Raw genomic sequence first — 72089 nt, forward strand, 5'->3', positions numbered from 1 at the left:
CTGTTATCGTCTTGCAAAGAGTCAAAAAGCAATATTGTATATGTTTTTTGTAGTAGGTCAACAGTAAGTGGCTTATTGACGTCAAACAATACAACCTAAATGTATTGTAAGGTATATTCAATTATGGTTAACCTTTGCAGCAATTATAATTTTGAAGCCGCACCGTCCCCAAAAAAAAGTTAATGTTAACTTTGGGACTCTTATAAATACGAGTTTTTCGTTGCCAAATATATCCGATAGATCAAGAACTCATTCAGATGCAATGCTAGATGTAAGAATACTTACTTATTCAAGTTAATGCTATCTAAATTGTTCACATAATTGCCCTAGTTCTAAAAGTTGTTTGTCAAAAAAGTACAATACATGGCCATATTCAAAGATTCAATTTCTAGTTTGTGCTTATTTTTATTCTATGAAATGTCCATTCTTTTTTGTGTAAATTAAATTAAAAAAAAGTTTTTTCAATTGAAAATTAGGACCAGGATTAAAACTAAAATAGAACAGGAATTATTCCATGAATAAGGGGGGTGAAACTTTGCGCTTTACCTTGCTCCTCGATACCTCGCTATTTATGATAGTTGTTTTTGGTCCTTTTAAAAGAGCTTTTTATCCTAATTACATACCCTTTGGGTTCCTAGCCGAGTGGATTGGTGTGCTAGATTTAGGATCCCTTGTCCGAAAGGGTGAGGGTTCGAATCCTAGTCTATCCAATTATTTGGTTTGGGACGGGGTTTAGTGTGGCGTGATTCAGTAAGCTCAGTCAGAGTTGACCAAGCTCCAAATGGGTACCTGGAGAAATCTGGGGAAGGTAAACGAAAGCCTAGGGTGGCTGGCTTTCATCCCCCTTGCACTTTCTGGCTGAAAGGCCTTGAGACGGAGATCAGCACCGCCGGGATGGACCTTAAGGATCTAGTGCAGCATCCTTTATCTTAATTTACGTTACCCTTTGGGTTTCAGGAGTCGCTCTTAAAAAGTTGGGACAAATATTCAAACTCACTTATATATGAAGTAATTTTCAGTTGCTTTCAGTTTAGGGCTGATCCTTACTTTTTTTATTAAGTTTCTGATCATTTTTCAAATAATGCCGTTAAATCTGGTTTTCTCTCCATGAACAATTGCATTCATTCACGGGAAACTTGTTCTTGACCAGTTGTCTACTGTCCTCTACCACCCCCCCCCCCTTAAAATTCTCTCCGGACAATTATATCCTTTCTGAAAATCCCCCCTTAAAATAATTGTGGACGATTCCCCTAGAAAAATTGTCCTAATAATGCTTTCATTTGAAAGACTTAATTTACTTAAAAATACTTTGTTTGGTGAAGCTTTAAGCAGGGATTCTAACCTTGAGAATGTTATAACAACCCAAAGCAAACCGTAGAAACAATTATAATACATCCAAGAAAGCTGCCTAAGACCCAAGGAACCGACCAAGGAAACCACTGATTAGACCTAAGATGGAACCGGGGAGGAAAAAAAAGCTTTAAGTTTGATGTCCTTCGTACTTTAAGATTAGATCAGATATAGCCCTTTGGTTCAGACATAGTCATCCACACTCTTATAATTTTAAACATTAAGGAATACATTTTTTTTGCATGAAAATGTGAAACAGAGGTAATGAGATTAAACAAAATTTTAGAACAGAGAGAAGCAGATACAAAACGGTTATTGAGTTACTCTAGCTTTCCCTGTCATTGGCACAAGATCTCAATGCACTTTTGCGTTATCCCCCTCAATGAAATCCGTATAATATTATGGAAACATATGACGCAGTATTAAAACATTTTTGATTTAGGAACTTCGATAGAATGATAGAAATAAATAGCGATAAGAAAAAAATGTTTTATTTTGCTCATTCGTTAGAGTATTTAATTTTTTTATGACATTATATCATCTCAGAATGCGACAGTTCTTGCTGCTTCTCCTAGATTTTACTTTATTAAATTTCAAATTAGTTTTATTTTACTTTAAAAATAAATAAAATGATAATATGGATTATGAGAATTTCTGTCTATACGCCGCCCTTATGCAAAAGTAAATATTATTATAAAAAAAAAAAAAAAAACAGAACCCGTTTAGATCTATGGGTTACTTCAGAAAAATTATGCAAAATAAAATGTATATTTTGGGGAGAGTGGGTTTTGGTTTCCATTAAAGCTCCCGTCTTTGCCTAAGTAAAAGTATATGAAAACATCAGTAGTTAATTTTTTGGAGATAGTTATAGATTCGTTTCTTGGGCTAAAGAGCAGTAGAAAATTTGAGAATAATTATGATTACAAATGTTCTGGTAATTGATTCTCCTTCAAAACGAACCACAAATTTTATTGTTTAAAACATACGAATAACAAAAAGTCATATTGGAAAAAACAAACTACCATAATTATGTTAGAGGTTTGTAACCATGACCCTTTTCATTTACTAGACAATCCCTGTTCATTTATGTTTTGATGACCGTCGTTTATTTCATTCAAAAATCCACTCCGTTATATTGCATTCAGACTTTTACCTTATGCTATATTTAGTTTCTTATACTATTGAAGCAATTAATTAATTAATAACAATATTTTCAGGACATAGGGATTCAGAAAGATCCTAGAAGATTACTGGAAAGAATGAATGAAGAACGAAATAATGCATAATAATGGATGAAGGTTTTGAATGATTGTAGTGAAATTTTATAAGTTGCACATTTTTTTAATAATGTCCTTTGTTTAGGAAAAAACCTTTTAAAGCTGTGGCGTTTTTTTGGCCTTTTTATTTTGTGTAAATCTCTATTTTAGTTGTGACTTATTAGGTTAAAGATGAACTTTCAAAACGGACAATCAAATTAGGTAATCATAGGTTCAAAATAAATATATTTTTAATATTAATAAAAGTAAATTCGTTCAATGGAATAGGTTGGTTTCATGCTTTGTAAAAGATGCCATCTATAAGGGTTATTTTTCAAATATAAATACTTTTTGGAACACATTCAGATTAGGAATCATAGGTTGAAACACAGCAATTTAGTCCATATTTTTGCGTTTTAATTCTTGTCACATTGTGGGAATTAAAAAGAAAATATATTTTTGTATATCCCCAGTATTTAATAAAATTTAAATCTGACAAAAAATTTGTTGCATTCAATAGAATTAGCATTTTTATAAGGTAATGACGTTGGATGCCAAATTAAATGCTCGAAAATGGGTGTTCCAAAAAAAAAACAGAAAATTTTTTTTGTCACGTACTTAATTTCTCTTAATATTATTCCTTTAAATTAAAAATACATAGTTGTGACTTATTAGGCAAAGCAGACACAAATTTTATCGTAATATTACTACTTCAATCGATATTTTCCGACTTACAAATATTCTCCGCACAATTTTTCTATATTTTTGTATTAAATAAATAAATTATTTATGAAGAAAATGAACAAGCAAGGACATGCTCTTTGGATGAAATTAACTTTAGAAACTAGTTGATAACAGCAACAATTAGCTATAAATCAGCTAAAACAGTATAATGATTCGAACCTACTGTTTTTATCTTATAAAATACCAAATTGCAAAAGATAGCTTTAAAACAGCTGTCAAAGGATAAGCGAGGTTTTAGCTTCACAATTAAAATTTATAAATGACTCGTTTTTATTTTTATAAATGATTTTTCCATTTTATTAACTCTCAGAATAACAGAGCAAAACTTCTTTAACGAAGCTAGTGCAAGAACTTCAACAATTGAAAACCATCTAAGATATTAAATGCCAAAAATGTGTTGAGAATATTATATTTGTAACGCTGATAATTTGATAATAATTGAGATTACAATAATAATTACGATGTTCTGATAATTGAATCTCCTCCAAACAAACAATGAATTTCATTGTTTAAAACAGATACGAATAACATAAAGTCTAAATTGACAAAAAAATAGCATAAAAAACTTAGAGGGTTGTAACTATGACCTTTTTCATTTGCAGGACAATTCCGGTTCATTTATGTTTTGATAACCGTTGTTTATTTCATTCAAAAATCCACTTCGTTATATTCTATTCAGACTTTTACCTTATATTATATTTAGGTTTTTTTTTACTTTATTGTAAAAAAAAATGACAAATATTTTGGTTTTTAAAGAAGCTTATTACTTCCACTTAAAAAACTCAGTTTTCCCCTATTATATAATTTAATCATTTGAAAAAAACTACGTTTTCTAAAGAGTTAAAGAGGCTGAGTTACAAGGTTGAACCTTAAAACGTACAGGGATTAGGAGGCACACTTGGGGGGCTGCCGCCCCCCAAACCCTCCGCTTTCGCAGCCATTAAATAAAAAAAAAGTTTTTTAAAATGAAAATAAGGAGCGACATTAAATCTTAAAACGAAAAGAAATTATTCCGTATATGAAAGAGGCTGTGCCCTCCTCAACGCCTCGCACTTTACGCTAAGGTTTGACGTTCTCACAACTCTTTTTTTTAAACAATAAAAACTTTAGCGTAAAGAGCGAGGCGTTGAGGAGGGCACAGCCCCTTTCATATACGGAATAATTTCTGTTCGTCAACAAATGAAACAAATGTCTTCAACAAATGAAAAGACAACTTTTTTCAACTGAAAGTAAAGAGCAAGGTTTAAACTTAAAATGATCAGAAGTTTTGCCGTTACAGTCGCATTCTCAATCCTCGCTCTTTACTCTAATTAAATAAAAAAAACAAGTTTTTCAAACTGAAAGTAAGGAGCGACATTAAAACTTAAAACGAACAGAAATTATTCCGTATATGAAAGGGGCTGTGCCCTCCTCAACGCCTCACTCTTCACGCTAAAGTTTGACTTTCTCACAACTTTTTTTTAAACAATAAAAACTTTAGCGTAAAGAGCGAGGCGTTGAGGAGGGACAACCCCTTTCATATACGGAATAATTTCTGTTCGTTTTAAGTTTTAATGTCGCTCCTTACTTTCAGTTTAAAAAACTTGTTTTTTTTATTTAATTTCTGATCGTTTTTTAGTTAATGCAGCTTTTATTTTGGCTCGCCGGCATTGAATAAGTAAGCAAAATTTGCATAAAAAATGTACATTTCTTTTGCTAAATGGCTCTCTAAATTTGGTTCTGACGTAATTTACAAATTAATTTACGTAACGAACTTCTATATTCGTATATTTTTCTTCTGGCAAAAAATACACAGTTGCAGATTTTTGCAGATATGAGCTTGAAACCTATGTTATAGTGTTTTCTGATACGCTGAATCTGACGGTGTGATTTTCATTAATTTTTTTTCACTTTTAGGGGATGTTTCCCCCTCTTTAAAAAATCAGGTAAATTTTCTCAGGCTTGTAGCCTTTGATGAGTAATACTAAACTTAATAAAATTCATATATTTAGAATCAGCATTATAAGTCCATTCTTTTGATAAATTTATTGACATCAAAGTTCCGTTTTTAAAAGTTTCGATTACTACTGAGCAGTATAGCTTGTTTTGTTTTTATTGTTTTTTTTTTATTAAGTATATGATGGGGTTCTCCCCTTAGTCAATACCACGCTCTTTACGTTAAAAGTTAAAAATTTTTTAATTCACAAACCCCTGAATCACAAAGGCCGTTTAATTAGAATAGATAGCCCCTCCTCCAGCCCCCCACCAGAAAAAAATTCTTCCTGAAAATGTCTGTATACTTCCCAATAACCAATACAATATGTAAGCAATGGGCAAAGTTCATAACTTGCAGCCCTTCCCTTGCGACCTGTGGGGGATTAAGTCATCGTAAAAGACATATTTATTAAATTTTCGACTATGCTGAACAAAATGGCCATCTCAAACTTTTAATTGGGTGACTTTGAGAAAAAAAATGAGCGTGGGAGGGGGCCTAGCTGCCCTCCCGTTTTTTTTTGTCACTTAAAAAGGGGACTAGAACTTTTAATTTCCATTCCAATGAGCCCTCTTACGATATTCTAGGACCACTGGGTCAATACGATTACCCCTGGGAAAAAAACAAATAAACACGCACCCGTGATCTTTCTTCTGGCAAAAAATGCAAAATTCCACATTTTTGTAGATAGGAGCTTGAAACCTCTGCAGTAGGGTTTTCTGATACGCTAAATATGATGGTGTGAATTTCATTAAGGTTCAATTACTTTTAGGGGGTCTTTCCCCGTTTTTTCGAAAACCAGCCAAATTTTCTCAGGCGAGTAACTTTTGATGAGTAATATTAAACTTGATGAAACTTATATATTTGAAATCAGAATTAAAATCTTATTCTTTTGATGTATCTATTGGTACCAAAGTTCCGTTTTTTAGAGTTTCGGTTACCATTGAGCCGGGTCGCTCCTTACTTACAGTTCGTTACCACGAACTGTTTGAAAAGCAAGTTATTTAAAAATACTTCAAATTCAACAGCCCTTGTGTTCTATGACTCAGTCCTAAAGGAACGAGTCATAGAACGATAACAAAAACTGACTAGCTTAAAGAGCAAGGGTTGAGAAAGGAGCCGCTCCACCCATATTTAAAATGGCTCTTGTTTCTCTTAAGCTTAAAACTTGGTTTTATAAATGGAATTTCTGATTGTTTTTCAAATTTTGACAAGAAATCCTTTCCTGCTTTCTGTTTAAAATTTGGCTGAGAAATTTCCCTGAATCTTACCATGAAAAATTATTCCCCCGGAAGGGCTTTATACCACTCAAGGACCCCCTTCCCACCAAAAAATACCACTTCCCTTTATAATTTTTTTCCTATTCTGCAATGAGAAATACTATATGTGAACGGTGGGCAAACTGCGTAACTTGTAGTTCCTTCTTCTTGGACTATAAGGGATCATTTCCTCCCCAAAGATAAATTATTGGACCTTTCTACTGTTTAAAACAAATTAATAATGCCAAATTTTGATATGTCATTATATGGGTAAAAAGAGGCGTGGAACAATTGCTAGCGACCCTCCAATCTTTGGTTATTCTCAAAGGTCAGTAATATTTGTGATTCACGATCAAATAAGCCCTCTTCTAATCTTCTAGGTTTGGTTTGCTACAATTGGGCATGGGGAACGAAACATATAAAACCGTATCTCTTCAAGGAAAAAGTACAAAATTCAAGATTTTAGATAGAAAATAGGAGTTAAAACTTCAACACTTAGGCTCTCTAATCAGAAAATAATAAAATGAAAAATAAAGTCAAAACAGGTGAGAAAACAAGGATTTTGTCAGCCAGTGGCAAACCATGATGACGAAGAAACAAGCAAATATTTCTACAAGGACCTCCCTCAAGCTGTCCTCAGTGCTAAACAAAAAAGAAAGAAGAAAGAAAACAACGAAAATTTAACCTTTCGAAGTTTACCCGACAACGACAAAACAGACACTCAAAGTGTCTATGGATTTGACAGTGGAAGAAGACACAACCATGTATTTTATAAAATAATCTCTTATTTAAAATAAAGTATTTATCGATTCAACGTTTCTTGTAATTTGTTTTCTATATGAATGAATACTAGATAGGAATGACACAAAAGGCTAAGTAGAAACAGAGTTGAAGGTATAGAGTGAAAGGATATAAGGATAAAACAATAGCTCCAGAGGGAGCTATTTAGAGGGTTAGAATCACCCTTTTCCAGTGAACATGGCCATTTAAATCCGTTTTAACAAGAGTCCCACTTGATATAAAACCAGTGATAAACAAAATTTCTTATTTGAACGAAAACCATCAAAAATTTTTAACTAAATGTTTTATACAATCTCCTTCCAAAAAATATAATTTATACATAAAGGAAACAAATATATTTACAAATAAAATGTCTACTTTTATTTTTGTACATTTTACACCTTAGAAGTAGGTATTTATAAATCCTAAGTTGAAAAGACATCCATTTTTTAAAAAGGGGTTTATCTCTCACTGCCATCTTTATTTCAAAGTACTTACTCTACCACTGAATTCCAGCAAACCCTTAATTATTCAATGCAAATGAACTTTTGCAATTGGTTTCAGATTAGCTTATAGAACAAAAACCAGTTTTTTGACATGATGCCTATACGTGCCACATTTCGATAGAGTCGTTTTTGGTTTAGAATTGGCATGTCATCACCTTCGTATTAGCTTAAGAAACAAAACAAGTCTTGTGACGTCAGCTCTTAAACATGCCCCTTTTCGACAAGAATTCATTTTTGTTTCTATGGGGCATGGCCGCATAAAACCTGTTTCAAACATGCCACAAAGCGGCTGATCCTGTTTTCGACCGACCCGTGTTTGGGGAAATGGTGGGTGTGAGAGAGGTGTTAGTTATCCTCCAATCAGTTTCGGCTATTAAGAAGGGCACACGCCCTTCCAATTTCCAATCGAACGAGCCCTTTTTGAAGTTTCTACAACATTGCTATCTATAAAAAAAACTTATATGCCTTGCAGGGCACAACTTACAACCCTTGCTCTGAGGGCTCTGAGAAGGTTATCATCCTCAAAGACATGATTTCTAAAACTTTTAACTACGTTGAACAAAGTGGCTATCTAAAAATTTTGATTGGATGTGCTTGGGGAAAACGTCGGCGTCAGAGGGGTTAGTTGCCCTCCAATCACTTTCGAATATTAAAAGGAGCACTAGCCATTCGAATTTCCAATCGAGTGAGCCCTTTTTCAAGTTTCTACCACAAAGCTTTCAATAAAAACCTTATATGCCCCCAGGGCATAACTTACAACCCTAACCCTGAAGGCTGTGGAGGGAGTAAGTAAATAAGGAGCGACGCGGCTCAACAGTAAACAAATTTCTTTAAAACGAAATTTTGATATCAATAGATATATCAAAGGAATTGGCTTAGTATGCTGATTCCAAAAGTATAATATTCACTAAGTTTAATGTTAGCATCAAACGCTATGAGCCTGAAAAAATTTGCCCAATTTTCGGAAAAGGGGGGAAACACCCCTCAAAGCTCAAAGAATCTTAAAGAAAATCACACCATCATATTCAACATATCAGATAACTCTACTGTAGAGGTTCCAAGCTTCTATCTGTAAAAATGTGGAATTGTGTATCTTTTACCAGAGGAAAGATCACGAACGCATGTTTATTTCTTTTGTTTTTTTCCCAGGGGTGATCGTATCGGACCAGTGATTCTAGAATATCGGTAGAGAGCTCGGTCAAACGGGAATTAAAAGATCTAGTGCCCTTTTCAAGTAAACAAAGAAATTGGATAGTAACTAGCCCCCTCTCACACTCTTTTTCCGAAAAGTTGTCTGATCTAAATTTTTAGATAGCCATTTTATCAGTAGAGTTGAAACGTACAATAAATATGTCTTTGAAGATTAAATGACTCCCCAGAGCCACCGGAAGACACAAGCTACGAAACTTACTCATTCTTTACATGTAGCATTTTTATAGGGAAGTATACCGACATTTTTCAAAGGGGAGGGGGGTGGAGATTATCTGGGAAGAGATTCTCTACGGGGAGACTTTCCAATTGGTATGGAAGTTTTCAGGGGTGAACCTTTCAGGGGAAATTTTACACGGGGGAATTTACCAGAATTCGTATATAAAGTTCGTTTTACTTGTCTTGCTTTCTTGTCGGCGATCCCATTTTACTAGTGGAGAGTCTTTGAGGGGTTCTGTTCGTAGGAAATTTTCAGCAGAGTTGAAATTCTATGGGAGATTTTGACAGGGGGGGAGGTTTCAAGGGGAAAATCCTCCATGGGGGAATTATTAGCAGAAGAAACTCTCCATGGGAAATTTTCTGCTGAAGAAACTTTCTATTGGTGGAGGGGGATTTCTGGGAAATATTTCCCACACGGGGGGATTCACCCATAACCTTAAAAAGATCAGAAATGAAAAGAAAACAGGTTTTTCTTCAAATGGAAGTATGCTAAGGCGTATTTTTCAGGCAGAATCGTAAGTAAGAAATTTTCCGGGAGAATTCGCAGCGAGGATAGAATTGTCCAGGGTAATTTCACAGTAAAAGAATTTTCAGCAAAAGAACTTTTTATGGGGAAGTTTTCCGTGGAGGAATTCCAAGCTCCTATCTGTAAAAATGTTGAATTATGTATTTTTTGCCAGAAGAACGATCACGAATTCATGTTTATTTCTTTTGTTTTCCCCCCAGGGGTGATCGTATCGGACCAGTGATTCTAGAATATCGGTAGAGGACTCGGTCAAACGGGAATTAAAAGATCTAGTGCCCTTTTCAAGTAAACAAAGAAATTGGATAGTAACTAGCCCCCTCTCACACTCTTTTTCCGAAAAGTTGTCTGATCTAAATTTTTAGATAGCCATTTTATCAGTAGAGTTGAAACGTACAATAAATATGTCTTTGGAGATGAAATCCCAGAGCCACCGGAGGACACAAGCTATGAAACTTGCTCATTCTTTGTATATAGTATTTGTTATAGGGAAGTATAGTGACATTTATCAAGGGGGGGCGGGTGGAGATTATCTGGGAATAGATTCTCTACGGGGAGACTTTCCAATTGGTATGGAAGTTTTCGGAGGTGAATCTTTCAGGGGAAATTTTACACGGGGGAATTTACCAGAATTCGTATATAAAGTTCGTTTTATTTGTCTTGCTTTCTTGTCGGCGATCCCATTTTACTAGTGGAGAGTCTTTGAGGGGTTCTGTTCGTAGGAAATTTTCCGCAGAGTTGAAATTCTATGGGAGATTTTGACCGGGGGGGGGGGGGTTCAAGGGGAAAACCCTCCATGGAGGAATTATTAGCAGAAGAAACTTTCCATGGGAAATTTTCTGCTGAAGAAACTTTCTATTGGTGGTGGGGGATTTCTGGGAAATATTTCCCACACAGGGGGGATTCACCCATAACCTTAAAAAGATCAGAAATTAAATGAAAACAAGTCTTTCTTCAAATGGAAGTATGCTAAGGTGTATTTTTCAGGCAGAATGGTAAGTAAGAAATTTTCTGGGAGAATTTGCAGCGAGGATGGAATTGTCCAGGGGTAATTTCCCAGCGGAAGAAGTTTCAGTAAAAGAACTTTCTATGGTGAAGTTTTCCGTGAGGGAATTTTCCACGGAGGGGGCAGGTTTCCAGGAATTATCTTAAAACAATCAGAAATTAAATAAAAATAACAGGTTTTTTCTGCTGAAAGTCAGGAGCAAAAAAAAAAAAAAAAAAAAAAAAAATTAAAAAAAAGATAAAAAAATAGCAAAACCAATAAAAGAACATTAACTAAAATAAAAGTTTTTTCTACTGAAAGTAAGGAGCGATCCTTATATGAGGGAGACTGTCTCATGCTCAATATACCACTCTTTACGCCAAAGTTTGACTTTTTGTCTCAATTCTTTCAGAACGATTCCTGAAACACACGGGTCATGTGATTTCAAAACCTCAAAACCTCTATGACTTCCCAAGGCCAAAACATAATTTGTACTTTACTGAAAAAATATAAATGTTTTTACTTTTATAACTTTAATAAACCAAAAAAACAAAACAAAAATAAATAAAAACTTTGATTAATAAATATCAGTATATGTATATTACACTGACAATGCACATTCATTTGTAAAGTGCAAATTTTTTTCTGGCCTTGGGAAGGCATAGGGGTTTTGAGCCCTACTCATGTTAATTTCTGCTCGTTCTGAGTTTCAATCGGTTATTTATTGTAATTTCTGTCTGTTTCGGGTTTCATTTATTTATCGATGCTGATTTGTGGTAGTTTCATGCTTGGTAGATTATTTGATTTTATTTTTACACATTTTTGGTTTAATGGAGTTCTTTACTTTTCTTTCAAAACTTACTTTGTGGAAAAAGTTTTTTTGAATAATTTCTGTTCGGTTTATGTTGACATAGTCTTTTCAGGGAAAAAGAAAATAATTCTTTAAAGCTTTTCGTTTTTTTAAGACTTTATAGTTTGGCCTTCTATTCGTATGCTGGAGAAACATTTTCAACAATTTTTAACAACATACACCCTTTTAAAAATCTGGACACAAATAGTAGTTGTTAATTCATGTTCATACCTCCTCTAGTTGACCTGAAATAGTAAACTTGATACCATTCGCAAAGAAATATGTTTACTTTCCTTGATAGCTTGCATACACTTACGCCATTTCGATTTGGTAAAATTTTAAGAGCAGATGTAGCCCCGAAAGTTTGAACATAATACCCTTAGTTGTTCTTGGGATATTGCTGAGATGCCTTATTGAGAACTCTCATTAACACAGTGCATTTTGATTTAATCTTGGCAACATTTAGTATTGAAATTTAATGGGCAAATGAGAGGGTGGGCGTGGGAGGGGGACTAGTTGCCCTCCAATCACTTTCGACTATTGAAAAGGGCATTAGCCCTTTCTCTTTTCAATTGAATAATCCCTTTTCGAAGTTCATAAGAGAACTCCTTCAATACGAAGTTCCTTGGTCTAAACAAAAAAAAGAAGAAAAAATAATACTACATTGGATCAATATTGATCTTAACTATAAAACTGTCAAACCTTCCAATCACTTTCGACTACTAAAAAGGGCACTAGACCTTTCAGTTTCCACTTGAATGAGCGTTTTTTGAGTTTTTACGACAACGTTTTCTGTAAACACCTTATATGACTCCAGGCCATAAATTAAAACCCTTGCCGTGAGGGCTGTGAGGAGGTTGTCATCCTCAAAGACCTAATTTCCAGAACTTTTAACTACGTTAAACAAAATTGCTATCTCAAAATTTTGATTGGATGTGTTTGGGGAAAAGGTGGGTATGAGAGGGCCGTTAGATGCTCTCCAATCACTTTCAACTATTAAAAAAGGCACTAGCCCTTTCAATTTCCCATCGAATGAGCCCTTTTGAAGTTTATACGACAAGACTTTCAATAAATACCTTATTTGCCCCAAGGGCATAACTTACAACCCTTGCCCTGAAGGCTGGGGGAGGGTTGTCATCCTCAAAGACCTAACTTCCAGAACTTTCAACTACGTTGAAGAAAATAACTATCTCAAAATTTTGATTGGATGAGTTTGGGGAAATGGTGGGTGTGAGAGGGGTGCCAGTTATCTTTCAGTCACTTTCCACTATTAAAAAGGGCACAAGCTTTTCTAATTTCCAATCGAATGAGCCCTCTTTGAAGTTTCTACAACATCACTATCTAATAAAAACCTTATATGCCCCCATGGCATAACTTACAACCCTTGCCCTGAGGGCTATGGGGGGAATGTAATGCTCAAAAACATAATTTCCGGATTTTTTAAAAGCGTGGAACAAAATGTCTATCTAAAAATTTTGATTGGATGTCTTTGGGGGAATGGTGGGTGTGAAAGGGATATTAGTTATCCTCCAATCAATTTCAACTATTAAAAAGGGCAAAAGCTTTTCTAATTTCCAATCGAATGAGCCCTTTTTGAAGTTTCTACAATATCAATATCTACAAAAATCTTATATGCCCCCAGGGCATAACATACAACACTTGCCCTAAGGGCTCTGAGGGGCTATCATCCTCAAAGACCGAATTTGTAAAACTTTCAACTACGTTGAACAAAATGGCTATCTAAAAATTTAGATTGGATGTGTTTGGGGAAAAGATGGGCGTGAGAGGGGGGTTTGTTGCCCTCAAATCACTTTCGACCATTACAAAGGGCACAAACCCTTTGAATTTCTAATTAAATTAGCCCTTTTCAAGTTTCTACGACAAAGCTTTCAATAAAAACCTTATATACCCCCAGGGCATAGCTTACAACCCTTATCCTGAGGGCTGTGGGGGGAGTGTCATCCTTTTTGATATAATTTCAGTTCCTTTCAACTACATTGAACAAAATAGCGATCTCAAAATTTTGATTGGGTGTGTCTGGATAAGTGGTGGGCGTGGAAGGGGTTTTAGTTGCCTTCCAATAACTTTCGACTATTAAAAATGGTAATACCCATTTAAATTTTCAATCAAATGAGCCCTTTTTGAAGTTTCTACGACGCTTTCTCAACGCTTTCTATAAAAAAAACTTTATATGCCCCCAGGGCATAATTTACAACCCTTGCCCTGTGGGCTATGGGTGGGGGGGGGGGGGTTGCCATCCTCAACGACCTAATTTCCAGAACTTTCAAATACGTTCAACAAAATGACTATCTCAAAATTTTGTTTGTATGTCTTTTTGAGAAAGGGTGGGCGTGAGAGGAGGGTTAGTCGCCCTCCAATCACTTTCGGCTATAAAAAAGGCACTAGCCCTTTGAATTTCCAATCGAACGAGCCTTTTTTGAAGTTTCTACGACAACCCTTTTTATAAAAACATTATATGCCCCCAGGGCATAACTTACAACCCTTTCCTTGAGGGCTGTGGGAAGTGTCCTCCTTAAAACAAAATTTCTATTTTGAAATTAACTACGTTAAAAAAAATGGCTTTCTCAAAATTTTGATTGGATGTGTTTGGGGAAATGGTGGGCGTGGTAGGGGTGTTAGTTGCCTTGCAATCACTTTCGACTATTAAACAGGGCACAAACCTTTCCAATATCCAATCGAATGAGACATTTTCGAAGTTTTTACGACAACTCCTTCGGTACGAAGTGCCCTGGTAAAAAAAATAATACATTGTGCCAACACCGTACTTTACTTAGGCAGCGCTATTGCGCATCCTATGGGTTCTAGGCATATACCCCCTTGGTACTTGTGTATTATGCGCCACTCACTCGAGTTTACGCTGTGTAAAATTCGAGAACATACCAGTTTTTTTGTTTGTTTCTTCGTTACTTTAGAAATACATTTGCGCTACCAAAATTCCATCCCCCTATGGAAATTAAAAAAATAAAACTCAAATAAAATTCTCAAATTTGGAAAGCCTTATTTTCCACAGGGGGGAGGGGGTATTCTTTTTTTTGGGGGGAGGGGTATTTTCCGCGGGGGCGGGAGTATTTTCTGGGGGGGGGGGGGCGGTAAACGCCGGCCACCCTGCCTATGATACAACGAGTTATATCTTAACAGGGTGAAAAAAGAGCACGTTCAGGGGACTCGGCGGAAAAAACAAAGCTAAGTCATGACTCAGTGTAAAAACGAGGTATGCCTAGAATGGGTTGGAAAAACAAGTAGTCCTACTTCTTGGTCTATTGCAGCCCTTTAATTAGTTTCCCTAGTTTATATTTATTAATGCTGGGGGTGGCCAAGGCCGTGTTCAGGAAGGGGGGTTTTACCCCCCCCCCCCCTATGAAATATTTGTCCGACTCGTAAAAACGTAACAAAAAAGAATATAAACAAATTTTTTATGCGTTTTATTTGTGACCCCTCCCCCCCAAAAAAAATACTTTTGTAACAACCCCCCCCCCCCAAAAAAAAAAAACTGGATAAGGCCCTGGAGATGACACAATGATTTCTAGTTTCACCAACTTGGTCTACTTGTACATATATTTAACAAATAAAAACAAAGTAAAGATGTAAAAGATGTGTAAAGCCTTGTTCTATGCTTCAGCTACTCTTGACAATCCATAAGATGCCATAATATTACGTTTCTTTTTTCAGCGAAACAATTTCACCGCAGCTTAGTGCGATACAAAGTTGAGCTCCATAATAAATTGCCATTATTACAAACTGAAAAAAGACATGAAATTAACAAAAATCTGTATTAATCATACTGAGCACCCTAAACAAAAAAAAAAAAAAAAAATCCTCACTGCGGATGTAAATGCCCGGTAAATATATTGAATCTCTATGGTATACAAGACATACTGTCAATTATTTATAAGATTTCACAATAGAGAGAGCTAGGGAGAAAGAGAGAGAGAGAGAGAGAGAGAGAGAGAGAGCTAGGGAGAGAGAGAGAGAGATAGATAGAGAGAGAGAGAGAGAGAGAGAGAGAGAGAGAGAGAGAGAGAGATAGAGAGAGATAGAGAGAGAGAAAGAGAAAGACCGAGAGAGAAAGAGAGAGAGAAAGAGAAAAAAAGAGAGAAAGAGAGAGATAGAGAGAGAGAGAGAGAGAGAGAGAGAGAGAGAGAGAGAGAAAGAGAGAGAGAGTATACAGATACAAAAAGGGTGTGAAGACGGAGTAATAATGAAAAACACAAATAAAAAAACAGCACATGATGAACGAAAAATCGTATAAGACAATGAGGGAATAAGCGCACCCAAGCCATACCTCAGAATTCCCTACGCCATATACCCAGCTTTGAAATTACAACAGAAACGTCTAAATCTGGTACATATTTAAGTTGGAAAAAAGAAAAGAAAAAGGAAACAAGTTTAGGGTACAAATATAAGGACCATTCTCATGAAAAAACATACTAAGGAGTAAGACTAGAGCAGGATTTGCAGTTTACTGGACAAAAAATATATTAGATTTTTTTTTCTATTTTTAACTTTAATAGATCCAAAATTATTAAGACTTTCAGGAATAAATATCAGTAGCCTATATATATTAAACGGTCAATCCACATTCATTTGTTTTTTTTCCTTAATCTTAGTTATGATAATTTTTTCTTCGGCGTTATGTGAAATAAAAACAAAGCTCGAAATAGAGATTGTTTTCAGTTCAAGTGCAAATTCTGTCCTGGTCTTTCCAAGGCACAAGGGATGTCAGCCCTACTCCTCTTCGTTTCTGCTCGCTTTGAGTTTGACTTGGTTATTTATTGTAATTTTCTGTTCCATTCGGTTTCATTTAATTACTGATGACAATTTATGGTAATTTTACGCTTGAAACGCTATTAGAATTTATTTCTGCTCATCTTTGGTTGAATGTAGATCTTTACTTTTCTCTGAAAACTTCTTTTGCGGAATTTTTTTCTAAACTTCTTGTGCGGATTTTTTTTTTTAATTTTGGCCTAATACTAAAATGTGTGGAAGAAGACGAGTATATAAAGTATATAGTGATGGACTAACCGTGAACAAAAATTTAAGAACCATACTCATATACCAAGTAGATGTCGAAAGACAATTATTAGTTATAACAACATGACTGAACATCCTTTTTTGCTTGATAGATTCGTGTAAAGTTAGCAAACCCTCCATACAAACAATTATTAAAATTGAAGATGTCTATTTTTAAATTGTAGGCTATATGGTATGAGCAATTGTTGACCTAGTCACGGGACGGAGCATACGGGCAAGGCCATTGTAGAAATTCACTGTCGTTCCCCCCTAGAAAAATCCTTTCGACTTTTCTTGTCACGATAAAAGAAATCACTAAGATGCCCACTTTTACAGCCATGTCGCTGGTTTCTCCGTCAAATAATATATGTCTTTTGTTTCTTAATATAGGTGGTCTCTAAAAGGGATTAAATAAAAAAAAACTGTTTTCTTTTAAGTGAAATTAAGGAGCGACATTAAAACTTAAAATGAACAGAAATTATTCTGTATATGAAAAACCTGGCGTCTTTTCAGTTCTGATAGTTTAGAATAATGCTTTCTTGAGGCATTCAGCGAGGCGCGTCGAGACTCATGAGTACCTCTCCTCCCAAAATCGGTTTTTAAGGACCCTACAAGTTTTTTAACTATGGACTAAAAAAAATGTTGTTTGGTTTCTGCAATGGAATTCCTAAAATATGGGATATTTAGACCCTACAAGTTTTGGTGCAAAACCGATATTGGGAGAGGGAGAGGTACTCATGAGTGTGGACGCGCCCTGCTGAATGCCTCAAGAAAGCATAAGCCTAACTATCAGAACTGGCGTCTTTTCACTTTACGACGGTGCAATATTTTCCATTGAAATCTCCTTAGGTGACTACTATAAAAAGATCAGTTATTACTATCACTTGCAAACTACAAGCAGCGGGAGCTTAAAATAGATTCAAATAGAGACAGTGTTAACCAATAACTTATTCTCCTAAACAAAATGAAAAACTCACCTCTGCATGAGGAATTTGAAAGTAAGAAAGGTGAATTCCAAAAATAATATCTGATGTTAGGAACAACAGTGCTCCCGAAAGTGCTGAAAGTTTCCATAGATTTGGTGAATCAAGGCATCTAGCAAAAGCACGCCACAGCATAGTCGTGAGCAACAATGCGTATAATATAATAGCCAATATAAGGCCAGTGCTTAGTTGCGTCACCATTGCTGATACAGCTAAAAAGATCCAATAAAAGAATAAAGAAATGTCTTTTAGAAGTCTGTTGTAATACAGATTTTCGAAGAACAGCAACAATTTTATTTTTAAACCCGAAGTATTTTATTGCAAATGTAGTCCATAATAGGAAGTTTTTTCAAGGTTGGTTAAAAATTATCAACACCGTCTAAGATGCCTTTCGTTAGAAAACAGAAGCTTTATTTGGCAACACGATCATTTATGAATATCTGACAATTTGAGACCCGTATTCTCACAAATAATCTACTTAGCTTAGGTAAAGCAATTTTATCAAACTAAACTTGAACTAAAATGCAAAAAGTTGAATCGTATACAGACAGTGAAGTTCCCCAAAAATCGTAAAGAAATTGACAATAACAGCCTTTGCCAAATAGGTTGGCGCACCTCCATAGGGAGGCATAGACCACTCTAAGGGGAGGCGTGAATATTAGACAGGATTGATAAAAAAAAAATGCACATGCAAGTAATATAATATGCAACAGATATGTGCAAATTAACTACTATGCTACTGAAACTAGACTTTGCTGTAGCAAACATTACAGTTCAGAAATATATCTGCTCGGTATGGACTGTATTGTCTAGACGACAATACTCTCCAAAAATCCAGACAATATTGACTTCAATTTAACCAGGGTTGCCACGGGTAGCACCAAAGTTCTACTTTTAGTCTTTTTTGATCGATATAGTACTTCTTGAATACCGTCTGTGAAAGCATTACTTTTTAATACTATTACCTGACAGCATTTTTTTTTTGTCCTAAAATGGTACTTTTAAATATTTTTTCAAGTTAAATTTAAACAACTTTATACTATCGGCTAGTTGGCGAGAAATTGCATCGAAGACAAGCGTAATATCATCTGTTCAGTATTTGCACTAGGTTTCTCAAATCAAAGAAAATTCGAAACAAGAGAAACGTAGATACATTTTGGAGCTAAACTTTTGCAGTTGATTAAATAAAAAGTCGGTCACTTTAGAAAGGCGGCTAGCTGGGCGAACTTTATTTTTCAGTATTAAGGTTCATTCGAACAGGACTTTTAATATAATTACTACCAGAAGTGATTTCCGATGTTCTACATGTGAAACACCAAATTCCTAATCCAGAGACTCTAAATGTTCAGCAGAGCTGACCAGGAAAGCAAGGAAATCACTAATTTTTCTTGTGTATACGAGTTAATCTTAATGAATTTTTCTTTACTATTTTTTGTGTTTGTAGCATTTCTGAAATAGAAGGGAGGTGCCATATGATAAAATTTTTTAAAGGATCCGTGAAAAAATAAAGTTCGGAAACCATTGCATCATAACGTGGATATAAAACAACCTTTTTTTCAGCTTAGAACTCCTGAACTTGGCATTTTGCAATTTTATTACTGCTGATATAGTATGTAAAACATTAGAGCAATGACAATTACTTGGAATACCCCCCCCCCGTAAAAAAAAAAAACAAAAAAAAACGTAACGGATCTTTTCAATATGGATCAAATTTTTGCTAAAGGTTTGTTTTTTGTTTTTTTTTACTGTAACTAAAGCAGACATGAGTTGGTATGTATACCGAGATATCTAAAATCTGGCTATTTTGTGTTAATCAAGCTTATTATATTTGGAACTATTACGCCTTAATCCAAAATCATGCAAATGAGAGCAGCGTCATTTCAATATTGGATTAGAATGACGTCATTTTTATGCTATATGTCAATGTTTCACCAATGTCGAAATATTTATTAGGAATTTAATTTCATTGTAAAATGGAATTTAATTTATCAATGTAAAAAATAGGGGGATAAAATATTGACGTTCACGATGGCATAGAAAGAATTTGTAGTCCGTGAAAGGGTCAAACTTTTGCCACGTAATATAATTTTTTGGTTCTGATGTAATTCTGAAAAGAGCTACAATTATTCCATGAGGTTATGTACTCATCCTAAGAAAAGCCAACGTCACCCTCAGGTCATGACTAAAAATAGCCGACAAGAAAGAACAAACAGAAAATTTTTACTTTTAAACAGACATTGTTTTTGAAGACACTCGTAGCTTGGCGTAAATCATCGCTACAGCTTTTCCTGTACAGACATAAACTGGAATTTATATCAATAGAAATAAGCGAAGTTAAAATTCTAGAAAGTATCAGATTTCTTTTGTGTGGTTAGGGGGGGGGGGGGTGGGATACAAAAATTCCTTTAGTTGCAAAAAAGTTCAAATTTTAGGCTTTATAGCACTATTTTCAAAACATTTTCTGAAAAAATAAGATCTTGGAAAAAAACGCTTTATGAAAAGTTCTCTTAACCATTTTCTCTACACTTTTATGCTTGCCGAGTGTCTTTCTTTCTTTTTTTTTTAGTCGAAAATAAAATGGCACCCATTAAAGGAACATAAATCCAATCTCATTAAAGGAACAGAAGACTGAGAATTAATATGCGTCTGCATCAGGTCCACGACTCAGCATATTCACCGTCTTGTTTTAGCGTAGAAAATTGTGCCAAATGTTAAGGGAGAGGGAGGGTGGCAATAGCCAAACCCCTGTTTGCAGTACATTCTGTTCGTTTTAAGTTAGACCAGAGCATTCAATTTAATATTCACTTGTTTTATGTGTATTTATTCATCTATATTGGTGCCTGTTATATTTTGACTGATATAATTAAAATATTTTAATTTTTATTTGTTTTTTGGGTTGATTTTTTTCTTTTCTTTTGTGGATATTTTGACAAATATAAAGCAGAGTGAGGAAAACAAATATCATTCTCAACAAAACACAAATGACACTCAAGGCATTTAGAAGTTTTGAGAATTTTGACTTGCTTATTAATTTAAGTTTCTGTTCTTTTTAGGATTAATTTATTCATTACATTTGATCTGATTAATCGTTTAGTTTCTGTTTGTATTGGGCTTCATTTATTCATTGATATTAGTTTTTATTCGTTTCAAGTTTTGACTATTACATCACTCTATTTTCTGGTTTTAATATCTCTTTATTTTTTCATTGAAAAACTACTTGTGCGGGAAATATTTTAAAAATTTATAACAAACAAAACAAAGCTATAAGCATTGAGAATATTTGAAAATACCTACTGGTTAAAATTACAGAGTAAAGAACTATGCCTGTCTTTAGGAAAAGTGGTTTCCACCCAAAACTAGATGCGTATACACCATGTGCCAAAATGTAAGCAAGAGCTCCAGGAATAAATAACTTTGGCCAAACTATACATGCATCCCCAATAACAGATAGGACCAGACCCGTGGCAATTTTCTTAGAATAGGCTTTGCTAAAAGAAAAATCGATAAATCTATTACCAAATAACAACTTGATCTATCATTCATTTTACAGATCATACACAAACAAAACAAAAACAATAGAACTCTTAAACATTAATTTTAGAGGAAATAACAAATGAGCCGTGAAACACTTAATATGTGTGTTTTGATTCAGGACAGTCACACTTGAGATCTTAAGGGTTTTAATGACCAAAATTCAATTATTAAGGATGATCTCTTTGCTTATAAAGTTCGGTACGGTTATCTAAAAGGCTCAAGCCCGTTGCTAAGGGTCGAAAGCCCAAGCGAGCAGAAGGAGGCAACAAAACCAACAAAGTCGTTTTTTGTTATTTTTCGCTAGCCAAGACGGATCGTGGAGCAGGGTATATTTTTTCCCAATTCTTATTCTAATCCCAATCCGCTCTATGTCCCATCCCAATACTATTGTAAGGACATTTGGTATATTTTGTTTGTGCTTGCTCTTTTAAATCGTATCGGTAACAATTATGAGACTTTATTAAACATGTTTCAAGTAGATATTCATTGGGCATAGATATTAGAAAGTTATTGACGTTCAATTTCAAGCTCAAAACCAAACAATGAAAACACATACTAGAAAGAAATGGCAAGGCCAAACTAGAGTAAAACTTGAGGATAAAATGTGAACTACGCATGAAAACGGGACGAATTATATATTGCGTTCGCAATTTTTCGTGTTGAAGAATTGTTAACTTTCAAGCGTAAAGTTATTTACTGACTAATCAGGGTATAAAATTTATTACGTTTCATTTTAAAAATCACTAAAAACTGAAGCTTAGAATAGAAGTTTCATTATCTCTGAAATGAATTTAAAAAAAGATACAAAGACTTAGTCATAGACAGCGAAAATTGGTAACAAGGTAGTGGTGACAGAAGCTTTTCAAACCTATTTCTTACCATTTCAATTTTACGCTTCTGTAGTACAAGTGTGAGTGTTAAAATCACAGAAAAACTCACAGTATTATTTACAAATCTTCACCTTTGGATCGACAGATCAGACTAGGATGTGCCTCAGTTATTAATCGCGTGTCGGGAATGAAGTTCGGCTTCATCAGTTGTGCTACTAGGATAGACGACTACAAAAAAAGGCCTGTGGCCCCTCTTACGAGCTGCATTTTCAGTATTCATCCTTGCAAGCAAAACCAAACACAAAATGAACATTTAAATATGGCTGAAATACCAAAAATAAAGAGAAAGGAAACTTGGCAAGTTTTATCATAGTATGGCTTTTCTATTTAATTTTCGCAATAATGGCTTAAACTCTTCTATACCTGACCGTCGAAATAAAAAACTTGATTTAGCTAATTAGTAGTAGTCAATTAGTTTTGTAAAAGAAGAAAGAGAACGAACAGACCCCATAGCCTCAAAATAAAGAGGTTTCAGAAATTTTTACAGCAATATCTTTCTGAACAATGCGCCTGTTTTTCAAAAGTATGTCTCCAACCTAAGGGATTTCGCTTTCAAAGATAAAATCCGATATGCGACCTGAGTTGTAGTGATGAAATTTTTTTTTCAAAACTATCAAAACTATAAAGGTGTGATCAAGACGCATCAGAACAAAGCAGAACTAAATGAAGATATTACCCTGACTGCATTCATGGATTGAAGAAAGCTATGTAGGAAAAAGTGCCTTATCTTTTAAAATATTTTGAACTAATAGCTTCAAACGTGCTAAAGGACAATCTTTATTTGGGTTTCACAAAGGCTATACTGATTAGTTTCAGAACCCAAGATATCTTTCATGGGTCCTGTACCCTTTTTAAACTCGGAAATCTTAAACTATTTCCTTCCGAAGTCCCTACTTATTCCTCAATCCATCTCACACAGATATATATTGAAAAAGTTCTGGAACTGCACGTTACTGAGCTCCTCAAGAGATTGATCTTGACACCTACATTTTTTAAAGTCTAATCCACCTTTTATTGCATTAAGATTTTATTCTAGGCTATATAAATCCCTTATCCACCCCCCCCCCCCTAAATTTTTTTTTCACTTTTTTTTTCTTTTAGATTATTTTTCCTTGTCCACTATTATTCCAAATATTTTACTCTTATTAGCTAGCTGTAAAATTCCTCATTTGACTGCTTTTTATCGTTTTGACTACTTTCATAACATGTTGATAGGAATATTAAACATATATATACCGATCATTCCCTCTCGCTCACTTACTACTCATAACCATATAGCCAGGATGACCCAAAATTCGACCCAATCGAAAGTCTTCCCACGACATTCTGAATTCACCTTCAGGGTGAAACTAAAAAAGTTGACGAACTTCATCCATGGGAATTCCTTTCTCCTCAAATCTTTCTTGAAGTACAGGTCTCGTTTGACTACGATCCTTCTGTCCGAGGAAGTTCGGACTGGTTCTTTGTTCTAAGAGCTTGTTATCACCTAGCTAGATTATCTCTTTGTACAAGTCACACATAAGGTCTACTGACTAGGCCTAGAGCCGTCCTAGCCTAGTGGTTAGCGCGCTAGACTTCAGACCCTTTGTCCATATAGACAAGGGTTCGACTTTTGGTGTCGCTGGTTGTTTAATTTGAATGGGAGAGAGTGGCGTGACTCTGCAAGCTCAGTCAGAGTCGACCCAGCTCTAAGGCAGCTTTCTTAACTAAATAAAAAGAGAAAATTATCTTTGAGAAAATCTGTTCCAAAACCAAGTATGGCAAATAGAAAAAAGTAAAACTAAATGCAGGAAATTGTGAAAAGTTGGCTCTAATTGTGAAATTATCAGAAAAAGATCAAAAGCTGAATTACTTTCAAACAAAAATACAACCCTTTCCACCGCAATAGTAGACCAAAAAAGCTATTGGCCACTCTGTCAAAACAAATTTGGATTAGAAAATGGTGAAAGAACAGCTTTATTGTCAAAATTTATGAAGCTGAGCAAGTATTATAAAACTGAACACTAAATGTCAAAGTTTCAAACTCTCCTGAGTTATAATAAAAAAAAAAAAAAACTTTGCCAGGAGAAACATTGAATCATTGCCAGTAGATATCAGCCACTTCCTTGTTATTCTATTGACCTGTCAAACCGTTCATGGTAACAGCTCGTGCTAACAGTAACTGAAACTCAAAGTGAGGATTTTCATGACAACCAATACATTAAAGAATTGACTCTTAAAGGTGATTTAAAAATTATTTAAGTTTCAAGTTAACCACCAGAGGTTAAATACCTCAGAAAATTCGCTCCATTGTCAAAAACGAAAAAAACATCCACAAAAGGGTAAGCAATCTTAATGAAGATTACACGGTCACATCCAAAATATCAGAGAACTCTATTGTAGAGGAGTTGGGGCTGCGCCCTTTTTCTTTTCAGAAAAATGACCCTCTTCCTGTTTGTTTACATTTGCTTATAGTGTGATTTTAAAGTGCAAGCTAAATTATCGTTGCCAAGGCAGTTATTTCACAAGGAATAAAATACTGGTTAAAATTCTATTTCTGTCGGGCTGATCTGGGTCATTGAAAATTAATTTTATGGGAAAAGCTAGTTCGACCTGAACTTCTAATTTATCGGATTGGCCAGTGTTATTCTGGGACCCACCCCGAGGCAAGTTCTTTTCATGGATGCAGTGATTTCGTAGTTAGTTCGTCTTTAGACTTAAGAGTCTACGTTTAGAGCCTGTGTTTAGAGTTAGTGTTGAGAGTTTGTCGAAGTTGACATTGGAGTAAAATAGTGAATTTCTACTACTGTATGAGATTTTTCCCTGAATCCTGGCAGAGTAAGAAAAGCGCTTTGAGAAGTACCATTATTGTAATATCAACATGAGGGTCAGTTTCCCCTCTAAAGAAACATTTGGAGGTATTATGGTGAAAAAGAGAGTAGTACCTCGGACCAAACAGTGTGGCCCTTACTCTCCCCTCGAAAAGTAGTAAACAAAGGTATTCTCTAACGACAGCCAGTAGTGGCACTGATTCAACTTTGCCACAAACTTGGCACCCCCAGATTACTCTGGTGACTTTGGAGTCTCCTACACTGGTGGCAGCGACTAAGTGGAGCTATCAGGAGCACTGATAGTTAAAAGAATACGTGCTTTCCAAAGATTTGGGCTTAATTATTAGCCTATAAAATATTAGCAAATAAAAATATCCTTATAGACTATTGCTCTATAAGGATAACGGCAAATTTGAAAACAAGTGTGGTTAACACACAAAATATTTACACGATATTAAGCAAAACTTGATGGGCCGTTGCCTAACATGAAATGAAAGCTTAAAAAACTAAAATATTTCACGACAAATGAGCTTGTTAGATACTGTCGGCTAATTGAAACGTAACAATTTTTCCTGAGATATCACCAGAAGTAAATTTGACCATTCAAGGAAGTACTTTGATGTGAATTAAAGTGATTTTTGGTAGCTGAATTTTGGATTGATGTCGGACGGATCAAATAGAAAAAAAAGGTCTAGACAAGGAGAGGACTTAATTGAATTTTATATTAACTCGAAAAAAATTACCACTGTGACACAAAGTAAAGCCATTTCATATTTGCATTCATACGAAACTTCCGCTAGGGATATTCAAGAAAATTCACCATTAAGCGAAACCCCATTTTTGTCAGTTGATAAAATGGCCAATCATTACCCAATGTCTGCATTTGCATCTTCCGCAAAGACGGTAAGGTCCCAAATTAATGCACATGAAAAACGCAATGAGACTAAAACCAAGTATCAAGAAGAATTATTTCCAAAAACACGATACTCAGACAGAGAAACAGAGATGGGGACAGAAATAATAAAATCGGGAAGGAGCACACCCGGCAATATGAAAGGTTACCAAGTGGATATGGAGGTTGTAATACAGAAGGAGAAAAATGAAGGAAACATATTATATGAAAATACGCGGGAACCGAGACAAACTCACCCCTCAGAAGCCAGGCAAAATGGAGGGGAGTCGACGGTCAGAGATAATACATATACAGGACAAATAAATATACAGAAAATAGACTCAGAAAATGAATTAAGAGAATATAACAGCAGAGGAAATCAAAGTAGACCGAGTACTAGGCATAGCGTAGGCTCAATATCCAGCAGGGAGTCCCGAAAACATAATCATTCAGATATGACACAATATATATTAAATTTTATGAAGGAAGAAAGAGAAAGTTAGAGAATGAAAAGAGGAGGGAGATAGAATAGAAAGAGAGAGAAAGAACAGCCAGAGAACGAAAAGAGGAGAAATGATAGAATAGCTAGAGAACGAAAAGAAGAAGCGAATAGGAGGTTATTAATGGAAGTGATTGCAGGGACAAATTCTCAAGGGCCTCAAAGACCGTTTGCATTAGATTTAATGCGGACGGTAAACCTCCAACCAATAAAAAAGAATCAAACCTACGAAGAGGTAAGTCAATATATTAAAAAAGTACAATTGTAAGTTATTGGCAGGTATCTTTTACTAAATGAAAAAAACTCCAGAACTTGAAATATATACACCTCCACCTTACATAAAATAGTAGAAGAAAGCCGCCTTATCTAAGAAACGAAAAAAAATGATATTCCAGTTCCAAATGCTAATAATCCGGTAAATTGTGAATCCTCCAGGCATTGTTCTAAAAACTTCCAAAATAGAGATGAGAAAGTAACACATAAAACGACAGCCTGGGCCATGGCCCATAATAATAATGAAAAAAAATTATGCGTTTGCAGAATCGCATAAAACATACGATGAATTAAATAGACAGTTGATAGAAATAGCTATCAATTCTAGTAGCGATCAAACTTACGTACGAATTAATTTGATTAACAAAAAAAGAATTTAACTATTCAGATACAGTCACGACGCGATGTTATTATAAAAGAAAGAAAGACGGAACAATCCAGAAAAAAAATAAAGGTAGGCTTAGTACCTACTGTTACAGTAAATTTTATCATAGGAAGAGACTTTGGAGATATCAGGAATAACCTATCCTTAAAAGCGACTTCTATAACGGTGGGAGATGCAGAAATGGCCAGGCCACCCAGTATTGAAAATGAGACGCGTAAAATTGATTTTTCGGGAAAGTTTTAGAAAATAACAAACTTCAAAATACATATACAAAATATGCAGCACTGACAAGTAGAAGATGAAGCTCTTAGTGAGCCACAGAAAAATGAGAACAAATTTATAGTACACGCTTTGCCATTCCAGTTACAACTGAGTCAATTCGCTCCTTACTTAAAGTTCGTTACTACGAACTGTTTGATATAAAGTTGACGTATTGCTTACGCAGGGAATGCAGCCAGAGGGAAAGAGAAGTAACTGATGATTTATCTTCCTATGGTTATATGTAAAATTTCTTATAAGGGACATATTTATGTTAGTGAGAAATTGCAAGAATTATGACTTGGACCTAGGTCGAGTTATATGATTATTGTTTCAGAGATTGGAAAAGTTGATTATCATTCCATGATCTCTACATCAAAGAAAGCAGCTTCTCACTACCCAGTTTCTTGCATTTCAGAGTTTGAACACCAAAACTAGAATAGTATATCTGTCCCATACTATTAGTTGCCTATATTGTTAGTTTTCCGCTAATAATCAATTAGTCATAATCTTAACAGAAACAGTTTGCAAGGTTAAGATCGTTTTATACAACATTAGCCTTAAAACCTTACATTGATATTACTTTTTAAGCAAATTACTAAACATTTCAAGAATAGAGATTATTTATTCGATTCTGATTACTTGAAGAGCTTCGATTTTCATGATTTTTTTTCGTATCCATCGGTTGGCGATGAATATACATATATTTCAAGCCTCCGGACCTAACATAGAGCCCTCCAATCATGCAGACTCAAATTCCTTGCATAACTAATTTGCACCATGGTTTGGCATGACCATCGTTTGTGAATAGTGAACTTCAACTGTTCTGATATTTGTGTGAGATCATAAGCTTTAGATCTATAATCAGCAAGCTCAAAAACCTTTAAATTCCATTTTAGTAAAAAAAAACAAAAAAAATGAGGGGTGTGAATAGAAGTGGGAAAGCCCAAAGGACCTCACTTCATACTCTTCAGTGATACAGATTTAAAATCTTTTTATGACAAAATTTAACAAGGTGTAACATGTCCAGCTTTCTCTGAACGTATCTATAAAAGTATTCACTAATCCCATAGTTAAGGCGCTTAAACTTGGTGCTAGACAAATCATGTAGCCACCAGATATAGCCGTTTGGCTATGTTTGTTTCATTGTAGAATACTCTCAGGCAAGCATTAGTCAAGCAGTTTAGGTGGGTACTATATTTGTTTTATTGTAAAATACTTTCAGGCAAGAACTGTGTCAGCTTTAGTATAGAGGCCAAGCAGTTAAGGTGGGTACTGTGTTTGTTCTAAACTAAAATACTCTCAGCAAGCACTTTATAAGCTTGAACAGAGAAGTCAAGCAATTGAGATGGGGTACAGCTCCCCTAAATATAAGATAATTCCTTGTTTTTTTTTCTCTTAACATAGTCTTTTACTACGTTTTTAAAAACAAACCTTTCATTTTCTTTTTTTAAATTTAAGATGAACAGGAGACATTTTAACATCTTAAGTAGAAAAATCTCCTGGTTAGCATTCAAAACAGCTATTTTTTTTGTTATACCTTCTACCATGGCGGACCTTACCTCTTTTTGGAATCTTTTGAATTGGAGATGGCGTAGTAAATAAGGTAACAAACTGGAAGACATTTATATATTGCTTTTAACTCTGGTCTTATTTCTTTGTCCATTCCTTTGCCAAAGAACAGCATTGTAAGAGAGGCAAATGGCAACATTTTTATGGATATGCTTCTATCCATTATTGTTTAGCTTGGTTGATCAACGGAGCTTAGTGATTTCTTCTCTTTACTTCAGATTTCTTTTGTAAAATCTTCAATTTACCAATGCTTGATTTATAGCTTGTTTACTGTTTTTCTATTTGACAGCCTGCGAATAAAGTTGCTCTAAGCACCGGATTTCAACCTAAAAAAAAACAGAGTTAATTATCAGGCAAAAGTAAAGTACCAGCAGATAAAGTTGACCAGGAGAAAACCAAAATTAGCCCATTTTCGACAATTACTGCTACCAGAAAATCCTATGGGTGCTCAATAAATAATTAATACTAGCAGTTAAACCTACAATGAATAAACAGGGTCCTACGGGAGAAACGTAATATCTGAGCCTATAAAGACATTGTTATTTCACATGCTTGTCAATGACATGCATTTTTATTAAGCGGTGTGAAATATAATTAGCATTCTTCTGAGATTGGAGACGATAGTTCGTTTCACATTTCGCAATATCTGAAAAACCTACCTAGACAATATCATTGTCCTGTTTACTTCTAGTGAATTACTAGTTTACTTCTTCTTTTTTTCCCCCTTTTTTCCTCAAACATAATAAGTATAAAAAAATTTTACTGACCTAGAGAATGCACCTGCGACCCTGTCTTCAAGAATAGATGTGCTTAGCCACTCAGCTATCAAACTGTTGCTGGTGTCATTTTACCTATACGTTTAGACCCAAGAAAAAAGAAAATATATCAATAAGATTAAACAATAAGATGAGTATTTCAACTCACCTTACAAATAAAATGAATTGAGACTTTCAGTAGGAGACGGGGAGGAGAATGTTGAACTAAATCCATACATTTTTTTTTAATTCAGGCCTTCAAAGGAAAATGAAGAGCAATATTACAACCTAATACGTGCATAAATACAGTCTTTGAGTGACTACTGAAGCTAGTCCTTGAGGTAATGCCCATTACTTTTTATTATGAACATTTTTAGTTTTCTCTCCCAAAATCCCCCCCCCCCAAAAAAAAAATTATGTTTCATTATATAGTTATTGCCATTGAGGTTTTATTATTTATTATTCTTGAGATTTTATTTTTTTTATATATATATATGTATATATATATATATATATATATATATATATATATATATATATATATATATATATATATATATATATATATATATATATATATATATATATATATATATATACATTCAATAAAATATTTCTTCAACTTTGAAACTTGGCATTACTTCAACTTTGGCTAAAATTCTTCTTAGGAAAAAGCAGACTAGAAGATTTTTACATTTTTAGACAATTTTCATTTTCTATTACATTTAATTGTTACGATCAGCTCATTCTTAGATGATATTTTGTTATTTTAGGTAATTTAAAGGCAATGTTTTAATATTAGAAACAACTTATATCCCATATTAGAATGAGTTAGGTGAGTTTATAAGATGAATTAGGTGCCTTTGTGTGTAATCTACTGCATTATTTCGCGGGATTAACACTTTTTTCAGTCGAATTTCCCTCATTGAGACGTTTAACGGAGTAAATTTCAGTGGATCAGAGCTATGTTAGACAAATTTTATGTTTAAGGAGATTTACATGTTAAATAAGGAGGAGTACACATTTTTGGTTACATTTTCAGGTCAGAGACTATTCAAAGTCAACATTGTAGCAAATCAGCGCTACTCTGGAAAATCTTTGATGTTTAACAATATTTATTTGTTAAATTAGAAAAAACTAAGTTCAGTCATAAGATATATTCCACATTCATTTGGAATCTACTCTATGTATTCTGTTCCTATGTGTATTTTACTCCTCTTAATAGACCTAACTCATATATTCTTAGTCCAAGCTTCCTTTTTGAAGAATCTAATGGAACATATTTTAGTGTATCAGAGCTATTATGCACAAAATTTGTTTTCGGAGGAGATCCCGGGAGGGTACTCTCCGTGAGGGAGGGGGGGGGGGTAAACGCTTAGAACTAGGTGGCCGGCGTTTACTCCCCCCCCCCGTGGATTATACCTACCCGGGAAATACCCCCTCCCCCCGTGGAAAAAAAGGCTTTCCAAATTCGAGAATTTTTTTTAGTTTGTTTTTTTAATTTCCGTAGGGGGAAGAAATTTAGGTACTTGTATATTATGCGCCGGTCACTCAAGTTTACGCAATGTAAAATTCGAGAAAACACCGGTTTTTTCGTTAGTTTCTTCGTTACTTTAGAAATAAATTTGGGCTATAGGTTTGCACATTAAAGGGGGGTAAAGTATAGTGGGTCTGCATGCAAAATGTGTTTGGTACAATTATTCTCCATATTAGATAGATAGATAAATAAGTGTATTTTAAAGCTAAATATACGGTCATGAACAGAGTAAAATAACATAGGCTAACTGAAAGGCACAAACAACATAAAATTTGATCAGCGATCATCGTAAAACACTTAAATGAAACACGACATTAGCCTAATAATAGTACTCTTAATACTTTGAAAAACGGTCATTGAAAAAAAAACACTTAAAGCCTGGAGGAAAAAAAGCACTTAAACGAAACATTACATCTACTTTATGCTGGGATTTTTTTTTTTTTTTTATTTAACAAAATTTCCAGATACCTCGCTATTCTTCAGTAATTTGTGAGTGGCTATATGCCTAAAAAATTGTTTTCTGATTTAAAACTATCCAAATACTTTACCCCCCCCCCCTTCTTATGTGCAAATATATAGTCCAAATTGTATATTTTCCGTATATTCTGTCACTTCTCTTTGTCTTGTCTCGCGCTAAGCTGAAAAAAACTAACGAAGAAACCGGCTTTCTTCTCGAGTTTTACGCAGCGTAAACTTGAGTGAGTTGCCCATAATACACAAGTACCAAAACTCCTTCCCCCTACGGAAATTGAAAAATAAAACTCAAATAAAATTCTCAAATTTGGAAAGCCTTCTTTTCCACGGGGGGGGGGGGTATTTTTCGGGGGTAAAGTATTTGGAGAGTTTGAAGTCAGAAAACAATTCTTTCTGGGTACATGGCAACTAAAAAATTACAGAAGAATAGCGAGGTACCTGTAAATTTTGTTAACTAACTAACAAAAAAAAAAAAAAAAAAAAAAAAAAAAAAAAAAAAAAAAATCCCACTTTAAAATAAATGTAATGTTTCAATTAAGTGTTTTTTCCAAGTGTTAAGTATTTTTTTTTTCCAATGACTGTTTTTAAAAGTATTAAGTAGCCTACTATTATTAGATTAATGTAGTGTTTTATTTAAGCGTTTTATGATGATCGCTGATCAAAGTTTACGTTATTTGTGCCTTTCATTTATGTTATTTTACTGTGTTCTTGTCCGTATATTTGGCTTTAAAATACACTTATTTATCTATCTATCTAATATGCAGAAACTTTACCCCTCCCCCATGCCAATCTATAGCCCAAATTTATTTCTAAAGTAACGAAGAAACTAACAAAAAAACCGGTGTGTTCTCGAGTTTTACACAGCGTGAGTGGCGCATAATACACAAGTACCAAAATTCCTTCCCCCTACGGAAATTAACAAAAAAAAAAACTCAAATAAAATTCCCAAATTTGGAAAGCCTTATTTTCCACGAGGGGGGGAGGGGGCGCAGGGGTATTTTCTGGGGGGAGGATATTTTCTGCGGTGGTGTTTCCCGGGGGATATTTTCCGCGGGGGTATTTTCCAGGGTGGTATTTTATGGGGGGGGGGGGTAATCGCCTGGGGGGGAATTGACTTGAGGAGAATTTCCACTGACATTGGATGGAGAAGAATAGTAACAGCAATTTTTTAATTGAGTAAAACCTTGGGGTTACATCGGTACTTTTCTCGAAGAACACATGTGAGTGTCTTAACATGAAAAAATATATTTTAATCATGTAGCCTAATTTGGAAAATAGATAATTCCATCAGAAAATGAGAGGAATTCTCTCTCATATCAGATTGTTTTTAATTTAGCAAAATCTGGAGAAATATTAAACTTGGTGAACAACAAACAACGAACTGCGTGGATGTTTAGTCACAAAAAAATTATTGAAACATTCTGAACAAAATGAAATTGTATTAAGATTTCGGTAGCAAAAAAAGAAGATGAATAAAAATATGTTGAGACAAAATACAATAATTTTATTAAATATAGTTAGCAAAAATAAAACAAGCAATGAAATTAGGTAAGCAAAATAACCTACTTGTATTAAAATTTGGCGGGCAAAAATCGAATTATAATAAAATTTTGCTAGCATAAAAACACAAAATACGTTCGTTAAAAACTAGTCATCAAAAAACGTAACATTAAAAATTAGTAAACAGAAAAAAGCTGTAGCCTATTAAAACTTAGTGAACAAAAAAGACATGTGTGAAAGCTAGTTAGTAAATAAGCAAGTTGAATTAAACATATGTGAACATAAAAATTATCTTGTAGTAAAATTGAGTTAGCAAAAACGCTAGCATTAAAAATTTAAATAGCCAAAAAATAACTAGCTGTATTAAAAATTGTTGAACAAAAAATATTGTTAAACTTGGTGTAGTGTGTTAAAATTTAGCCACCACAGAGAAGTTGGTGAACAACAAACAACGAATTGTGGTGAAGTTTAGTCACCAAATAAATATTGAAACAAGCTGAACAAAAAAAGATTGTATTAAACATTAGGTAGCAAAAAAAGATTATTAAAAATTTGTAGAGAGAAAATAGATTAAGTTTTATTAAATATATTTAGCAAAAACGAAATAAGCAATAAAATTTTGTAAGAAAAACTACTTGTATTAAAACTTGGTGGGCAAAAATTGAATTGGAATAAAATTTTGATAGCATAAAAAAATTAAAACACGTTCGTTAAAAACTAGTTACCAAAAAAGGTAAAATTGGAAATGAATGAACAAAAAAAGCTGTATTAAAACTTAGTGAACAAAAACGACATGTTGTACAAAAGCTAGTTAGTAAAAAATCAAGTTGAATTAAATGTTTGTAAACATAAATATTATCTTGTAGTAAAATTGAGTTATCAAAATTACTAGCAGAAAAAATTTAAATAGCCAAAAAATAACTAGTTCTGTTAAAACTTGTCGAACAAAAAATTTTGTTCAATTTGGTGAAGTGTGTTAAAATTTAGTCACCACAGAAAAGTTGTGTTAAAAACTAATGAAACAAAAAAAAGTTGTTTTAAAAGCTGGTAAGAAAAAAATAGATTATTTAGTTGGTAGAAAAAAAAATTAGATAATATAGTTTGTAGAAAAAAAAGGGTTGTCTTAAAAATTAGTCAACAAAAAAACTACTTGTATTAAAACTGTGTTACGAAAAAACCCAGTTAGATTATAATATTGTTAGCAAAACATCACGTTTACTCAAATTTAGCTGGCAAAAATAAAATGTATTAAGGATTAGTTAACAAAAGTAAATTGTTATTAAAACTTAGCGAACAAAAAACACTAGTTGCATCAAAACTCAGTGAACAAAAAACATGTTGTTAAACTTAGTTAGTCATAAAGGCAAGTATTATTAAAACTTTAAGAGCCCAAAAATCATCTTGTATTAAAATTTAGTTAGTAGACAAAACTAGTGTTAAAAAATTAGTCAACAAAAAAAATAGTTGCATTAAAGTTGGTGACTGAATAAAATTATTTCAAGTTGTATTACAAATTTGGCAAGCTGAAAATAAGTTGCATCAAAACTTAGTGAACAACAAAATTGTATTAAGACTTAGTCATAGGCAGCGCAATAGTAAAGAATAATGTTGGCAAAATGTTTTTTTTTCTTTTAGACCAGAGCACTTCATATCAAAAGAGTTGTCATAGAAACTTCGAAAAAGGCTCATTCTATTGGAAATTGGAAGGGCTTGTGCCCTTTTTAATAGCCAAAAGTGATTGAAAGGTAACTAACACCGTTTCCACGCCCACTATTTCCCCAAACACATCCAATCAAAATTTTGAGATAGCCATTTTGTTAAAAGTAGTTGAAAGATCTGGAAATTATGTCTTTGAGGGTCACACTCCCCCCAGAGCCCTCAGGGTAAGGCTTGTAAGTTACGCCCTGGGGGCATATAAGGTTGAAACTGACCCTTTTTAATAGCTGAAAGTTATTGAACGGCGACCAACTCCCCTCTCAAGCCCACCATTTCCCCAAACAAATCCAATCAAAATTTCGAGATGGACATTTTGTTCAACGTATTTGAAATTTCTGGAAATTAGGTATTTAAGGATAACAACCCCCCCCCCCAGACCTCAGGGCAAGGGTTGTAAGTTATGCCCTGGGGGCATATAAGGTTTTTGTAGAAAGCGTTCTTGTAAGCCTGACGGATCTCAAATGAGCGCTTCAGACGTAAACGAGTTCTTTGCTGGCATTCGTACCACCTACCCCTCAATTACAGAGGCCGAACTAGTTTATCTTTTAGTCGATTGTGAAACTGACGAAATAAAACAGTTCATTAAATTTGCTGTTTATAAAGAACTTAAAAAACTAAAACCGAATTGCTCTTCCTACCCTGGTGAGTTACCGGTCAAACTTATTGCCGAATATGCCTTGTTTTTAGCCAAACCATTGGCATCAATCATCAATCAGTGCTTCAGTGAACAAACCTTTCACGATGCTTGGAAGCGAGCCTATGTTCGCGTAATGCCCAAAGTTAAAGGACCTAAGACACGTGATCAGTTAAGACCTATTTCGATCACACCGAACTTTGCTAAAGTTGCAGAATTTTTCGTGTATCGTGAACTTCTCACGGACATTTCACCGTCACTTGACCCCTTCCAGTATGGTTGCTTGAAGGGATGCAGCACATCTGTTTATTTAGTACGGCTTTATAACCTAGTAGTTGAATGGTTAGAGTTTGGAAGCTCGTTTGTAGATTTACTTCTGGTAGACTACCGAAAGGCATTTGATTTGATTAAGCACCCTCTTGCCGCCCGGAATCTCAAGTCAATGGGTGCCCGTAAGTACATCCTCCAATTAATAATTGATTTCGTACGTCACAGGTATAAAAAGTGTACGCCCTTTTTCCCGGTGACATTGAATCGGAATGGGTGGAAATTACATGTGGCGCCCCACAAGGTACCAAATTAGCAGCTCTTCTTTTCCTGGCTGTTATCAACTATGTAGTTTCTGACTTTGACGATCATTTTAAATTCTTCGATGATTTGTCTGCGCTTCTTAAATACCACGTAAAGGATTCGCAAGCTGTAGCCCAGTTCGACCCAAATTTTTCCGATCAGTTTAAATCACAGTGTACTGCGAACAGTCTTCAAATTAATGAGAATAAATCAAAGGTTTTGAGGTTCAACCCACTTAAACACGATTTTACCTGCCCTGCGACTTTGTTCCCTTCTGCCTCGTGTGCGACTATCTTGGGCGTCACCTTTAGTGTGGACTGTTCGTTCTCTATTCATGTACAAGAGCTGGTTAAGAAGGGACATTATGTTATGCGGACACTGGTGGCGATGCGCCGCCTAGGTTTTCCAGTGTATAAGCTGAAAACCGCGTACCTCACTTTTATTCGACCCATCCTTGAATATGCGTGTCCCGTCTGGGGCCCACACAAGTTCATCACATAGATTACTTAAGTGATGATTTGGAGGGGATCCAGAAACAAGCTGTAAAGATCATTCTTTGCGACAAATATGTAGATTATAGCTCCGCTCTGAAGTCACTTGAAATACCAAGCCTTCGCGATCGCCGTTTTCAGCTGATGATTCGTTTTGGCCAGTTTTTATTGTCTAGTCCTGTACATAGGACAATATTACAACCTGAAATGCCTGTCCGCGCAAATACCAAAATCAAAAGCAAACTTATGCCCGTCTCGTGCCGCACAAACAGACTTAGTAACTCCTTTATTCCTTTTTTTACAAGTACATTTAATTAAATGTAGAGAAGTGTTTTTATGTAAAAAAGTTTTCATGTAAAAAACAGCGCCTTTTAGTGCATTTTTTTAATGTGTCTATGACAGCTGTTTTTCATTAAAATGATTCTATGATTCTATGATTCTAAAAACTTCAAAAAGGGCTCATTCAATTGGAAACTGAAAAGGCTAGTGCCTTTTTTAATAGATGAAAGTGATTGGATGAAATTTAACCCCCTCTCTTGCCCACCATTTCCCCAAACACATGCAATCAAAATTCTGAGATATCTAGTTTGTTCAACGTAGTAGAAGGTTCTAAAATTAGGTATTTTAGGATGATAACCCCCTCACAGCCCTCAGGACAAGGTTGTATGTTATGCCCTGGGGGGATATAAGGTATTTATAGAAAGCTTTGTCTTAGAAACTTCAAAAAGGGCTCGTTTGATTGGAAATTGAAAGGGCTAGTGCCCTTTTTAATACTCGAAAGTGATCGGAGGGAAACTAACCCCCTCTCACGCCCACCATTTCCCCAAACACATCCAATAAAAATTTTGAGATGGACATTTTGTTCAATGTAGCTGAAAGTTCTGGAAATTATGCCTTTGAGGATAACAAACCCCCCACATCCCTCAGGGCAAGGGTGGCAAGTTATGCCCTGGAGGCGTATAAGGTTTTTATAGAAAGCATTGTAGTAAAAACTTCAAGAAGCGCTCATTCCATTGGAAATTGAAAGGGCTAGTGCACTTTTTAATAGTTGAAAGTGATTGGAGAAAAACCAACCCCTCTCTCTGCCCACCATTTCCCCAAACACGTGCAATCAAAATTTTCAGATATCCAGTTTGTTCAACGTAGTTGAAAGTTCTGAAAATTTGGTATTCTAGGATGATAACCCCCTCACAGCCCTCATGGCGAAGGCTGTAATTTATGTCCTTGGGGCACATAAGGTTTTTATAGAAAGCGTTGTTGTAGAAACTTCAAAAACGGCTCATTTGATTAGAAACTGAGAGTCCTAGTGCCCTTTTTAATAGTCAAAAGTGATTGGAGAGCAACTAACCCCCCTCTCACGCCCATCATTTCCCCAAACACAACCAATCAAAATTTTGAGATTGCCATTTTGTTCAAGTTCTGGAAATTAGTTAAGGTTTTTATAGAAAGTGTTGTTTTAGAAACTTCAAAAAGGGCTCATTCGATTTGAAATTGAAAGGGCTAGTGTCCTTTTTAATAGTTGAAAGTGATTGAAGGGTAGCGAACCTCCTTCCTACGCCCGCCATTTCCCCAAACACATCCAATCAAAACTTCAAGAAAGACATTTTGTTCACTGTAGTTGAAAGTCCTGGAAATTAGGTCTTTAAGGATGACAACCCCCCACAGCCCTCATGGCAAGGGTTGTAAGTTATTTCCTCGGGGTATATAAGGTTTTTATAGAAAGCGTCGTCGTAAAAACTTCAAAAAGGGCTAATTCGATTGGAAATTAAAAGGGCTAGTGCCCTTTTTAATAGTTAAAACTGATTGGAGGAAAACTAACCCGCTCTCTTGCCCACCATTTCCCCAAACACATGCAATCAAAATTTTGAGATATCCAGTTTTTTCAACGTAGTTGAAAGTTCTGGAAATTAGGCATTTGAGGATGATAACCCCCTTACAGCCCTCAAGGAAAGGGTTATAAGGTATGCATTGGGGGCATATATGGTTTTTATAGAAAGTGTTGTCATAGAAAACTTCAAACAGGGCTCATTTGATTGGAAATTGAAAGGGCTAGTATCTTTTTTAATAGTCAAAAGTGAATGAAGATACTAACCCAATCTCACACCCAGCATTTCCCCAAACACATCCAATCAAAATTTTGAGATTGCCATTTTGTTCAACATTGCTGAAAGTTCTGGATATTATGCCTATGAGGATAACAAACCCCCTACATCCCTCAGGGTAAGAGTTGTTAGTTACGCCCTGGGTATATATAAGGTTTTTATAGATAGCGTTGTCCTATAAACTTCAAAAAGGCCTCATTCAATTGGAAATTGAAAGCGCTAGTGCCCTTTTTAATAGTTGACAGTGATTGGAAGGCAACTAACCTTCCTCTCATGACCACCATTTCCCCAAACACATGCAATCGAAATTGTGAGATAGACATTTTGTTCAATGTAGTTGAAAGTTCTGGAAATTAGGTATTTGAGGATGATAACCCCCTTACAGCCCTCAAGGCAAGGGTTGTAATTTATGCCATGGGGGCTTATAAGATGTTTATAGAAAGTGTTGTCGTAGAAACTTCAAAAAGTGTTCATTTGATTGTAAATTGCAAGGGCTAGTGCCCTTTTTAAGAGTCGAAAGTTTAATGGAGAGCAACTAATCCCCCTCTCACGCCCAACGTTTCCCCAAAAATATCGAATCAAAATTTTGATAGGCCTATTGTCATTTTGTTCAACGTAGCTGAAAGTTCTGGAAATTGTGTCTTTGAGGATAGCAAACCCCCCGCATACCTCAGGTCAAGGGTTGTATGTTATACCCTGGGGGCATATAAGGTTTTATACATAGTGTTGTCCTAGAAACATTCAAAAAGGGCTCATTCAATTGGAAATTGAAAGGGCTAGCGTCCTTTTTAATAGTCAAAAGTCATTGGAGGGCAACTAACCCCCCTCTCATGCCCACCATTCCCCGAACACATCCCACCAAAATTTTGAGATAGCCATTTTTTTCAACGTAGTTGACAGTTCTAGAAATTAAGTCTCTGAGTATGACAACCCCCCACAGCCATCAGGGCAAGGGTTGTAAGTAATGCCCTGAGGGCATTTAAGGTTTTATATAGAAAGTGTTGTTGTAGAAACTTCAATAGTGTCCTTTTTAATAGTCAAAAGTGATTGGAGGGCAACTAGCCCCCTTTCACACCCACCATTTCTCCCAAACGCATCCAATTAAAAATTTTGACACAGCCATTTTTTCAACGTAGTTGAAAGTTCTGGAAATTACAACTTTGAGGATGACAACCTTCCCCCAGCCATCACGGCAAGGGTTGTAAGTTATGCCCTGAGGGCATATAAGGTTTTAATGGAAAGCGCTGTCGTAAAATCTTCAAAAAGGGCTCATTCGATTGCAAATTGAAAGGACTAGTACCCTTTTTAATAGTCAAAAGTGATTGGAGGGCAACTAGCCCCCTCTCACGCCAATCACTTCCCCCAAACACATCCAATCAAATTTTGAGATAGCCATTTTGTTCAACGAAGTTTAAAGTTCTGGAATAAGTCTTTGAGGATGACAACCCCCCCCCCCAAAAAAAACTCTCAGGGTAAGGGTCGTAAGTCATGCCTTGGAGGCAAATAAGGTTTTTATAGGAAGTGTTGTTGTAAAAACTTCAAAAAGGGCTCATTCAATTGGAATCTGAAAGGGCTAGTACCCTTTTTAAAAATTTAAAGTTACTGGAGGGACCTAACCCCCTTCTCACGCACACCATTTCCCCAAACACATCCAATCAAAACTTGGAAATAGCCATTTTGTTTCAACTTAGTTGAAAGTTCTGGAAATTATGTCTTTGAGGATGACGACCACCCTGCAGCCCTCAGGGCAAGGGTTGTAAGTTATGCCCTGGGGGTATATAAGGTTTTTACAGAAAGTGTTGTTGTAGAAACTTCAAAAAGGGCTCATTTGATTGGAAATTGAAAGGACTAGTACCCTTTTTAATAGTTAAAAGTGATTGGAGGGGAACTAACCCCAAGCTCACGCTCACCACGCTTTCACGATGAAAGGGAAGGGATTGTGCTCTTTTTAATAGTCGAAAGTGATTGGAGGGCAACTAGCCCCCCCCCCCTCACGCTGACCATTTCCCCAAACACATCCAATCGAAATTTTGAGATAGCCATTTTGTTGAACGTAGTTGAATGGTCAGGAAATTATGTCTTTTAGGATGGCATTCCCCCCATAGCCCTTAGGGCAAGGGTTGGAAGTTTTGCCCTGGGTGCATATAAGGTTTCTATAGAAAGCACTGTCATAGAAACTTCAGAAAGGGCTCATTCAGTTGGAAATTGAAAAGGCCAGTGCCCATTTTAATAGTCGAAAGTGATTGGAGGGCAACTAACCCCCTCTCTCATGGCCCTTTAGAAATTGAAAGGGATAAGGCTCTTTTTAATAGTCGGAAGTGTTTGGAGGGCAACTGACCCCCTTCTCACGCCCGCCATTTCCCCAAACACATCCAATAAAAATTTTGAGATAGCAATTTTTTTCAACGTAGTTTAAAGTTCTGGAAATTAGGTTTTTGTGGATGAAACCCCCCCCCCCCCCACAAATCTCTGGTTAAAGGTTGTAAGTTATGCCCTGGGGGCATACAAGGCTTTTATAGATTAATTAAAAAACTTTTTCCACAAAATAATTTTTTTAAAGAAAAGTAAAGAACTCCATTAAACCAAAAATGAGTAAAAATAAAATCAAATAATCTACCAAATATGAACCTACCACAATTCAGCATCGATAAATAAATGAAACCCAAAACGAACAGAATTTACAATAAATAACCGAGTCAAACTCAAAACGAGCAGAAATTAACATGAGTAGGGATCAAAACCCCAATGCCTTCAAAAGGCCAGAACATAATTTGCACTTTAATGGAAAAAAATATAAAAGTTTTACTTTTATAACTTTAATAAATCAAATAATATTCATATTTTGATTAAAAAATATCAGTATATGTATATTAAAATGACAATGCACATTCATTTGCTCTCCAATCACTTTCAACTATTAAAAAAGGCAGTAGCCCTTTCAGTTTCCAATCGAATGAGCCCTTTTGAAGCGTCTACCACAACTCTTTCTATACAAACCTTATATGCTCCCAGGGTATAACTCACAACCCTTGCCCGGAGGGCTGGGGGGGGGGGTGTCATCCTTAAAGACCTAATTTCCAAAACTTTCAACTACGTTGAACAAAATCGCTATCTCAAAATTTTGATTGGATGTGTTTGGGGAAATGGCGGGCGTGAGAAGGGGGTCAGTTGCCCTCCAAACACTTCCGACTATTAAAAAGAGCCCTAGCCCTTTCAATTTCCAAAGAGCCATGAGAAAGGGGGTTAGTTGCCCTCCAATCACTTTCGACTATTAAAATGGGCACTGGCCTTTTCAATTTCCAACTGACTGAGCCCTTTCTGAAGTTGCTACGACAGCGCTTTCTATAGAAACCTTATATGCACCCAGGGCAAAACTGACAACCCTTGTCCTGAGGGCTAGGGGTCTTGGTTATCCTCAAAGACATAATTTCCGGACCAATCAACAACGTTGAACAAAATGGCTATCTCAAAATTTCGATTGGATGTGTTTGGGGAAATGGTCAGCGTGCGGGGGGGGGGGGTACTTGCCCTCCAATCACTTTTGACTATTAAAAAGAGCACAATCCCTTCTAATTTCCAATCGAATCAGCCCTTTTTGAAGTTTCTACAACATTGCTATCTATAAAAACCTTATATGCCCCCATATCATAACTTACAACCCTTGCCCTGAGGGCTCTGAGGAGGCTATCATCCTCAAATACCTAATTTCTAAACCTTTTAACAACGTTGAATAGAATGGCTATCTAAAAATTTTGATTGGACGTGTTTGGGGAAAAGGTCGGCGTGAGAGGGAGGTTAGTTGCACTCCAATAACTTTCAACTATTAAAATGGGCACTAGCACTTGAATTTCCAATTGAATAAGTCATTTTTCAAGCTTCTATGACAAAGCTTTCAATAAAAACCTTTTATGCCCCCAGAGCATAACTTCTAACCCTTAGGCATACCCTGAGGGCTTTGGTGGGAGTGTCATCCTCAAAAATATAATTTCCGGAACTTTCAACTATTTTGGACAAAATGGCTATCTCAAAATTTTGACTGGATGTGTTTGGGGAAGTGGTGGGCGTGGAAAGGGTGTTTGTTGCCCTCCAATCACTTTAGACTATTAAAAAGAACACTAGCCAATTCAATTTCCAATCAAATGAGCCCTTTTTGAAGTTTTTATGACAAAATTTTCTATAAAAACCTTATATGCCCCCAGGGCATAGCTTATAACCCTTACCCTGAAGGCTTTAGGGGGGGGGGGGGTTGTCATTCTCAAACACCTAGTTTCCAAAACTTTCAAGAACGTGAACAAAATGGCTATCTCAAAATTTTGACTGGATGTGTTTGGGGAAAGTGTGGGCATGACAGGGGGTTAGTTGTCCTCCAATTACTTTTGACTATTAAAAAAGGCACTAGCCCTTTGAATTTCCAACCAAATGAGCCTTTTTTGAAGTTTCTACAATAATACTTTCTACAAAAATTGTATATGCCCCCAGGGCGTAACTTACAACCCTTGCCCGGAGGGCTGTGGGGGAGTGTCTTCCTCAAAACATAATTTTAATCTGGAAATCAACTACGTTGAACAAAATACTTATCTCAAAATTTTGATTGGATGTGTTTGTGGAAATGGTGGGCGTGGAGGGGGTGTTAGTTGCCTTTTAATCACTTTCAACCATTAAAAAGGGCACTAGCACTTGTAATTCCCAATCGCATGAGCCTTTTTTGAAGTTTCTATAACAAAGCTTTCTATAAAAACCTTATAAGCCCCCAGGGCATAGCTTACAACCATTGCCCTGGGGGCTGTGGGGGAATCAAGTATGCTGAACAAAATGGTTATCTCAAAATTTTGATCGGAAGTGTTTAGGGAAATGGTGGGCGTGGAAGGGGTGTTAGTTGCCTGACAACTATTCACTTTCAACTAGTAAAAAGGGCACTAGCCATACCTTTTTCCAATAGAATGAGCCCTTTTCAAAGTTTCTACAACAAATCCTTCGATACAAAGTGCCCTAGTATAGAAAATAATAATTCAATACAAAGTCCCCCCAAAATGTTTGGGGGAATGGTGGGCATGACAGGGGGGTTAGTTGCTTTCCAATTACTTTCAAATATTGAAAAGGGCCCTAGCCCTTTGAATTTCCAATCAAATGAGCCCTTTTTCAAGTTTTTATGACAACACTATATAAAAACCTTATATGCCCCCAGGGCATACCTAACAACCCTTCCCCTAAAGACTGTGGAGGGGGGGGGGAGTATCCAGCTCAAAGATATATTTTCAGGACCTTTTAACTGTGTTGAACAAAATGGTTATCTCAAAATTTTTACTGGAAGTGTTTGGGGAAGTGGTGGGCATGGAAGGGGTGTTAGTTGCCCTCCAATCACTTTTGACTATAAAAAAAACACTAGCCATTTCAATCTCCAATCAAATGAGCCCTTTTTGAAGTTTCTATGAAAAAATTTTCTATAAAAACCTTATATGCCCCCAAGGCGTAACTTATAACCCTTACCATGAAGGCTTTAGGGGGGTTGTCATCCTCAAAGACCTAGTTTCCAGAACTTTCAACTATGTGAACAAAATGGCTATCTCAAAATTTTGATTGGATGTGTTTGGGGAAAAGGTGGGCGTCAGAGGGGGGTTAGTTGTCCTCCAATAACTTTCAACTATTAAAAAGAACACTAGCCATTTCAATTTCCAATCAAATGAGCCCTTTTTGAAGTTTGACAACATTTTCATTAAAAACCATATATGCCCCCAGGGCATAACTTACAACCCTCGCCCTGAGGGCTTTAGGGGGGTTTTCATCCTCAAAGACCTAGTTTCCAGAACTTTCAACTATGTGAACAAAATGGTTATCTCAAAATTTTGATTGGAAGTGTTTAGGGAAATGGTGGGCGTGGAAGGGGTGTTAGTTGCCTGACAATCACTTTCAACTATTAAAAAGGGCCCTAGCCATACCTTTTTCCAATAGAATGAGCCCTTTTCAAAGTTTCTACAACAAATCCTTTGATACAAAGTACCCTGGTATAGAAAAAAATAATTCAATACAAAGTCCCCCCAAAATTTTTGGGGGAATGGTGGGCGTGACAGGGGGACTAGTTGCTTTCCAATTACTTTCAAATATTAAAAAGGGCCCTAGCCCTTTGAATTTCCAATCAAATGAGCCCTTTTTCAAGTTTTTATGACAACACTATATAAAAACCTTATATGCCCCCAGGGCATAACTAAAAACCCTTCCCCTAAAGACTGTGGGGGGAGTATCCAGCTCAAAGATATATTTTCAGGACCTTTTAACTGCGTTGAACAAAATGGCTATCTCAAAATTTTGACTGGATGTGTTTGGGGAAGTGGTGGGCATGGAAGGGGTGTTAGTTGCCCTCCAATCACTTTTGACTATAAAAAAAACACTAGCCATTTCAATCTCCAATCAAATGAGCCCTTTTTGAAGTTTCTATGACAACATTTTCTATAAAAACCTTATATGCCCCCAGGGCATAACTTATAACCCTTACCATGATGGCTTTAGGGGGTTTGTCATCCTCAAAGACCTAGTTTCCAGAACTTTCAACTATGTGAACAAAATGGCTATCTCAAAATTTTGATTGGATGTGTTTGGGGAAAAGGTGGGCATGACAGGGGGTTAGTTGTCCTCCAATTACTTTTGACTATTAAAAAAGGCACTAGCCCTTTGAATTTCCAACCAAATGAGCCTTTTTTGAAGTTTCTACAATAATACTTTCTACAAAAATTGTATATGCCCCCAGGGTGTAACTGACAACCCTTGCCCGGAGGGCTGTGGGGGAGTGTTTTCCTCAAAACACAATTTCGATCTGGAAATCAACTATGCTGAACAAAATGGTTTTCTCAAAATTTTGATTGGATGTGTTTGGGGAAATGGTGGGCATGGAAGGGGTGTTAGTTGCCTTCCAATCACTTTCGACTATTAAAAAGGGCACTAGCCATTCTAATTTCCAATCAAATGAGCCCTTTTTGTAGTTTCTACAACAACTCCTTTGGTATGAAGTGCCCTAGTATGGAAAAAAAATAATTCAATACAAAGCCCCCCAAAATGTTTGGGGGAATGGTGGGCGTGAAAGGGCTGTTAGTAGCCTTCCAATTACTTTCAAATATTAAAAAGGGCACTGGTCCTTTGAATGTCCATTAGAATGAGCCCTTTTTTAAATTTTTACAACAACACTTTCTACAAAAACCTTAAATACCCCCAGGGCATAACTTACAACCCTTGCCCTGAAGACTGTAGGGGGAGTGTCCAGCTCAAAGATATAATTTCCCGCACTTTCAACTGTGTTGAACAAAATGGTTATCTCAAAATTTTGACTAGATGTGTTTGGGGAAATGGTGGGCGTGGAAGGGGTATTAGTCTCTCTAATCACTTTTGACTATTAAAAAGGACACTACCCATTTCAATTTCCAGTTGAATGAGCCCTTTTTGAAGTTTCTACAACAACATTTTCTAAAAAAAACCTTATACGCCCCCACAGCAAAACTTACAACCCTTGCCCTGAGGGCTTTAGGAGGGTTGTCATCCTCAAAGACCTGGTTTCCAGAACTTTCAACTACGTGAAAAAAATGGCTATCTCAAAATTTTGATCAGATGTGTTTGGGGAAAAGGTGGGCGTGAGGGGGGGGTAGTTTCCCTCTAATCACTTTCAACTATTATTTTCAACCAAACTTCCAAATTCTAACCAAATGAGCCTTTTTTGAAGTTTCTATGACAATGCTTTTTATAAAAATCTAAAATCTGATACAATCCTTGCCCTGAGGGCTGTGGACAAGTGTCATCCTCAAAGATATAAATTCCAGAACTTTCAACTGGCTTGAACAAAATGGCTATCTCAAAATTTTGATTGGATGTGTTTGGGGAAATGGTGGGCTTGGAAGGGGTGTTAGCTGGCTTCCAATCACTTTTGACTATTAAAAAGGACACTAGTCCTTTCTATTATTTTTACTATATTTGCTATCATTTTTAACTATGAAACTGTATCTTTGTTGTTCATTTTCATTTTTGACACTTTTTAATCCTTGTTTTTGTTTATCTTCTAACCACCAGTGTCTTTGCTGTTCATTTTCATTTTTGACACATTTTTAGATTTTGATTACTTCAGATACTTTACCAATGGCCTATTCTTTAGCTGCCTGTATTGATGTTGTTGCAACTGATGGTCCAGGTTGTTGATTTTCACATCTTATCATGTTTGATAGTTTAGGTGTTGGTTCCACAGAACCATCATTTATAGTAACTGCAACTGCAAATTTTGTTTTTTGGGTGCTCCTTTAGACATTGTGTTAGATAAATAACTGACTATATTTGGAAACTCAGGTATATTATATAAGAGGAATGACATCATATGGTGTTGTGACATACATGATATCATTGTAATTTTGTGTTTGCACAATGTCATTGTAGTTTTTGATGTCATGATGTACATTATGTCATTGTATTTTTTTTTCATGTATAATGTCATTGTAATTTCTACTGCATACTTAATTTGCAAAAACCAAAACTAAGGCCCTTAACAAATTTTCTCAGACTTCTGACCTACCATATCTAGATCATTTTTTATGCAATAATATCCCAGGATACCAATTTCCCCCCAAAAAATATGGAGCCATTTTCAAGAGCACACACACACACACACACACACATATATATATATATATATATATATATATATATATATATATATATATATATATATATATATATATATATATATATATATATATATATATATATATATATATATATATATATATATATATATATATATATATATATATATATATATATATATATATATATATATATATATATATATATATATATATATATATATATATATATATATATATATATATATATATATATATATATATATATATATATATATATATATATATATATATATATATATATATATATATATATATATATATATATATATATATATATATATATATATATATATATATATATATATATATATATATATATATTATACAATTATTGCTCACTTATAAAGATAGTAAATATATAGTTTAATCAGTTTTTTAATTTTACACTATAGTCTAACCTTTTTGGGCCACATTAAGGGCTAAAAATAGAATTTGTCCTAGAAGCAATTATTGGATTCGGAGGGGAAATAAAAAAAGGGCATCAAGTGACATGTTCACTTTCTCACTAGCTAAGTTATGTGGATATTAAAAAAATTACTGTTTCCTTCTGAGGATGAGTGATTGCATTAAAATCTGAATGAGAATCATCAAAAACATCAATTAAGGGGGAAATATATGGAGAGTATGTAATTTGGCTTTGTGTTTGCAAATTGTACTTGTATATAAGGGTGGGGGGGGGGGGGGGCAAAGTAAAGCACTTTTAGAAATAACAAAGGTTAGGCAAAGTAAGCATTTTAGATTTTATAAGAAATTTTCAGAATTTTTGTTTTTTAATTAGTTGGATAGCAGATTTAGAATTTGTGAGAATTAACACTTTTTTTAAGCTGTTCTGAGGTTGACCATAACTTCCAGTGCTTTTTGAATGGCAAATAGCTCTGCTGACAAAATTAAAGTATTGGATAGGAGACTTACTGATATATTCAAGAAAACGTAAAGTATGCAAACCCCCGCTCCATCATTTGATTCCTTAACTAAGCCTTAAATAACCTTACAATGTTTTACTAATTCAGAAGTTTCCGACCGAGGGGGCCAATCCAGTGTTATAAGATGTGTAGTTTAAAGTTTCGCTACGTTAAAAGCGAAAATTCACCGAAACTGACATTTTTGGTGCAAAAATATGTCTAATGAATGATTTTCAATAAAAAAAATTGGCATATTACGTCAATTTCAAAATATTAACATGCAGCCGCCTACAAGAAACGTCCAAATCGTACAAATATGCCCGTCATGCGATGCTCGATAGCTCAAAGTTTGCACTATATATTCGGGCCAGATTACCCTTTCCAATCAAAACGTGTCTTCTTGTCTCTTGTGCCAGATAAAACTAAAGAATTGCCAGCTTCAAGATGCTTTTAGCAATTGAAATAGACAGAAATTTTTCAACCACAAGCGTATCTGCTTAAATTTTCGGGATCAATGTAGTTTTAAATGCTTGTTGAGGGTATCTTGGGCTTATCAGACAGTTTGTAATAACAAACTGTAGGTAAGAAGCAGCAAGGGCTTATACTAACCATGAATCTAAAAAGGGGCTTTTATAACAGTTAACAGATCAAAAATAAAAAGGTTTTTCATTCCGTTTTTAAATATTCAAAATTAAGTAATTGTAAACAATATTAATAATGACGATAATTTATTGTTAGGGTACCTCCATAGGAGGTACTGACCAAAGAGGGACCTTGTTCCTTGGGGTTCAAAATAGAAACAGGGGCACCGTCAACCGGGGTCATAAGTGCAGGTGGAGGAGGAAGAAGGCCCCTCGAATGTTTACTCAATAGGGCCCACTAGTGTCTCCACAAGTCCCATAGTTACAAACCGTCTCACAGTAATAGGTTAAATTGCATGATGATGCAGAACACCAACGCGGGAAGATCGTCTATAGAAGAACCACTGGGGCAGAGCGTAAGATCCAGATATTTGAATCTTATTTGAGGAATTTTGTTTTGAGGAAATTAGAGCCTAGTAAACGAAACAGCATTCGCACGGGATTCTGATCAATGGATGGTTCTTCTGGGCTTTGTATGTTTTGAAGGGCGTCTTCGGGCTGATTAACCTCTTCCTAGCTAACTTATCTACTATGGGCTGCCTCCCCATAGTAGCATAATATTTGTAGGCATGAATATATAATGAGTCGGAGAAAATAGGCTTGAGATTTTCTGTGCAGGATTTCGATTCTTGTTGATAGAAGAGAATCGCCAAGTGCTGAAAACCATGTTGTGACCAAGAAGGACCCAGGAATGAACAAAGCCTCCATTCATGGAAGCCCCAGGGCCTTCTTGCTGTCCGGTTCTAAGCCGGATTAAGCACTTCGATGTAGACTTGAGAAGATATGGGATCCCCGTCCTGCACCGATATCCGGGATCATTGCTTTTCCTGAGGCTAAAATAATTTCAATGATTTAAACAACATGAAAATTAGAACTTGGAATGTTACAACGTTGAAAAATGACCATTGTATCAGCATTTTGACCGACGAATTCAGACGATTCGAACTGGACTTATTAAGAGTTTTAGACACTCATATCTCAGGGGTAGGAAGCATGAAATTTGGTGATATAGAATTTGTTTACTCAGGCAGGAAGGATGGGGTACATAGACAAAAAGTACGGCTCATAATGAATAAGGAAGCTGCCAAGTCTTGTTTAGGCTGGGAAGGTATGAATAATAGAATACTAATTGCTACTAGAGTACTAAGTTTAGGGTATCAGTTATAGTAGTATATGCCCCTATAGAGCCGAGTAACGGAGATACTAGTGACCAAGATGAATTTTACTTACAGCTACGAGAGCAAATATACAGGGTCCCAGGCAGAAATACGATGTTTAATTAGGAGATTTTAACGCCCAGGAAGGTAGAAATAGGGATAGATGTTATCCTAGCCTAGGTAAATTTGGTGTAGGAAAAGAAAAAACTAATGGATAAAGACTTTTGCATTTTGTAGGTTTAACAATCTAGTTATAACCAACACAGTGTTTGGTAATAAAATGGCTCATAAGTTAGCATGGTAGTTCACGTGATGGTAAGACAGCAAACCTTATTGATTATGTTATAGTAAACCGAAGACTGGCAGGATCAAAACAGGATATTAGGGTATATAGGAGGGCTGTTATTGATGTTAAAAGTAAAGATCACCATTTGGTAGTGTCAAGGGTTAGTTTAAAGCTGAAATTTCGAAAAGGTAACTACCTCCCGGGAAGTTATGATGTTGGTAAACTCCAGAATGAGAATTTGAGATAAACTTTCCAGGAACAGTTGAATACTAAACTTGAGAGTTTAAAATTTGATAATGTGGACTATGGTTGGAATAATTGTATAAAAATATTTTGTGAAGTTGCTGAAGGTGTCAATGGGAAGAAAACTAGAACTGCAGCTGAGAATATTAGTGAAAAAGCTTTTTGTTTAATAAAAAGGAGAAAGGACTTGTACAAGAATTATCTGAGTGGTAGATCATATGAAAACAAAAAGAATGTAAAGAAAGCATTAAAATATGAACTAAGGAGGTGTGAAGTGGAGGCCATGGATGAAATTGCTGAGGATCTGGAAGAATCAGCTAGATGGCATTATAAAAAATATTGTACTGGCATGTCAATAAATTGAGAGGGAGTAGTCAATCCGGACTTTGCCCAGTTAAAGATAGGAATGGGACCAAAATTCGCGATAAAGAAAGAATTAAAGAGAGAAGGGCAGAACATTTTGAGAATTTGCTAAATCAAGATAGAGTTGTAGGTAGGGATATAGAGAAAAATGAAAAAGTTTGTGATATCTTGGATGTGAAGGAAGATTTGTTTTGCGAGGCGGAATTAGTGACAGTTCTAAAATGATTAAAAATAATAAGGCTCCAGGCGTTGATAGGGTAGTAAATGAGTTTCTTAAATATGGTGGTTCCGAGGTTAGAAATAAGTTACTTAAGATTATGAGTATGATTTTTGAAAAAGGGGAAGTACCAAATGATTTTAGAAAAACCTTAATTAAGCCACTTTATAAGAAAGGTAATACGAACGAGTGTTGTAATTACCGAGGCATTAGTCTGGTCTCTGTAGGTAGCAAATTACTTAGTAATATGATACTTTTTACACTGAGAGATGCCGTAGACAAAGTTTTAAGAGAAGAACAGTGCGGTTTTAGGAAAGGTGGAGGATGCGTTTACCAAATTTTCACTCTTAGGTTAATAATTGAGAAGTGCCTGAGTTGTCAAACACCTTTGATCCTTAGTTGTATAGATCATGAGCAAGCGTTCGATTCTGTTGATAGAAGAGCTTTAGCAAAGGTTTTATCCTTATATGGTATACCAGATAAAGACATTAAGGTGATTAGTTCTATGTACGAGAATAACACTGCTGCGGTTAAGTTTGGAAATTAGGTTAGCAGCTGGTTTTGTATTAAGTCAGGAGTTAAGCAGTGTCGTGTTCTATCTCCCTTTATATGGATTATTTTGATGGATTTTGTAAGGAGCACAGAAAAGGCAATGGGATACCATGGAATCAAATGGGGAGGAAAAAGTTTCCTGGACTTAGATTATGCTGATGATTTAAGGGTCCTAAAGGAAAGTGTGAGCAAAATGAATGAACTTCTAGAGGTTTCGCGAGTTCAGGGTGCTAGAATAGGTTTGAAAATTAATGTTAAGAAGACTAAGTCACTAAGGCTAGGAATAAGTGAAGATGAAAAGGTGACGTTGGGTAATGAAAAGATTGACCAAGTTGGCAGCTTCACTTACCTGGGTAGTATTATTAGTGAAGGTGGTGGGAGCAGTGAAGATGTTAAAAGTAGAGTAGCCAAGGCTCGGGGTGTTTTATCGCAATTAAAAAAATTTTGGAAGAATAGAAGATAAGTCTGCAAGCCAAGATTAGAATATTAGAAGCTAAAGTGATGACAGTAGTCAAATATGGCTCTGAAGCATGGACGCTTCGAAAAGCGGGATGAAGATTTGCTACATGTTTTCCAGAGAAATTGCATAAGGATTGTTTTGGGTATCCGACTGACTGACCGTACTTCAAACAATAGGCTTTACGAAAAATTTGGTTCAATACCGCTCTCTAGAGCTATAATGAAAGAAAGGTTGAGATGGCTTGGGCAGGTTGTGTGGATGAAGGATGACAGATAACCGAAGATTGTTCTTTTCGACCAACCGTCTAGGGTTAAACGGAAAGCAGGTCACCCTTGTCTGGGGTGGGAGGACGTCATAAAGAAAGATTTAAAGGAAATGGGATCTTCGTGGGAGGGTGTATAAAGGGAGGCCTGGAATAGATTGGGATGGAGGAGGAGTGTATGTAGCTGTGTTGGCCTCAGGCTCTTTGGTGCTGCGGTGAGTTTTTAGTAGTAGTAGTTGTTTGTGCATTACAGAAACACACTAAGAGAAGTAGGAAAAAAAAGCGAAAGGGATCTTGACAGAAAATCTGCAAAATCATTGACAACATAATTTTTAAGTACTCATTTACTAAGGGTTAAGTGCAATGCTATGGTTAAATGACATTATTGGATTCGGTTCGTTAACATGACTTGAACTAACACTTGGACAGAGGTTAATCATAATGGGTGAATTGAACTTTACTCTATGTGATTTTTAATAAATTATCATAAATAGAGCACAAACCAAATTCACCCGTGTTTCTATTTAAAGCCATATTCTTGAATAAAATTTTCTTAATTTCAAGAGTTTCATGAAAATTTTGCTTTAAACCCCGGTCCCTAGAAATCCGGAATACTATCTATCCGCGTTTGCGTCAACGCTTGGTGAAAACACAATATTTTTAACTGAGATTTTGTCTTTCTGTTCTTGCATCTGTATGAATGAAGCATTGCATTCACTACTGCGGCTTATACTGCCATTGCTAGCTTCTTGCACTTTATAGTCATCAATTATTCAACTATGATTCTACTATTAAAACTTTCCATGTCCAAACTTGACTCAAATGCTTCATTAATTATCAGAATCCTTACTCAAGACTGAATTAGCCCATCTTACCGACCTAAATGAGCACGTAAGTTCTATATCCCAAGGCTCTTTGTTTTCTAACCAAATAAGAGGAGTTTCTCAAACCACTAACAAATCAACCACATGTTCAATTACGAGACCTTGAAAAGTGTTAATAAGAGATATTAAAGTATTTTCTTTTTGTCAGAAATAGTTATTTGCTTTAACACCTGTATAATAACCAAGAAGCGTATTTAACGATCAAAATTTTTATTGCCATAGCTTTGAAACCTCAAAAATATTTCTTTTAGAAATAACTGTTTTTTTCATAAGCAGCAAAAGAAACAAGTTACATTTTCAAGATATAATTTTTTTAAGAAATTGATTTTTATGTTTGAGCCGCGCTCGACAGAGCCCAATAGTTACTTTTATTAAATATATTATTGAGATTATTTGTAATTAATTGAAACAAGCTCTGTTAAAAGTGGGGTGGGGCAAATTAACTTACATGTCATCTTCACAAACCCCACGTTCAATGAATTTATTGAAATGGATTTTTGGGATTTTTGGCATACGACAAGCAATTGCAATTAAATTGCTTTCAATACCGCTTATTAGAATCTACTGCATTGTTTGCTTACATGTCAAAGCTTGCTAGGCTGCATTTTATTCTGTTTTAGATAGACAATTCTTGGTGTATCCTGTAACTGTCAGGATAAATTACAAATCTTCTTTGCAAAAGATAATCTGGCAGTGCGTGTAGTAAAGGGCAATCAGCCTTTAACTTGTAACTTTTTTAGAGAATGGTGGAAGAAAAATGTATTTTTCAAAATAAAGTGGAAAATTTGTTTTAATTCAGTATATTTCACTGAAGTTATCAACTACTAATAAAGGAAATAAAAACTTTTAACTTACGGCTGATTGATTCCTCTCATTTGTTTCTAGGACCATTTTTTTTTTTAAATAGGATCCCCCATGAAAAAAAAAATATACACGCAAAAACTCCTCTTCATACAGCAAAAATGACAGAGCATTACGAAAAAAAGGCATTAGAGCTATACTTTCTATACCAAACAGGGTTGCCACTCGGCCGGTTTTTTTGGTGCCACTTTGGGTGGCCAAATAGTGTCAATTTTGTGTAAAAAGTGTCATTTTCCAAAAATTTGCCGCTCGCGTCGCTTCGCGTCGCTCGCGCGCATATCACCAAGCTTTTTAAATTGAAAATGTTGACCAATCCGCTTGGGATCATCCCCGCGTGGTTTCCCACATCTTTAACTTCTCCAACATGAAATGTCGGATCTAATGCCATCTATCAATTATAAAAAAGAAATTTTGATTTTACTTAGTCAGTGCTGATTTCCGGCTTTGCGCAGTACTTCCACTCTTGTCAACTTTCCCTCCTCCCTCCTAAAAACCAGCTAAAACACAGATTGGGCATACTGCATAAAATGGCAACTCGTCCCACAGAGTACTTTCTTCTCTTTGTTTTCAAAAACTAGTGAAAAACTATAAGACAGCTGTATAATGTAATCTATGTATAACAACCTGAATATGATAAGTTTCACGAGAACTCTCGCCACTCCCAGTAAATTTTTCTTTGCGATGTCTCCAGGGACTAGGGCATAGGAACAGTCAACTAGCATTTTAAGTATCAATATGAAAGCACCTTTATAATAAAAAAACGAGCATTTAATGTATCAGCGTGAAAGCACATTTACAATCAAATATTAGTGGGATTATAATAACTAAAATGAGGAAGTGCGTCCAAATTCAAAAATTTAAGCAAGAAAACACAAGTGAAATTAGATTGTGATTTTGCTAATGATTGCATAGGATTGAAGATAATGGAAGTTTTTGTATCAATTTTGTTTTTAGTATGATGGTTATGCATGAATATTCATTTGTCCATTGCCAAGAGTTCAAAGAAAAATATGAACGGAAATGTTAGAGCGCATTTTTGCGTCACTGGCCCAGTCACTGAAGAGGTCACTAGATATTCTTGTGGGACACCAATGAGCTCAGTGGATGTTTTGCGTTGCTCAGTCGTTGTGTGATGTCACCAGTGAGCTTTTCAGTCAATGGGATTCAAGAGCTCCAGTCACGGACATCGATGAAAAGACGCGTAAAGTTAACTAGTTACTGGCCCAGTGACTGGTTAAAAAATGGTAACAGCTATTAACATAGTGCCGCAAAAATACACTCTTAGCTTTTCTTGCTGTTTTCTTCTTTGAATTGTAGTCAACCCTCAACTAATAAAAAATAAAAATTGAATTCGGACCCACTCAGGAATTGCAAACCGCTTGACTGACTTATCGTCTATGAGCCAACAAATTATTGCAACAACAGAAAATAATTGAACTAAACAACTGAAAACAACTGAAGGCTTCTCCCCCACATTGCAGTTAAATGTCTTTCTCTGTCCTCTCCATTCATGGGCGCCCATATGGGGAGGCAGGGGGGGGCTGGCGCCCCCCCCCCCTGGATGAATGAGGTTGCCTTATTTTTATATTTTTTGTTCTGAGATTTCTATTATATAGCATTAAGAATGCCAATTAGACGAGGTTTGCCCTCCCCTGGAATTCAGCTTATGGGCGCCCATGCCTCCATTGCCAAGTATTTCGTACCCGAAGATCACAGGATGATCTTCGCTTATCAGTGATAAAAATAAGAATATAAACAATTCTCACACACAGATAGACACAAACACATTTACGTTTTTCACCGCACAGTAAGATTCTTGCATCCAATAATTGCCGAGCGCGGAGTTAAGATAAGAATCTTAACTGACAGAAAAAGGATATCGATGCATATTTACATTGACAGTTTTCCTTCCGGTTTTTTGTCTGAAAAATTCTTTTTTTTTGTAAAATAGTGCTACTTAGCAAAAAAAGTGCCATTTTTGCTAAAAAGTGTCGTATTAGTGTCAGGTGTCCTAAGAAGTGTAATTTTTTTAAAAAAAGTGTCAAAAGTGACACTAAAGTGTCACCAGTGGCAAATCTGATACCAAAAAGCAATTCAATAAACACAAACAAATAGAGAAAAACTCATGCGTTTGCAACAACAGTGAAAAAGAAGAGCTATGACAACGTATAAATGCCAGGGGTGGATCCAGGATTTTGTTTAGCGAGGGGTGCCTAATAGGTTGCTCCGATAAACTTTCAATCAAAGAAATGCCAGCAATTTAATGGGAACCTCAACATTTATACGTCGTAGATAGGTAGTGGAATTAGTCGTAAATTTAATCTAAAATCTGGTGAGGGTTAAAGTTCTAATAAACCTGTTGAAATTAAAATGATGTAAGAATATTGACACAAAACATATTAAGTTATAAAAGCCACCCCGCCATAAAAAGAATAAAAAAACTGTTCACCATTTACAAAGAATATGAAATATAATATTTTCTGCATGATTTTTAGCCTTTGCTCTAGTGACCACTATAGCGAGTGAGTTAAGATTAGTATTGAAAAAAAATGGTCTTTAACCATCTTTTCGAGTCATACATTCTTTGTGACTATTTGTATTGGTTAAACCATTTAGCCTTTCGTCTAACTATATGGCATCGTTTAGTAATTATGATGGCAATGAAGACTTTGAAATGAGGATTAAGATACAACCATATATGCGTAAAAGATTAAACATTAAATATTAGTTGGTTTAGGGGTGTAACAAGAAACATAGAAGAAAGAGATAGGAATACATAGAAGAAATATAAAACGACGGTTTTATGTATATACGAAAAAACATTAACTGGTCACATTTCTGTTTTAAAATGGTATTCTAATAAACAGTGGCAACTTCGACGAAATCTCAAGAATTTACTAATCAAAACTTCACTTTTCATAAAAATAAAGTAAAAAAAACTTTCCGAAAAAGAAGTTTTTCAAAGAAAAGTAAAGGCCATGTTAAACTTAAGATCAGGACTTAAGGGACCAGAAACCGATCCCTTAAGTCCTGAAACCAGTCCCTGTATCTTAAACTTCAGATACAAATAGCTGTTAAAATTCAAACTTAAAACGACCAGAAATTATTATCAATGAATAAATGAAATCCAAAACGAACAGAAATTAAATAAACAACCATAGAAAAAAAAAAAACATACAACAAGTAATAATATAAATGAATAAATAAATCTTAAAGCGAGTAATGCTTAAATTGAATATACAAATCAAGCTTAAAATGAAACAAAATTTTACTATCGAAATATAAATGAAACCCAAAACGAACAGAAATTAAATAAAGAATCAATGCAAACAAACATACAATAGAAACTAATTTAAATGAATAAATAAATCTTAAAACGAGTGAAATTTAAATTGAATATACAAATCAAGCCTGAAACGAGGAAAAATCACTACAAACAAGAGTTGGGGAATCCCCTCCTTCTCTAACTGTAAAAGTCTAAAATCTACCACGTTATTGGCGCTTTACTGAACACGAATTATATTTTCTGAAAAATATTTTCTTTAGTACTCAGTATTTACAAATATTTTTTTTGGTACTTAATATTGAAAATAAACATTAAAACTAGAGTATAAGTTTGAACTGAGGAGCTTTCAGCAATTAATATCATTATACATCAAATATTAAGTTTAATTCATTAATTCTTTCTAAAATTGTTCAAGGCCCCTAAAATTGTCTCCCTTCCTTAAGTGTAAAATCCTGAAGTCTACTGCGTCATTGGGGCTTCAATGAAAATGAATTATATTACAAATATTTTCTTTTCCAGTTCTTACGGCGTTGAAAATGAAAATAAAATTACAGTAAAATAAAATCTTGAACTGATAGATCTTCAAACAATTAATATCATTATATATCAAATATTCAGTATGATTTTGTTTATACTTTCCAAGACCGTTCAAGACACATATAGTTTTCAGTAAAGCACCATGACGCAGAAGGTTTTAGACTTTTATAGTGAGAGAAGGAGGCGATACCCAAACTCTTGTTTGTAGTGATTTTTCTTCGTTTCAAGCTTGATTAGCATAGGCCTATTCAATTTAAGTTTCCCTCGTTTTTAGATTTATTTATTCATTTACATTAGTATCTATTGTATGTCTGTTTGCATTGATTCTCTGTTTAATTTCTGTTCGTTTTGGGTTTCATTTATACTTCAATAGCAAAATGTTTTTTTTTGTTTTAAGCTTGATTTGTATGTTCAATTTAAGCATTATTCGCTTTAAGATTAATTTATTAATTTATAATATTACTTGTTGTATGTTTTTTTTGCTATGATTGTTTATTTAATTTCTGTTCGTCTTGGGTTTCATTTATTCATTAATAGTAGTTTCTGGTCGTATTTAGTTTGAATTTTAACAGGTATTTGTATCTGCTAATCTTAAGTTCAAAATGACCTTTACTTTTCGCTGAAAAACTTCTTATTTGGAAAGTTTTTTTAATCAATTTTTGTTCGTTTTTGATTGCAAAAATATTCCAAGTTTTAAAAAATACCTTATTTCAAAATCAAACTTTTTTTCTTAATCAGATGCTCATCAAAGTATCAAAACTAGTCTTAAAGTAACAATATCAAAGTAAAAAACGGATTTGTGTTCACATCGGAGTTTTTATTATCTGATGTTTGAACTATTTTTAATAAAATGGCTATCTCAAAATTTTTATCGGATGGGTTTGGGGGAAATGGCGGGGCGGGGGGGGGCGGCTAATTGTTCTTTGATTTCTTTAGACTCTTTAAAAATGAGCTAGAACTTTCTATTTTCAATCAAATAAGCCCTCTCTGAAATTTATTCGAGCATCCCTTCTATTAGAACCATACATGCACCCAGGGCATAACTTACAAAGCCAGCCCCCTGACCGTGGGGGTTTGTGTCGACCCTGGAGCTTTACTATTTGATGTTTGAAACTATTTTTAACAAAATGGCCGCCTCAAAATTTTTATGGGATGGATTTGGGAAAGAAAAAGGCTTGGAGGGGCTAGTTGCCCTCCAATCGCAATGACTGTGAGAAAGTGAACTAGAAATTTAATTTTAAATCAAATGAGACCTCTCTGAAGTTTATACGAGCATCCCTTTCATAAGAGCCATATACGGTCCCAGGACATAACCTACAACGCCTGCCCCCCTGGGCCCTTTGGGATTGTGTCGACACCGGAGTTTTTATTATTTGACCTTTGAACTATTTTTAAAAAATGGCTATCTCAAAATTTGTATCGGATGGGTTTGCGGAAAAAAGGGCGGGGGTGGGGCTTCTTGCTCTCCGATCTCATTTTACTTTTAAAAATTAAGCTAGAACTTTCTATTTCCCATCAAATGAGCCCTCTCTGAAGTTTATACGAGCATCCCTTCTATAAGAACCATATATACCACAGGGGCATAACTTGCAGCACCTTCCCCCGGTCCCTGGGGGGTTGTGTTGACCCCGGAGTTTTGTTATCTGACTTTTGAACTTTTTTTAACAAGATGGTTATCTCAAAATTTTCATCGGATGCACATGGGGGAAAAGAGGCATGGGGGGGGGGGGTAGTTGCCCTCTGATCTCTTTTGTATCTTAAAACTTGAACTAGAACTTTCAATTTCCAATCAAATGAGCTCTCTCTGAAGTCTATACGAGCATCCCTTCCGTAACAGCTATGTATGCCCATCGTACATTACTTACAACGCCAACCCCATGCCCTAAGGGATTAAGTCGACCCCGGAGTTTTCATTATAAATAGCACCCCCGTAGGCACTTCAGAGGGTCAGATAGGGAAATTAACATAGGGAAAATAACATTGGATTTCAAACGCAGCCATAGTAAAATTAATATTGAGTTTTCAAAGGCATCCCTAGGGAAACTAACATATGGTTATTGTTGTTGTGTTATGTTGATGTTATGTTATTGCTGGTTATTTTTTTATGTTGATGGTTATGTGGTCTGATGTTATGTTGATTTTATGTTTCATGGTTATGTTATGTTGATGTTATTTTATGTTGGTTATGTTATGTTAATGTTGTTTGATGAATATTGTTGGTTATGTTATGTTAATTTTGTTTGATGGCTATTGTTTTTATGTTATGTTAATGTTGTTTGATGGCTATTGTTGTTATGCTATGTTAATTTTTTCTCATGGCTATTGTTGTTACGTTCTGTTGATGTTGTTTCATGGTTATGTTAGGTTGATGTTATGTTATGTTATATTGATGTTATGTTATGTTGGTTATGTTATGCTGTTTGATGGTTATGTTATGCTGATGTTGTTTCATGGTTATTTTTATGGTATTTTATGGTTTTATGATATTTTGATGTTGCTTCATGATTATGTTGTTTGGTGTTTCTTTGTTTGTTTATGTTTGTTATGTTTGCAGGACATATATGAAATAAATTATGTTACTAGGATAGCTTTCTAGCACATCCCCAAATGGATGAACTCCCCTTTTCCCTGTTTCTTGGCGAACTCATGTATAGACACACGTTCCCGGGCGGTTGAAACTATTGTTCAAGGATCAGTTTATTTCTGGAAGTGGGACAGTCAACACGGATGCTTAAACACTATTGAAAATTAAAAGCGTTAATGAAAGGAGACCTAGAGTGCCTAAGGTGACAGTAGAAATTACAAGGGGTTCTCGACTAACCTTAGAATGGAATATGATGTATAATGAGTATGTTATAACATTAAGCAAATTCAAGTCGGAAGAACAATTGTGCTCCGCGGCTAAGGTGAATATAGCGCATATACAGAGACTACAAGATTGATTAAATGCGCTGGTGAAATTTATTGAAGAGAACAATTTATAGGAAACAGTCTGTGTTTGGCAGTGAGAGTGTTAAAATGGATAGATTTGAGAAAGAGAAAATCACGCGTAATCTAGTAAAATTGAAAAAGTGGTTAGTTTTTGATGATGACTTTCTGAAATTATCTCTACAAAGAAAGATATTCTCTAGAGAAATGCTTAACGATATAACGAGAACCGATTCCCTTTATTTGGACTATTGTATGAACTTTATTGTCGTGGTCTCCAGGCTTTTACTCAATTTATAGATATATTGATTGAGACAAGACGAAATGAAATTATGGTTTTGCTCTTTACCGCTACACAGACGGCCATTTTTAACGCTCTTAGCAGGCATTTTTTCTTGTTGAGAGTCAGTATGTTTTTGGAAGTGGACCAGTCAACATCAAAAATGTTTTACACATATCTATTATGCTTGTGTACTTTGGGCAGCTCGTCATCCTGTGAGAATTGTACTTTTGCTGAAGAGTATAGTTAAAAGTCTTAAATTATACAATCCTTGTAAACTGCATAGAGGATATGCAGTACAAATTAAAGACTGTAATTCTTGTCTAGAAGAGATCTGTGATTCTCATAATAGAAGATTCTTATGCTCCAATTGTCACTATCATATATGTGATCAATGGGAAAATACTTGTCCTGGCCTGATTATGAAAAACCCTAAACGTGGGTTCAGTTTATTTTTAAAAGGCTGGTGTCGCCCTGGTATTAAATTGATTTCGGAGGAAGAATCTCGTCTGCACCTCAACTATTGGAATGATGAAAGAATCCGATTTTTACATCATCGCCGTGAAGATACTGGCTACTATGATTATGAGCCTGCAGACTTTCATTTGGCTGAAAGTGATTCTTCATATAACAATTTTTTGTGTGACATTGCTACAAATAAGCAAATTGAAATACGTGAATTTTAAAATATGAATCAGAGTAGTATTATTGACTTTACAAAGAGATTAAATAAAAATAAAATTACTCTATTGTAGAAAATGTGACCCTGACTTTGCATGCCAAGACGATTACAAGCTGAATCTCGACGAGCTACCACCACTTATCGTTTCGGATGATTACCTATACGTAGAAAAAAGGAATCTAAACGACATATTGTTTTGTAAAAAAATTTATTAATAAATATATTTACATACATTATTAAAGCATTTCACTTTTAGGGCACCGAAATTTATGTTATAGAGGTAAGAAAGAGTATTTTCAACTAAAAAGTCGTTAAATCGAGGATTGTCACCAAAAATCTTGAGGAATTCCATGTAAGTATGTCCACGACTTCGAAAAACAAAATATAGGACATAAAAACCCCAGCTTTTCGTTGATAACTCTTGTACTCACTTCCGATTTTAAATAATAGATTTTTCGCTCTGCTCAAGAAAATTTTTAATATGAGGTGTTTAGAATGTATACGGTAATCAAAGTGAGTCGAAAAATTATATACTGCTTCTTGTTTGAAGGATGAGTAACCAATGGCCAGTCTTTACATTCGATGGAATGCTATTAACAATAATAAGAGTATCTTCAACATGTTGAATACGTTCCAGGAAATCTGAAGATATGCAATAGGATTTATATTTGGGCATGTAGGGATCCATGTTAAATACATATATAATTTGTTCCGTGTTCATGGCGCCAAGTCTAATTAAACACTGCAATCAGGAGTAATTTCCCAATAAGTTTCAAATTTATTTTGCGAGATTAATACAATACTTACCTCAAACGGTTTGGCAAAGGTACACTCTATCCGTAGATTTGCTGTCCGGACAATACCCATATCTTGAGTACCGGACAAATCTAATACAATTATACCATGCGTTTTCACAAACATTTCTTCACTTGTACCGTTTTCGAACAAATCCCTACATCGAGCTAATATTGATTTAGGGATTGTATTGTCAATTCGTAGAGGGTCCTGTACGATTTATCAAAGTATAAGCTGTAGAGTGGGATTCCATTTACTTTACATACAAGCGATGAAATCCCAAATAATTCAAATTTATGCGGGGAATCTGTCCATGATCCAACAGCTCTAGTACTTGTTACAAAAGCCAATAACATTTTTCAAGGAATTTGGCCATTGATAAATGGCAGATCGGTATAGGTACTCGTACTTATAGCAATATGACGCTGACTCGTGATTGTATGAGGCACGAGCATACGTGAATTTTATCATATGAATCAGAGTAGTATTATTGACTTTACAAAGAGATTTAATAAAAATAAAATTACCTTATACTGTAGAAAATGTGACCCTGACTTTGCATACCAAGACGATTACAAGCTGAATCTCGACGAGCTACCACCACTTATCGTTTCGGATGATTACATATACGTAGAAAAAAGGAATCTAAACGACATATTGTTTTGTAAAAATTTTTAATAATAAACAAATTTACATACATTTTTAAAGCATTTCACTCTTAGGGCACCGAAATTTATGTTATAGAGGTAATAAAGAGTATTTTCAACTAAAAAGTCGTTAAATCGAGGATTGTCACCAAAAATCTTGAGGAATTCCATGTAAGTATGTCCACAACTTCGAAAAACAAAATATAATAGGACATAAAAACCACAGCTTTTCGTTGATAACTCTTGTACTCACTTCCGATTTTGAATAATAGATTTTTCGCTCTGCTCGAGAAAATTTTTAATATGAGGTGCTTAGAATGTATACGGCAAGCCAAGCGGATCAAAAAATTCTATATTGCTTCTTGTTTGAAAGATGCATAACCAATGGCCCATCTTTACACTCGATGGACTGCTATTAACAATAATAAGGGTATTGTCAACAAGTTAAATATGCTCCAAAAAATCTGAAGGTATGCAATAAGATTTATATTTGGACATGTAGGGATCCATGTTAAAAACATATATAATTTGTTCCTTGTTTTTGGCGCCAAGTCTAATAAAACACTGCAATCAGGGGTGATTTCCTAATAAGTTTCAAATTTATTTAGCGAGATTAATGCAATACTTTCCTCCAATGGCTTAGCAAAGGTACACTCTATCCGTACATTTCCCGTCCGGACAATACCCATATTTTGAGTACCAGACAAATCTAATACAATAATGCCATGCGTTTTCACAAACATTTCTTCACTTATACCGTTTTCGAACAAATCCCTACATCGAGCTAATATTGATTTAGGGATTGTATTGTCTATTCGTAGAGGGTCCTGTACGATTAATCAAAGATAAACTATAAAGTGGGATTCCATTTACTCTACATACAAGTGATGAAAGCCCAAATAATTCAAATTTATGCGGGGAATCTGTCCATGATCCAACAGCTCTAGTACTTGTTACAAAAGCTAATGCCAATTTTGAAGGAATTTGGCCATTGATAAATGGCAGATCGGTATAGGTACTCGTACTTATAGCAATATGACGCTGACTTGTGATTGTGTAAGGCATGAGCATTTTAACATTATTTCCAGAGGTTCTTAACCTTTCAATTGCAATAGCCAAAGAGTCCAAAACATGTTATTTTCGTATATGAAGAATTGCCGACGTCAGAAAAACTGTTTGATCAGGTGCAGCGTCTCGTAATTTTCGTATAATATAATTGTACGGCGTGAGTCGTAATTTTATATCAGTCTTTACATTAGGAGGCAACCATTGAGGTATATTAAGTATCTCAAGCTTTAGTTTCTCAACAAAATTTAAATCTTTAGTTGTTGCCTCTCTAAGAATATTGGTGGTATCAGTATTTGTTTTATTTTCATATCCAATTAACATACTTCTCAACTACTTATAGGACATTGGTTTCATCAACATAAATTGTATATAACTTGCATAATTTGAAAGAATATTGTTCATGCTCACCAAATTTCCATTGATATAGACGCTTATTTGTCAAAATAAATTATGTAATACACAATTTTTGTAGGATAACCCCTCGGCGGCACTTGGTTTTTCATTGTTCGATTTTTAACAATCACATTTTAATCTATAAATGTCGAATTCAAATCGATAATGTAGTCTTCATTAGAATAAATTTGAAAATGGATATTTTTAGAGAGCGGTTGTTGCGGTTAAAGTTGTTCATAGTATCCATGTTTTACACTGACATCTACATTTTCAGCATTGAAAATATTTAGAGATGCGGTGACTGAAGGGTGAGAATCTTTATGCGGTAGATATGCCATCTTAGGAAAAGAAATCCTTTTTGGATTTTTCTACTATCTTTTATGCTTTATGCTTCCCGGCTGACTTGAGACTGACGAGTGATGAAGTCTTTCTCCTTCTTTTTGAACCTTTTCCCCGTTGTTTCAATCGCTCAGCGAGGGATCGTGCGCTCGACCTGATATTTCGCAAAACGCTTCTTGAATATCTTTCCAAGAGACCCGATAGAGCATTGTATTATATTTCAATGAAATTTTGTTTACATGGGGATTAACAGATTCACTTCCACAGTCTGTTTGAACTTTTTTATATGAATCGTGTTCAAAGATAGTCTCAAGGGCTTTAGCAACTTCAACACCTCTCTTTGACAGCAAGGGAACTGCATATTCATACCGACAATAAACACTTATTGCGAGTAAAATAATCTTGTAGGGTTTATTATAACGTCTTTGAATTACGTCTAGAGTCATAAGATCTGCTTGTAATATATGCAGAGGAAAAAAGGCTTTCGTTTTTCGATAGGGATTACCCCTAGTCCTATGATTTCGATGAAGAGTATAACTGGGTTCCTTTTGTAGACAGTTTTGTACACTTTTATTGTCATCACCAGTGAATTTGGAAAGTGTAGTTCGAAAACTTAAATTTCCTCGTTCTTCAATATTTTCTTAAACACCTTTCAAAATTTGATCCATTTTGATCGTAACCCTCTGCTACCCTTTTGTATACTACCAGGCCAATCAAGACGTGTTCGCTTTTGTCTAGTTATTGGTGTCGAATCGGCAGTAGGTGTGCTTTCCAAGAAAGATTTAAAATCATCTTCTACCTAGAATGGACTATGTTCTTTTATTTTCTTTAGAATTTGCATATCGCTAATAAGAGTCTTAGGAAAATTTGACGACTTTAAAAAATTATATAAATGCTCATCAAAGAATTTGACTCTTTTACGATGTGCAATCAGATCCGATAATAAATCAATTAAATTGTAAGGCTTGCCCAGGATTACAACTTTATTCTTTTTCTCATCAATTTGTTCATTTTCAGCGAGATACGTCAAGAGTCTTTTACTTTGTTCACGATAGAATTGAGACAACAAGTCTACAACACTTGTTATTAAATCTTCCTTTTTCGGTGTTTCACTGTTTTCAGAAGGCTGATCGATGATATTGACTTTAAGTGGTTTTTCACGATATGTTTCATGTTTGTTGACACGACGAAGGGCATTTTGAAGCAAAATCAATTTTTCATCATCAGCAATTGTTTCATTCTTAATAAATTTATCAAGATTATCTTCAAAGTTCTCTTTAAATGAAAGAGCGAGTTCAATTGGCATCAACTTATAGGGTTTAGTCATCTCTAGAAAATAGTCTTTACAAGTCCGGTGATTACCGGTGATTATCGGTAGTAACACTGAAAAGAAATTACTACCTGCTTGAACAAGACGTTATCTTTTACAATTTGCTTTCTTTTTGCAAGCTAGAGCACGTACAAGTGATCAATGTTTTCATGTCTGTTGCTTAACATGATCTGACAGCTGAAAATTACCCGCTGTTAAATTCAAACGAAGTTCCGACAAGAGAGTAATAAATTCCTTGTCAACACCATGCTTGAGAATTGCATTTCTAAGTCGTGGTTTTGAATTGGCTACCATGGAAAATTAATTCCTTTGTTCATATAGCCTCTTCAATGTGATGATTGTGACTAATGACCTTTTTTACTATTCAAAGGTAGATATACACGCAACTCTTCGGGTGTGTTTTGATTCAAGTCTAATAATATGTAACAATAAGGTTTATTAGTTGTTTCTTGATTGTATGCAGAAACTAAAAATTTAGGTTCGCCAGGATAAATTTGTTTCTTTAGAGTTATAAGAGAACTTGAATCGCGAACAACTCTATAGATGATATAGTAGGTACAACTCAATGCAAGTGCTCTCATGCATTAACTCTGATGAAAAAGATTGTGTAGAACAATAATTACAGAAATATTTTCATGATTAAACCGGAAATTAAACAATTTTAACATTTCCCGCGACCTTTCTTCAACAGATTCAGGTAAATCGTCAATAATCGACCATTAGTTTGGCGCGATAATATTAAACACATCAAGTCCTTGTATAAATTTTATGCTTGGATCAATATTCTTTAATTTATCTTAAGGTTTTTTCCATATATTTTTGCAATAATAGATATTTTTCGGATTTTTTAAATACAATTTATCACGGTTTTGAATGATTCTCGTTAAAAGTGTCGTTTTGCCGGATATGGAAGATCAACAAATAAACGATCTGAAGGGTGTTTTAAATTGATGCATACTCTTCAAGTGTCAAAATGCAACTGATCTTTCCTAACCTTAAAGTTCTGAATAAATATTCAAAGGAAATAGAATACATGGTTTTTTTAATGCACATTAATTCAGCAACATAAAAGTATATTTACAACATAAACATTTTAAAAACATGACCGGAAGGTGGCCAACGATAACAGCGGCTGGGCCAGCACACGTAGTGGCCAGCGGGTGAACCGGCACCCGCAGTAACCGCGAGCTGGTTAGCAACAAGATAAACACAAAATAAACACTTGAAAATTACTGCTTTGCGCAACGATAAAAAATTAGGCAGTACCGATCATGTGACAGAAAAATGACTAGATATAAAACAAAGGACAGTGTTGAACTTATGACGGAAAAAAAAATTTAAACAAGAGAAACGGGTTTTAATTTTCTATAAAGCAGTTAAATATAAAAAAATTAATTATACAAAAAAACTCCTAATATTTCGGCCCCCCGTCCGGTAGCCTTTCTCAAATGAAAAAAAAATATAAAATGAAACAGAAAAAAAAATTTAATTTTAAAAAAACTTAAAATACATAAGAATAAAACATACTAAACAAATAAAGATAAAGAAAAAAACCAAAGAAAAATATAAATAAATAAGAAACAAAACTCACATATTAAATAAACACTTCCATGCACTGAATGTCAATAATGATTCAACTCGCCTCCTCACAGTATATAAATTGAAATGTATCAAAAATGAAGAATATATTTATACTAAGACCAAAACAATAAAAGGTCAACTAACCCCCCGGCCCATAACCCCTAATTAAATTTCACAGGTTCATCAACCAATTTATGAATTATAAATTGAACAGATTCGTTTGGTTGCAAGCTTAGCTGCAGTTCGTTTACTTTTCCCATCATTTAACCCGTTATGACCTTTGTTCGTAAGGTCATCTTTCGTTTCAGAACTATTATCAAAATCAGTACTGATTGAATATCTTGCCTGCATTTTAATTAAACTATTATAAATTGAATTGATCCTAAATTCCCCTTCATCTTTATTGATACGAGTACCCCCATATATTATCTTTTTTATTTCTATAATTTCCCTGAAGCTTTGTAAAAGTCCTACAGACGTATCTACTATTTTTGTTTGATCAAATAAAATACTGTGATGAGGAAAATTATAAAGATTCTTTGCAACATCTGACTCAAACTTTTCTGGTGCTTTTTTTTGTTTTACAGAGTAATCTATTGCATTCTTGTGTTGTTGTAGCCTATTTTCTAAAGTTTGTTGCGTTCTTCCCACATAAAATTTACCACAAGAACATGGAATTTTGTAAGCTCCCTTTTGAAAATTTCTCGGTACCGTGTCTTTCTCTTTATTTAACACCGAGCTTAAATTGTGTCCTGATTTAAATTCTGTATTTGTATTATGTTTTTTTAATTCTATTCTTAATTTTTTTGATAATATTGGGATGATAGGCAATGCTATGTAATTTGTTTCTTCATTTGACATATATTCTTCCAATATTTTTGGTTCCGTCAACTTTTTTTCCTTTTTTCAATTATTTGAGAAATCATATTTTCCGGATAGCCATTACCTATTAGAATATACTTAATAAAAATTAGTTCATTTCTTCTGTATCCTGGTGACGCTAATTTTAATACCCTCTCAACTAAAGTAATAACCACAACCCTTTGGAACTGGATTTGATGATTTGATGTGAAAGACAAGTAACGGTTGTTATTAGTCGGTTTACGGTAAATTGAAAATGCTAGTTTATTATTATTTCTATTGATCAAAATATCTAGAAACGGTAATTTATTCTCTGTTTCCTTTTCAATTGTAAAAATTAATTCTCCTCCCAAATTATTTAAATGTTCCAAAAAACCTTCAATTTCTGATTCCCCGTAATTCCAAATAACTAAAATATCATCCATGTATCTTCCCCGAAATTTAGGTTTTAAAAAATATGTTTCTATAGCTAAATTTTCAACATACTCTACATACATATTTGCTATCAACGGAATTAAAGGTCCCTCCATTGCTAAACCCCTAATTTGATGGTAAAAACTATCTCTAAACGTGACATAGTTAGTATAAATGCTAGTTATTCTGACTAAATTTAATATACTTTCGAGTTCAATTACCAAAGATACTTCTTATATCTCATTGCTTCGTTCCTCAAGTTTTTTGGATAAAATACTAAACGATTTATCAAAAGGAATATACGTATACATAGATTTTATATCAAAACTGAACAATCTAGATTCTTCTGATATTTCTACATTTATAAGTTTATCTTTTAAAAATTCCGCGTTTTTTATATACAAACCTTGGAGATATAATAAATTTCTAAGAATCATTGCTGCCCATTTCTCTATTTTTACCATTGGTGAAGATGTCGTTGAAAAGATAGGTCTTAAAGGGATAACAGTTTTATGTATTTTTGGCAAACCATATATGCTAGGGCTAACTGATCCCCTTGGAAAGAACTTGTGATACATCTGGGGTGTGATACTTCCATTTGTTTTAAGGTCTTCTAAATCTTTTCTTAATCTTTTAGCATACAATTCAGTTGGGTTCGAGTTAAGTACTTTACCTCCCACAACTATAGAGCTTTCTCCAGACCGTGTTGTTTTCTAAAATCTACACATTCAACTCGATCTTAAGTCAGGTAGTGGCCATGTGGTAGTATTCTCACACCACCCTCTAGTACATAGACTTTGTCCGATATGGTGGACATGGCTTTTTATCGACTCGAACTCTATGGTTTTTGTGTTTTAAAGAGCGAATGGCCATGACACTGCCTCTTGGAGCTAAATTTTGCTCTATTCAGTTCGTATAAACACTCATGTTGAAATTTTCGTTTTTATAGTATGATGGCACCCCTTTGCAGACTTTTTTGGTAGTCTCATTGTCAGTTTCCACGCACTACACCTTCGTATTGGAAATACACCATGCGATACCAAATCAATTCCCGTTTCTGACTTGAATTTTAATAATTGATATGAAGCCTGGCGCTTCACCAGCTCCGGATAGAGGGGCTCATCCCAGTTTGAGTAATCTATCCAGGAGCTAATGTACTCTCCATTATCCCAATCATCTAATAAATTATCTGTTTTAACTTTTAACAATAAAGAATCGGTATCCCCATAAAAAACTTGAACTTGTCCCTCCCTTGGCCTCGGGCCCTTGCACACATTGTTATAAAACTCCAACATGAGTTTCCTTGATATTTCTAAAATGGCACTGCCAGCGGCAATGTTTTTGCTTAAAACAATATTTCTTTTTTTCTATGTAAGAGGACCATTTTGGAGTCTATGATCGTGAATGGTCATGAAGTTTTGATTCGCAATGATTCTGGCACATTCCTTCGGGTAGTTCAAAACGTCACAACGGCTCCTGTTTCGCAAAATCTCACACATCTTACCAAAGGCCGAATTTAAAATGAGTTTCAAGATCTCTTTTTCGACCTTTGTTTTCACTTGAGACCATTTGTTGACACAAGTGTCAACAAACGTCTTCATATAAGGTTTTTGGTCAAATTGGAGGGCTCTATGGATTCTTGTGACATTGAAACCACTGGTAAGCATCCACCGCAAAAGAACGGGGTGTACAACAATGTTCCGTTTCGGCTCCAGGTCGGTAATAAGCTTTGGTTTTGAAGGGGGCCAATGCATGCCTTTATTCTCTACTAATGATAAATTGAGTAGACTCGGCGAGTCCCTATGCATCGGTCTATTGATGCAGGAAAAAAAAGTCTTTTACCGAGTCATGAAGTTCCAGGGAAATTTCACAATCAATTTCAAAAAACCATCCTTGTTGTCCATTTTCATCAATCTGGAGCAGAAGGATCGTCAAGCCATTGGTAATTCCCACACGGCAAATAAAAGTGAGACATTGCCGACGGATATAGGTAATTCATATCCAAGAAAACGGCATCAAATTTTTCACCGGAGCGTTGTCCAGTCGGGTTGGTTTCAAGGAAACGATCTTCATGACAAAACATACCCTCGACACAAGGATCACTCTACAAACAGGTGCTGATCCACGTCCGTGATCAAACCTATTTCTGCTCCAGTGATAATATGAATTAAATCCATCACCAGATGAAGAGTCGAAAAATAATAACTCAAATCCAACCCGAATTCTTCAGGAATTTTGCCCGTGTTTTTACGGGCAATATCCAACAGCGTCAATACATCACTTGCCAGGTACATTTTACAATAATCCCACCCATTTTTACACTCGCCCATTGCCCAAACCCGCTTGGCATATTCTTTATCGGTAGTGGTGCATTGAGCATCACGAAGTGAATCATAAAACTCTGTGATGTGTGGTAATTTTTTCTCACTTGGGTGTATACCCTTACACGTTACTAAATCATACAGTTCCTCATCTGCAAATTGCTGTCTTAGGGGGGGGGGGAACTATTAAAAACTTTGCTTTTTTGTACATAAATGAGTTGACTTAGGGATTTAGGGAAGAAACTAAAAGAATCAAGGAAACAGATTTTATTCCAACACGTATTACCATTATCAATTGTTTGCCATTTAAATTCTAATTCTAGCAGATTTCCAGATGATTTTGGTTTGATGTTATATGCAAAAGAACCATCTGCCCATGCGCCATCTACAACTTCACCTTTCTGCAATCGTGCCAACACTGGTAATAAACATTTCAAATCGTAGTTGGAATTGTGCATGTAAACCGGTAGAAATTATTGTTGTTTAACATTTACATTACACGATTTACGAGCAACCCCCCAAATGTTACTTCCCCTCGAAGAAATCTCTTGGTATATCTCATGAT

General features: G+C 35.1%; 1 protein-coding gene across 3 annotated transcripts; it reads right to left on the reverse strand.

Annotated features, from left to right (window-relative positions):
• Positions 1 to 15211: 15211 nt before the first annotated feature.
• On the reverse strand, positions 15212 to 48270 carry LOC148953154 (lysoplasmalogenase TMEM86A-like). 3 transcript variants are annotated; one of them, XM_089087553.1, is made up of 6 exons: positions 48147 to 48163; positions 29548 to 29631; positions 28771 to 29106; positions 20962 to 21155; positions 17662 to 17879; positions 15212 to 15412 (listed from the first exon to the last, which is right to left on the reverse strand). In XM_089087553.1, exons 3-6 carry the CDS (start codon positions 28941 to 28943, stop codon positions 15326 to 15328), a joined length of 672 nt encoding a protein of 223 aa, XP_088943679.1. In that variant the 5' UTR covers positions 28944 to 29106; positions 29548 to 29631; positions 48147 to 48163; the 3' UTR covers positions 15212 to 15325. The 3 variants fall into 3 exon arrangements, with proteins under 3 accessions (XP_088943679.1, XP_088943680.1, XP_088943678.1); XM_089087554.1 differs by lacking the exons at positions 29548 to 29631; positions 48147 to 48163 and adding an exon at positions 48227 to 48270; XM_089087552.1 differs by lacking the exon at positions 29548 to 29631 and having other exon boundaries at positions 48147 to 48260.
• Between the last annotated feature and the right edge of the window lie 23819 nt (positions 48271 to 72089).

This window comes from Artemia sp. Qi Xiang Cuo, chromosome 4 (assembly GCF_049724085.1).
Source record: "Artemia sp. Qi Xiang Cuo chromosome 4, ASM4972408v1, whole genome shotgun sequence".
Classification (NCBI taxonomy): domain Eukaryota; kingdom Metazoa; phylum Arthropoda; class Branchiopoda; order Anostraca; family Artemiidae; genus Artemia; species Artemia sp. Qi Xiang Cuo.

Excerpts from the sequence above, each read along its gene's own strand:
- LOC148953154 (XM_089087554.1), bottom strand. The coding sequence starts at position 28,943 with ATGGATAGAAGCATATCCATAAAAATGTTGCCATTTGCCTCTCTTACA. Across the intron at positions 17,880-20,961 it reads TTACTCTGTAATTTTAACCA|CTGTATCAGCAATGGTGACG; the intron begins GTAGGTATTTTC and ends GGATCTTTTTAG. Across the intron at positions 15,413-17,661 it reads TTCAAATTCCTCATGCAGAG|TTTGTAATAATGGCAATTTA; the intron begins GTGAGTTTTTCA and ends GTCTTTTTTCAG.